Raw genomic sequence first — 72,089 nt, forward strand, 5'->3', positions numbered from 1 at the left:
GCTCAGATTTGGAAAAGGTGAGTAACTGATGCTGAACTTCAAACTGCAAAATCCAAAAAGCAGAGAAAGGATACCTGACTGTGAGCTGGGAGGTAGCTGGGTTAGTACTAGCAGGTTACAAATCTCCAGAAACTATTCAGATAAATGGTTTTAGTTGGCAGTGGCCAGTTATTCCAGCAAGCCCATGATGTGCTGGGAAAGTGGAAGTTTGGGCAACAGCCTCATTGGTTGTGGTAGTGATTTGGATTGCTGCCGGGCCTGGTGGTGGGACATGAGGGGATGTGGGATAAGATCGTGTGATTACCGTCTACCCAGGAAAAAAAAAAAACCAACAAAAAAAGCAAACAATAAACTTGGAGAAAAAATGAGATCCTACCAGTCATCAAGCCTTTAAAGCTGCTAACTAGATAAGATCCTTGCAGCATGGCTCTAAGAAGACTAGGTGAATCAATTTTCCTTTTTCTGCAGTTGGCAACAGAGGTCATTTTAAAACCATGTCCATGTGCAGGGCAGGATTAACCAATAGGCCCAGTAGGCACATGCCTAGGGCCCGAAATAGTCAGGGGGGCCCGATGAAGGAGGGCATCAACATTGTTTTTTCCAAACGGCGATGAGCCCTTCCAGCATCGATCGGCAACGTGGGCCCCCCCCCCCCCCAATCAGCAATGCAGGCCCCCCCATCAACGGAAAGTAAGACAAGCAAGCAACACGGGAAAGAAAGGCAACAGGAACTGCAATTGTGCAAGCGGTGCTGCTTGCCCAAAGCTTCCCTCTGACGCAGCTTCCTGTTTCCGCCTGGGCGCATGGTGGGGTGGGGCGGGGTAGGGGGCCCAGTGTAGTTGGGTGCCTAGGGGCCCTCAACAAATTAATCCTGCCCTGTCCATGTGTAAATAGCAGCATGGACAGGTGTAGATTGGCTACACACATAAATAACCAAGCCATCACGATTTGAAAGGGATGTGTAGTAGGTATTTATTTATTTTTATTTTAAAAATTTCTTCGCCACTTAGGGGGTCTTTTACTAAGGCGCACTACCCAATTTAGCGTGTATTAAATGCTAACGCACCCTTTATATTCTATGGACGCGTTAGCATTTAGCGCACCTTAGTAAAAGACCCCCTTAGTGCGGATTAGAATGTAAACAGACACAATCAAGTATACACAGACATAGTAACATAGTAGATGACGGCAGATAAAGACCCGGATGGTCCATCCAGTCTGCCCAACCTGATTCAATTTACATTTTTTCTTCTTAGCTATTTCTGAGCAAGAATCCAAAGCTCTACCCGGTACTGTGCTTGGGTTCCTACTGCCAAAATCTCCGTCAAAACCTACTCCACCCCATCTAAACCCTCCCAGCCATTGAAGCCCTCCCCAGCCCATCCTCCACCAAACAGTCATATACAGGCACAGACCATGCAAGTCTGCCCAGTACTGGCTTTAGTTCAATTTTTAATATATTATTTTCTGATTCTAGATCCTCTGTGTTCATCCCACGCTTCTTTGAACTCTGTCACAGTTTTACTCTCCACCACCTTTCTCGGGAGCTCATTCCAGGCATCCACCACCCTCTCCGTAAAGTAGAATTTCCTAACATTGCTCTTGAATCTACCACCCCTCAACCTCAAATTATGTCCTCTATTTTTACCATTTTCCTTTCTCTGGAAAGGATTTTGTTTTACGTTAATACCCTTCAAGTATTTGAACGTCTGAATCATATCTCTCCTGTCCCTCCTTTCCTCTAGGGTATACATATTCTGGGCTTCCAGTTTCTCCTCATACATCTTCTGGCGCAAGCCTCCTATCATTTTCATCGCCCTCCTCTAGGCCACCTCAAGTCTTCTTACGTCCTTCACCAGATACGGTCTCCAAAACTGAACACAATACTCCAAGTGGGGCCTTACCAATGACCTGTACAGGGGCATCAACACCTTCTTCCTTCTACTGGCTACGCCTCTCTTTATACAGCCCAGCATCCTTTTGGCAGCAGCCACTGCCTTGTCACACTGTTTTTTTGCCTTTAGATCTTTGGACACTATCACCCCAAGGTCCCTCTCCTCGTCCATGCATATCAGCTTCTCTCCTCCCAGCATATACAGTTCCTTCTGATTATTAATCCCCAAATGCATTACTCTGCATTTCTTTGCATTGAATTTTAGTTGCCAAGCATTAGACCATTCCTCTAACTTTTGCAGATCCTTTTTCATATTTTCCACTCCCTCTTCGGTGTCTACTCGGTTACAAATCTTGGTATCATCTGCAAAAAGGCACACTTTTCCTTCTAACCCTTCAGCAATGTCACTCACAAACATATTGAACAGGATTGGCCCCAGCACCGAACCCCGAGGGACTCCACTACTCACCTTTCCTTCCTCCGAGCGACTTCCATTAACCACCACCCTCTGGCGTCTGTCCGACCGCCAGTTTCTAACCCAGTTCACCACTTTGGGTCCTAACTTCAGTCCTTCAAGTTTGTTCAACAGCTTCCTATGAGGAACTGTATCAAAGGCTTTGCTGAAATCCAAGTAAATTACATCTAGCATATGTCCTCGATCCAGCTCTCTGGTCACCCAATCAAAAAATTCAATCAGGTTCGTTTGGCACGATTTACCTTTTGTAAAGCCACGTTGCCTCGGATCTTGTAACCCATTAGATTCAAGGAAGTACACTATCCTTTCTTTCAGCAACACTTCCATTATTTTTCCAACAACCGAAGTGAGGCTCACCGGCCTGTAGTTTCCTGCTTCATCCCTGTGACCACTTTTGTGAATAGGGACCACATCCGCTCTCCTCCAATCCCCAGGAATCACTCCCGTCTCTAGAGATTTGTTGAACAAGTCTTTAATAGGGCTTGCCAGAACCTCTCTGAGCTCCCTTAATATCCTGGGATGGATCCCGTCTGGTCCCGACATTGGCCCTCTTTAACAACGGTGCGCTAAGCATTTTAGAATGGATTTAGCGCACGCTAAATCAGCGCATGCGCTAACCGCTAATGCATCCATAGAATATCATGCATGCGTTAGCGTTTAGCGCATGTTTAGCATGCACTTTTAGCGTGCGCTAAAAATCTTAGCGCACCTTTGTAAAAGAGGGGGATAGTCTAGTAACAACATTTTCCATTCAAATCTCTTCAACTCATAGCACGTCCGCTAAAAAATTTGGATAAAGCAGACTATAAAATAGATAAAACACCAATACAATTTTGGCAGGTCAAAACACTATCCATACATTTCCCATTTTCTAACAGGAATTGATATATATTCTGATTCATTTCCCTATTGCTTTTGCTCCTGATCCACAGTGAGGGCAACTTTTATATAAGCATTCATTTCAGCCAGAGCTTAATATTATTGATTGAAGGAGATACCATCAACTTGCGCTATTTTAGCACAAGACTCATTTTATGCAGTGAGATCTAGTTACTAATAACTACAGTTAACAGTAAAATACATTGTCTTAACTGTAGTCCATGTTGATAACTTCATTCCTTAATTAAAGAAAAAAAAAAAAACTGCCTCTAGAAATCAAAATCGCTGCTATATGTAATAATAGTGAGCCAAGTATAGGGCAATCAAGCCATTGTGACATCACTGATGAGGTGGCCTCTTAGGCATTGGTGGAATAAGGCATTATGACATCACAATATCAGTTCTGGGTTTTGGTGGGCTCACACTTTCCACCAAAAATGTAGTGATTAGAAGAGCTTATGGACCTGGGTCCTCCTTTCTATGGTTCACTAGCCCATCCACCAGATTAGTTAACACACTTGTGTGATGCTCTACTAGGCTTTCCCATACCAAAAGACAGGTATGTACTCTTTCATTTAGATTTTTGGGTGCTGGGAGGGGGTCAGTGAGCAGTGGAAGAATGTGTGTGTGGGTGGGTATCATAACTTCATGTATGAAGTGGTCATCTTGTCAGTTTGGGGACCTCTGTGGCACTTAAATGCTTCTAAAACAGGTCTAGCTCTGAACGTCTCAATTCCATCTAGGATGTCTCGGGAAATGTTTGATTATTGCCACAAGACGTCCAAGTTAAGCACACCCATAATACCCATAACATGCCTCCCAAAATGCCACCTGGAACTTTGGATGCACAGCGGGCAAAACACATAGCTAGACAGCCAGAATAATAGCTTTGAAAATCAACGCTTGGATATCCTGGTGATTACGATGTCCAAGTGCTGACTCATGAGTTTTTGGGTGTTTTACATTTTTGATTATGAGCCCCTTAGGTGCATAACAGGCACATTATTGTTAGCGTGTATGTTATAGAATTGCCTTTTATACATATAAGTGCCAGTACAAATAAATGGAGGTTGCAAAACTGGCATCTATACTGGGAAGCTCTGGAGTGATGTTGCTGGGGGTTTTTCTATTGCAATTTTAAGCAATGACATAAAGATAAATCACTTGTACAGTAAATAGCATAGTGACACCAATAATCGAAATACAGAAAATTACAATGCAAATCTATTACAGCAACATCCATTCTCTTTCAGTGAAGAAGGGGGAAACAGAAATTAATATCAGTGTATTTGCTGGCATACTTATTTTAGAAAATAATTTTGTAAAATACAAGAAAAACGGGAACGTCTCAATCTGAACTCCTACTTTCCACATTTAGCCCCTATGCAAACTGAAGTTTTATGTTACTAAGCAGCTCAGAAAAGTGTTGGTGGCACAAAGTCACTTTGCAGGTAGATTTATAAATAGAATCCTGGCACTCTCTTCTCTTTTTTTTTTTTTATATTAAAAGTCACAACTGTCACATACACAAACTCATACATAGACTCACAGGCATATATACACACTCACATACATACAACACACACATACACACATACTTTTAGATATTCCCTTTGGCGTATTGAGAAGGTTTCCTGCATACAGTAATTGGGCCTTGATTCTTCTAGTGATAAAAACAATTAGCTTTGTGACTCATTCACCAGCACTCAGAAAAAATACAAACACCCACACATGTCTCTCTCTGATACGTGTATGCTGAATGCAACCGGCACCTTCACTAAAAGCACAAGACATTAAAAAATGGTCAGAGGTGAAGCATTTTCTCAATGACAGTCAAGCCTGGCACTTTCTGCTGATGTTTCATAACCCTGTAGCATCCAGTAATGCAGCGTACTACAGAGGGGGGAAATGAGAGGAACTACCAAATTCTATCAGACTGCCAACAAAGACCACACGAACATCTCACTGGTTGTGGGAATAGATGTGGACAGTCAGGTAGCCACGGGCAGCCAAAGTAGCTCTCACTGTGGAGAAGCCACTGTGAGCAGCTGTAAGAAAGATAAGAAATGAAGCGGGGTAAAAAAATTCTTCACAATCAGCTATACAGAAATTATTTACCTACCGTGGAAGAATCAAATTGTTCAAATGTGACATTTTAGCCCAGCAGTCCTGGTGATGTACTTAACAGTCCTAAAATTTAAGGCTGCACTCCCTTATATGAGAAGCCATTTTCTAATAGGGAACCTACAAAAATGTCTAAAATGGCAAAATAGGCACGTACTGGGGAATTCTATAAATGGTGCCCTATTTTGGCACCACTAAGCACCTTATTCACGGCCACCCAGCAACACCTGTGTGCAAACTGGTTTCAGTTTAAGAAACAATTAAAAACTCAGGGGTCCTTTAACTAAGGCGTGCTATTGCACCTTAGCGCACGCGAAAAATTAGAGCGAGCTAAATGCTAACACGTCCATTATATCCTATTTATGTGTTAGCACATGTTGGCATTTAGTGTGTGCTATTTTTTAGCGCACGCTAAGACGCACTAGTGCGCCTTATTAAAAGGACCCCTCGGTTGTTTGTTACTGCATTTCTGTGAATTTGAAGAGAAGAAACTATTTAACTATGGGCTCCTTTTATCAAGGTGCGCTACGGAGGTTAGCGCGTTGGACATTTCATCATGCGCTAACCCCCGCGGCAAGCCAAAAAACTAACGCCTCATCAATGGAGGCATTAGCGACTAGCGCAGCAGGCGGTTGAACGCGCGGTATTCCGTGCATTAGCCGCCTACCACACCTTGATAAAGGAGCCCTATGTCTGTTGCTGTATTCTTGAGATTTATTAGCTGATATTTGAAGAGAAGAAATTGTTTAATTATGCAGATTTTAGTTTGTCTATTATTTTATGTATGTTTTTGTTGATATAAACCAGGGGTGCCCAACACGTCGATCGCGATTGACCGGTCGATCGGGAAGGCAACGCCAGTAGATCTCGTGTTGCCGTTCCAATCGGCCGGCCGATCAGCCTTCCTCTCCCCAAGGTTCCCCACCGGAATCTCCCCAAGGTTCCCCACGCACACTCATTCTTGCTGCACCCTTCCTGCCCGACTGCCAGAACCCGTCTTCCGACTGGGGGATGATGTCACTTCCTTCGGGAGAAGGCGGGAGGGAGGTCTAGGGAAGTCACGACCCTTGAGAGCTGAGCGCCGGCTGCCCCTGGCGGAATTGACAAGCCAGACTGGAGAAAGGCAGTCGGGAGCAGGAGGTGCTCTGCCCAAAAATGCTGGAGCTGCTGCTGCTGCTCTGACATCTTGAGCCTGAAAATGGGAAGTTGAGTGTCGTGCTAAAAAGAGACTGGAATGGCTCTCATGGAAGACTGGCTTTTTTTCTTTTCCTCGGCCCTGGGGATCCAGAGATTTGGGCCTGCAGAAGCCTCACGCTGACCAGCATTCCTCTCACCGACATCAATTCTTACATCGGAGAGGAAATTCTGTGCCAGCCAATCGCTGCCTGGCTGGCCCAGAACTTCCTCTCCGACATCAGAATTGAAGGGGAGCAGAATGCTGGTCAGTGCAAGGCTTCTGCATGCAGAGCTTGGGGGGCGGTGGCTTGGAGGCCTGTTCCCCGGTGGCAACGGCAAACCTAGTGGCTTGGGGGAGGGCAGGGAGAAAGAAACAAAGGGGGCAAGCAGGGAGACAGAAAGAAGGTGGGCATGGAGAGAGAGAGAGAAAGAAAGAACAGGAGGCAGGGAGAAAGAAAGAAAAAGTTGGGGGAGAGAATGAGGTATGGAAGAGAGAAAGCATATAGGAGGCTGAAAGAAGGAGTGGGCTGAAATCAGAAGATGTCAGAAGAAGTGCAGCCAGAGTAAAGTGAAAAGAAGTCAGAAGAAGAAAGTGCAACCAGAGACTCATGAAATCACCAAACAAAAGTAGGAAAAATGATTTTATTTTCAATTTAGTGATCAAAATGTGTCTGTTTTGAGAATTTATATCTGCTGTCTATGGCTCCCTTTTACTAAACCACAATAGCGTTTTTTAGCGCAGGGAGCCGATGAGCGTCGAGAGCAGCGTGGGGCATTCAGCGCAACTCCCTGCGCTAAAAACTGCTATGTGGTTTAGTAAAAAGGGAGGGGCTATATTTGTCTATTTTTGTATGGTTGTTATTGAGATGACATTGCATAGAGTCATCTGCCTTGACCTCTTTGAAAAAAACCCGGAATATGAATGATAATTAACATTTTCTCTGCCTTTCAGTGTGCTTGTGACATTTTGACTTGGTCATTTTAAAAGTAGCTCGCAAGCCCAAAAAGTGTGGGCACCCCTGATGTAAACCATTTAGTTTTTTGTAAATGGTATATATAGAAAATGTTTTAAATAAATAAATAATTTCAGGATCCATGCAAAACTTAGGGCTCCTTTTACTAAGCTGCGTTCGGGCTTTAATGCGTGGAATAGCGTGTGCTACAATGCCGCACGCACTAGATGCTAACGCCCGCATTGAGCTGGTGATAGTTCTAGCTGCATAGCGCAGGGTTAGCGCACGCTAATCTGCTGCGTGCGCTAAAAACGTTTGCGCGCCTTAGTAAAAGGAGCCCTTAATTTTTTAATTGGCTTAATCGGCATGGTAATTGACCACACCAGTTTTCAGCAAAAAATTAATTAATTAATTAATTAAGCAATTTAAGAGTTTGGCGCCAAACTCTTAGGACACGTAGAAACACCTAAGTGGAGGCAGCATCCAACGCCTATGTTAAAAAGTTGAATTTGAGATTCAGCTTTACTCTTTTCGTCTTCACGTTTCTCCTGCTAGGTCTGACAAGTTTCAGTGCCATTGCTCCCGAGGAAGGAGGCTTGGCCCTCTGAAACAGAGCTCTGTAGAGCTATTGATTTTTCAGCACAAATAATGGAACATTCGGAGATAAGTACTATTCTTTGTACTGTTCAAGAGTACTTATGCTTTATTGTTTGACGTTAAGGGGAGAATATTTGGGAAGTTGGACCTTATGAATGAATATTTATGAATAGCAATTAATGATTGCAGAAAGAGTACACTTGGAGAGATCCTACCGATATTATTTTGAGTGTGATTTTTCACTATTTATTTATTTGAACACATTTATACACATTAGGTCCAAGGATGTTTCACGCTTAACAAAACCCTTATGGGTTATCACAGCTTACAACTGGGGGAACAGGTCTTGTCCTGTCATATGAGTTGTGAAAACTGAGGACCTGTGTTCACCTATCACAAATTTTATTCGTTTGAGATATAAAGTCTGATGTGAAATCTCCCAGTATACCCTCTATTGAAGGAAGAATTTCTATATTAATAATATATTTGGACATTCTTTCCTATCTGGGGTTTTGGTTTCGAAAGTATGTTAAAAAGTAGGCATGGTTATGGGTGGAGAATAGCATGGTTGTTAGGCATCTAACATAGGCACTGCCAAATTAGACAAGTGAAAAGCTGGCCTAATGGAGTGGCACCTATGTCTTGGATGCCTAGCGATGCCTAAGTCCACTTAGGCGCTGCTAGGTATGATTCTATAAATGGTGCCATTTTTTGATTGACATCCATGCTGAGCGGTGCCTACAATGTAGGCGCTATTTCGCACTATTTATATAATCTGGCCCTCATTGGCTTTATGAAATAGGTACTTACAGTTATTATCAGTTCAACAGAAATGCTCTTAAACAGATTTACACCTGCTCTGAGACAGGTGAAAATATGCCAAACACTATATGCATATTCATATGTTTACTCGTTCCAAAACCATTAGGACTAGGGTACATACAATGAACTACTAAGTAGTAGATTTAAAATTAATTTATTCACTCAATGTGTAATTAAATTCTGGAATTCACTGCCAGAAAATGCTGTGTAAGCAGTTAGCTTAGCAGGGTTTTAAAAAAGATTGAGATAAATTCCTAAAAGAAAGGTCCATAAGCTATTATTAAGATGGACTTAGAAAAATCCACTGCTTATTCCTAGGATCTTGTCAGGTACTTAAGTTGTGACCTGGGTTGTCCACTGTTGGAAACAGAGTACTGAGTTTGATGGACCTTCAATCTGTCCCAGTGCATAAATTCTTATGTTCTTATGTGAGCTAACTATAGGACAATCATGCCATTGTGACATTTTATGATGAGATTGGCTCTTAAGCATTGGTAGAATGAGGCATTATGACATCACAATCTGTGCTCTGGAATGTTGCTACTCTTTGGGTTTCTGCCAGGTACTTGTGAATTGGGTTGGCCACCGTTGGAAACAGGATACTTGGCTTGATGGACTTTTGATCTGTTCCAGTATGGCAATTCTTATGCTCTTATCATAAAGTGTTTGTCTACCTTGCAATATTGTCTCTCCTCCACTCAGAAAACACCCCAGGAACATTGATATATGGGCTAAATATAAATACATGTGCTGTTGCAACACGTGTTGTATGCATGTATTCACCCATGCAATTTTGTAAAAGCCATTATCCCAGGACAAGCAGGCAGCATGTTCTCACATGAGGGTGACGTCATCCATGAAGCCCCGGTACGGACAGCTTTAAAAGTGCATTGCCACTTTAAGAACTTAAGAAAGTTTGCAAACTGCCCGCACCATGCATGTGTGAGTGTCTTCCTGCCCGAGGCAGGCTCGCGGCTCCCTAGTTTTTAGTTTTCCACGGAGCTGTGAAGTCGTATCTCTGAATGTTGTTCGGTTTTTTGCCATTGCCTTCCCGCTGACACGTTTGTTTCTTTTGTTCTTAACTTATTTTTTTGTTTTAAGTTTACTTCTTTTTAAAAGAATAGAAAGAGGAACATTTTTCCTCTCTTTTTTCCCCTCGGGAGCTTCGGCCGCCAAGGCCTTCATTCTTCTTCAGCCAGTCAACTTGGCTGACACAGTCTTTTTGACCATTTCAGGCCGCTAATGGGCTAAAAAATAATGCTGCAGTTGCCCAAGGCTAATATCTCTCTTCCCAACACCAGTCCCTCAGCCCAGAACACTGGGAGGAACTTGTGCCCGGTGTTCTACCCTGTAGAAATGTTTGATAACTAGCTGGAAACTTCAACAGGAAAGATTGTTCAGGACTGGCATGGGCATCGATCAGTCAACCTTCGTCGTCGAAGACATCGACACCAGCATCGGGAGACATCGCTTCGTCTGGTAAGACAACTCAGAGGCACTAACTTCCAGCCGGAGTCACAGTGCGCTCCATAGTACACCATTTTAAGTTGCGGTAAGCATGAATTAGTACTTATCACAGCTTGGTAAAAGGGCCCTTTAATTTTTTTTTTATATACTGCCTACAAACTTGAAAGCAAAGCGGTGACTCCTCTGCTCACAACCTTGGAGTCATCTTTGACTGACCTCTCTTTTTCTACGCACATCCAACAGACTGCTAAAGCCTGTCACTTCTATCTTTACAGCATCGCCAAAATTCACCCCTTCCTCTCTGAGCACACTACCCAGACCCTTGACCACACTCTCAGAACCTCTGCAATTTACTTCTAACAGGTCTCCCGTTGAACCGCTTCTCCCTACAACAATCGGTGCAAAACTCAGCCCACGATTTTTCTACTGCCAACCTCGTTACACTCACCTTACCCCTCTCCTAAAATCACTCCACTGGCTCCCTATCCACCTCCACATACTGTTCAGACTCCTATTACTAACCTACAAGTGTGTTCATGCCGCAGCCCCTCAGTATCTCTCCTCTCTTATCTCTCTTTTTACGCCACCCAGAGAACTCTGTTCCTCAGATAAGCTGCTTATATCTGTAACTTTCTCCTCCACTGCCAATATCTGACTTCGTTCCTGTCACCTAGCTGCCCTGAATGGCTGGAATAAACTACCTGAGTTTGCCCATCATGCCACTTCCCTTCCCTTGTTTAAAAGCAGACTGAAAGTCCACCTTTTTGATGTAGCCTTCAAATCCATACCCCTGCTCCCCTCTGCCCACTACTCAACACCCTAGCCAACAGATGTGACCATCCTCCCTAACTGTATCCCCACCCTGGCATCCTGTTTGCCAGCCTTGTCTGCTTAGATTGTAAGCTCTTTCGAGCAGGGACTGTCTCCTTCGTGACTCTGTACAATGCCGTGTATGTCTGATAGCGCTCCATAAATAATTAATAGTAGCAGTAGTATATTTAGACACATAGGGCTCCTTTTACAAAGGTGCGCTAGCGTTTTTAGCGCATGCATCGGATAAGCACGCGCTATAGCACACGCTAGCTGAAAAGCTGCCCCCTGCTTAAAAGGAGGTGGTAGCGGCCAGCGCGCGTGGCAATTTAGCACGCACTATTCCGTGCGTTAAGGCCCTGACGCACCTTTGTAAAAGGAGCCCATAAAGTAGCGGCCAGCGTGCGTGGCAATTTACCACGCACTATTCCGTGCGTTAAGGCCCTGACGCACCTTTGTAAAAGGAGCCCATAAAGTAGCGGCCAGCGTGCGTGGCAATTTACCACGCACTATTCCGTGCGTTAAGGCCCTGACGCACCTTTGTAAAAGGAGCCCATAAAGTAGCGGCCAGCGTGCGTGGCAATTTACCACGCACTATTCCGTGCGTTAAGGCCCTGACGCACCTTTGTAAAAGGAGCCCATAAAGTAGCGGCCAGCGTGCGTGGCAATTTACCACGCACTATTCCGTGCGTTAAGGCCCTGACGCACCTTTGTAAAAGGAGCCCATAAAGTAGCGGCCAGCGTGCGTGGCAATTTACCACGCACTATTCCGTGCGTTAAGGCCCTGACGCACCTTTGTAAAAGGAGCCCATAAAGTAGCGGCCAGCGCGCGTGGCAATTTACCACGCACTATTCCGTGCGTTAAGGCCCTGACGCACCTTTGTAAAAGGAGCCCATAAAGTAGCGGCCAGCGTGCGTGGCAATTTACCACGCACTATTCCGTGCGTTAAGGCCCTGACGCACCTTTGTAAAAGGAGCCCATAAAGTAGCGGCCAGCGTGCGTGGCAATTTACCACGCACTATTCCGTGCGTTAAGGCCCTGACGCACCTTTGTAAAAGGAGCCCATAAAGTAGCGGCCAGCGTGCGTGGCAATTTACCACGCACTATTCCGTGCGTTAAGGCCCTGACGCACCTTTGTAAAAGGAGCCCATAAAGTAGCGGCCAGCGTGCGTGGCAATTTACCACGCACTATTCCGTGCGTTAAGGCCCTGACGCACCTTTGTAAAAGGAGCCCATAAAGTAGCGGCCAGCGTGCGTGGCAATTTACCACGCACTATTCCGTGCGTTAAGGCCCTGACGCACCTTTGTAAAAGGAGCCCATAAAGTAGCGGCCAGCGTGCGTGGCAATTTACCACGCACTATTCCGTGCGTTAAGGCCCTGACGCACCTTTGTAAAAGGAGCCCATAAAGTCACTCCTATATTTAAGACAGGCATGATTATAAGAACTGAACATCTTTCAAAGTCAAGTGTGCCTTGACAGATCACACCTAAATTAGGAGTCCTTGTTTCACAGAGATCGTGTCTGCTTTGGCAGCAGAGACTCGTGTCAACAGGTCACTACGCTATACACCACAATCAAGAAGCCCAAAATGTCGTAGCAGGTTTGCAATCAATGTAGGCTTTTACTGTGTCTTGATGCAGCACTCCTTATAACTCACCTGCTGCCTGGCACTTTGTAACACATGCAGCCTGGGGAAAGAAGGCAGCAGGATGAGGAAGCACAGAGCCATTGATTTTTCATCGGTACCTAATGGATGGGGCTTGAGTTTTACTGTCATATGTAAACTAGATTTTGACAGGAAAGCACTGAAATAATCCTTAATGTACTGGGGCCTTTGAAAAATCTATTTTCAATGGGATATAATCATTAACCACAGAATCCGTCTTTACCTGTCGGTAGAGAAAGGAGGCGGGCAAGCTAGCCATTGCGTTACTAGCTGTAGGAAAGGGTTCAGAATGTAACCATATGATATGGGAGTTCAGTGGGAGAATCCAACTATGTATGAGAGTAGCGTCTCTCTGTCCCAACTGAACATTCATCCTGAGCCATCATCACCTCTGCTAAGAAGCGTGTCAACTCTTGAGTTGCAATTTCTGTGTTACCCTCACTAACAGATAAATGCCACAAATAGTACGGATGAGCTCCAGTTTGCTGAGACATGAACATGGGATCCTTCCTGAATAGCTGATCAGTGGATTAGGCCTGGTTTATGTTTTTTTATTAATAACTCTAGAGTTATTAACATATTTATTCCTTTTAAATGATATATGGTGGGTCACCACCACCGCGACTGACTACAAAATATTCCAAAATGAAATTAAATCCCTGCTATTCAGAAAATTTATCAAGACTAACTAATGCACCTCCTTAGCCAGTCACAATCTTGTAAATTTCCCAGCAAAGTCTCAACCATGTAATTAGCAGCCTAACCTGTAATTTTCCTGGAAATGTCCAGTTATCCTCTTTTTGTAATCCGCCTCGAGCTGCAAGGTATGGACGGAATAGAAGTCACTAATGTAATGTACTAAAACCTCTTACACAAACACTGTCAGCTGTGATTTAGGATTCTTCACAGATGATGACATTATGAACGTTCTATATATCAAATAATATACTCTTTGTGCAACAGAGGAAAAAGACCTTACAGAACCCCAGATGTCAAGTCAACGGAAAGACACTTCTTTTAGGGGTTTAAGGGTATTATCATGGGTAAAAAAAAAACCTCTGCGTGTTTAAATGTTTTCATACATATTATGAAACTATTTTTAATAAATATTTTAATTATATGTCTATTTTCCTTCTTTTAATATTTTTCCATGTTTTCTCTAGTGCTTGTTTGCATTTATAATCATGTTCAGAGGTGGATGAGCAACCACACTAGTGTATCGGTGGACTTGGTTTTGAACACTGAATTGAAGACTTCGATTGACACATTCAGTTTATACTGCTGATATTTTATTGTATCAACATTGTTTATTGTTTCTTGAAAGCTTCAATACTGCTGCTAATGACTGGGGGGAGCCAATTCAGAGCAATTTATTGTTTCTTGAAAGCTTCTATACTGCTGCTAATGACGGGGGGAGCCAATTCAGAGCAATTTATATGAGCTTTGCAATGGTGCTATAATACATGAGCTTTTGCAAAGGTGTTACAATACAGAGTTGGCGTTTTCTGAATTGGTTTTCAATACAGCCCTCTTAAACCATAATCAGTCCTCTTTCTTATTTCCATATATGATATATAATCAGTCTACCTGCTTGTGCATACCTATATAAAATATATCATATATTTATTCATATTATACCTTCTTATACATACATATAAATATATACATGAGAATGATGCCAAAATGCACAGAAACTTCAAAGATCACAGTCCTGCTATAGTTCTAATAGATATTGGTTGCCTTGGAGAAGGGACCGCGGTAGTCTCAAAAACTCCTGTAGAACTTGTTTAGATAATTTCTGTACTAGTCCGATAAAAGGCATCATGTCTTGCACAGAATCCATTTTGCTCTAGACCAGGGGTAGGCAATTCCAGTCCTTGAGAGCCGGAGCCAGGTCAGGTTTTCAGGATATCCACAATAAATATGCATGAGATAGATTTGCATCTCAAGGAGGCAGTGCATGCAAATCCATCTCATACATATTCATTGTGGATATCCTGAAAACCTGACCTGGCTCTGGCTCTCGAGGACCGGAATTGCCTACCCCTGCTCTAGACGAAGAGGCACTTGTAGCTCTGCACTACAACAGACAGGGCCAGATTCTATAAATGGTTCCTAAGTTAGGCACTTCTAGGATGTCTAGTGACGCCTAACAAAAATTTCAAGCACAACTCTGTGGCATAGCGAGGGTGAGAGGTGTCTGGGGCGGTGGTACCCCTCCCCACCCTCTTTTCCACCCCCAACCTTCACATGCTCCTACCCCGCCCCCTCTTGCCGTGTGCATGCCACTTCCCTTTCCCTGTACCTCTGTAACGTTCCTGGCGTGAGCAGCAACCCCCAAGCCGTTGTCGTGCCAACGTTGGCTCTTTCTCTGATGTCACTTCCTAGGCATGGTTCCATAACATAACACAACACATAACATAATTAACTATTTCTATACTGCATTACCAGTAAGTTCTATGTGGTTAACAAAATTGAAAAAAACAAACAAACATATAAAAAGATTATATCAGAAATTAATTAATTATTAAACAAATATGTCTTCAATTGCTTCCTAAAATGGCAGGATGGCATGGAACAATAGGAGTGGTTTCAAATCTCTGTCCCAAAGGGCTGCCGGATATGAAGAAAAGCGCTGATAATATTTTTTGTGGCGACAATCCTGTACTGATGGAAAATTAAAGACCGTGGGATGTTTGTGAACTGAACAATAGAAAATGAATCAAATAAGTAATTGGGTGCCAGACCAAATAGAACTTTATAGCAGAGACAACCAAGCTTAAATTTAATACGGGCCTCAACGGGCAGCCAGTGAAGTAACGTCAGAGGAAGAACCAACGCTGGTGTGACAGCAGGTTGGGGGTTGCTGCTCATGCCATAAACATTATAGAGGTGTGAGGAAAGGAAGCGGCGCACATGTGCGGCAGTAGGGGGCGAGGTGGAGGACGGGTGCCTGTGCCCTCACCAAAACGGCATCCAGGGTAGACCACCCCCCTGCACTCCCCTTACTACATCACTGGCATCTCAAATTGTGTTAATTAGCTTAAATGGTGTGGTAATTAAAAATGCCATTGAAGTTAATTTTTAAAAATTAAGTTTCACATGAAACTGAGAATGGTGCCTAGCAATGCCTATGTCCAGGCGCCCTCCAACACCTACCTGAAAAGTAGGCGTGGTTAGGAGTGGAGAATAGGCATGGTAGACTTAGGTGTCGCTAGACATCTGAGTTAGTGAGGAAGGGTCCTCTGTCCCCCATGAAATGGACCTCTTATTTACCATTGATGTCACGACATTATAAGCAGGTTTGACCTGTATTTCAATTTGGATTTTCAACCTGCTTAAGTTTCATTTACCAAAGAAGCAGGCTGAGGTCTTGCTGGAGACCAAGGTTTTGCTTGAGAAAGGGTACAGACCTGGCCTTGCTTGTATTTGAACTTGGATCATGTGATCAGGAGTATGTAAAAGTGTCAGATGCAGTGCTTGGTATGAACAAGTACAGAATAACACAAGATATAGATGTCAGGTCTTGGGAATGTACTGTACACCAACTCAGGATGGTCCTGACAAAGGCTAACACAGGAAAATAATTTGCCAAATAAGGAAAGGCAGAACTAGAGGAAAAAACTATGGAATTGTGTAAGGATTGGCCATTTATGGATAAGTGCAGCTATGGTAACTAGGAAATGATAGGATATGGCAGATAGGAGCAAATTTGCATTATGACAAGATTAGCCTTGATTGGCACAAGAGTGGAAGGTGTAACTATGAACAAAGTTATAAAAATTGATGCATGCCTTCAGGAGGCAGAGATGATTACTAACAGCTAGATATTTTTGCCTTGGCATCTACCTGTATGATTTTTCTAATGATCTCTCCAATGAGACAATATATGTTGCTAATACATTTCTGCTGTTACATTTTTATACTCTGCTTAAATAAAATATTAGGTGCTGATAAATGGGCCAGGTAAAACTTGGCCTAATATACCAGTGCCTATATCTGGAATGCCTAGATAAGCGTCACATAGAGGTTGATTGACAACCATGTGAAACCTACAGCGTAGGTTTGCTTAGGTACCTTTTTTAGAAACTGGCCATGGAATCCAGAATTTTTGAGTTTCTGCTTTCTTGGAATGAAACAAAATCTGCTCTCCATATAATGTCAGACTTTTTTTTAGAATTTTCTTTTCATCGTGGGAGAATTTGTTGGAGATCTCTAATGCTGTGATCATGTAACCTGACTTAGCATCAGAGGCCATCTTGACTTTGGTTGTCAAAAGCCCACTTCAGTTAAAAGAATACTATGAGAAATATAAAAAGAAAGCAGAACCGAGAATCATAAACTAGCTGCCTCTCCACAGACAATAAAAGACCTGTTTCTGTACATATCTGTCCTGTTAAAGTTTTCTTGTGATTTTTAGATTTATTCTCTATATTTCATAAGTCATCCGTAAATTAAAGATGGCCACCAAAGAGATAATTTGATAAAGAGCTGCCTAGTATAAATAGGGGGCCAGATTCTGTTCATGATGCCTGCATTTGTACTCTAGGGCCCTGATTCTGCAAAGCGCGTCTAAAGTTAGGCGCAGATTGGATGTCCAAGATAGGCATCCTTTGTAGAATCGTGCTCAGTGGTGCTCAGCACTGTTTGAACATCTAACTTTTTAAGCATCCTTTAGAGAATCAGATTTTAGGTGTTAGACGTCCAAACTATGTCCTTAATGTTATAATATTTTATTATGATGTTATTAGAATGGTGATTGTATGGTGTTTTTTTATTATAAACGTGATACTGGGAGTTGGATCTGTTTAATTATTTTATTTATTTCTCTTCCATCAGACAGAATGGCTGGGATTCGAACCAGCAACATTAGGGTAGAAGGCTAAAGGTTTAACCAGTGTGCTGCACAGTAAGCTAGCAAGTTACATAGCAATTGCAAAACTAGGTCCTATAGGCATTATAAAGGAGGTCGACTTTCAGCATAGTTTGGGTTTCAGATAGACCTGAGTTCTATGGACGGAACTTAGACACAGTTTGAACGTCCTGAATGCGATCTGCTAAATAGCTCTCTGGGTTTTTATTTTTGCTTTATTAAGCTCAAAATACATTTAATAAGGCACCACATAAATAGGGCACATCAAAACAGATATTTTGCATGCACAACCTTCTATTTTTGTGGACAAACAGCAATGCTATTTGCTAATTAGAGGAAAAGATCCATTAACTGAAGCACAGCACATGAAAAACATAGCACATGAAAAACATAGCTTTAGGTTTTTTGCTAAAAGCTACCCTTTTTTTCTGACTAAAGTGCTCCAATCAGTTCATTCTTGAAAGCAAATAAATCACATGACAAAATATATAGATTGCATACATAACTTCATTTTCAAAAGCTTAAAATAGAAAAAAAAAAAAAGATACAGGCCTTAGCATGGCTTCTACTTTATTACAAATGGAGGTGTGCAGCTGCACAATGCTAACCTCATTATGAGATCATCAAGGTGCACCTGCAAGGTAGAATGCCACAATTAAAATATGTGCTGGGATTTGAACCCATGACCTCTGGAACCTCATTAACCACTTAGTTTGGACGCCTAAGTTCCGCTCAGTGTTAGGCAGGAGATAGGTGCCCTTTAATTCAATGCAAAGAAATGCAGAGTAATGCATTTGGGGATTAATAATTGGAAATAATCGTATATGCTGGGAGGAGAGAAGCCGATATGCAAGGACGGGGAGAGGGACCTTGGGGTGATAGTGTCCGAAGATCTAAAGGCAAAAAAACAGTGTGACAAGGCAGTGGCTGCTGCCAGAAGGATGCTGGGCTGTATAAATAGAGGCGTAGCCAGTAGAAGGAAGAAGGTGTTGATGCCCCTGTACAGGTCATTGGTAAGGCCCCACTTGGAGTATTGTGTTCAGTTTTGGAGACCGTATCTGGCGAAGGACGTAAGAAGACTTGAAGCGGTCCAGAGGAGGGCGACGAAAATAATAGGAGGCTTGCACCAGAAGACGTATGAGGAGAGACTGGAAGCCCTGAATATTTATACCCTAGAGCAGGGGTGTCCAATGTCGGTCCTTGAGGGCCGCAATCCAGTCGGGTTTTCAGGATTTCCCCAATGAATATGTATGAGATCTATTAGCATACAATGAAAGCAGTGCATGCAAATAGATCTCATGCATATTCATTGGGGAAATCCTGAAAACCCAACTGGATTGCGGCCCTCGAGGACCGACATTGGACACCCCTGCCCTGGAGGAAAGGAGAGACAGGGGAGATATGATTCAGACATTCAAATACTTGAAGGGTATTAATGAAGAACAAAATCTTTTCCAGAGAAAGGAAAATGATAAAACCAGAGGACATAATTTGAGGTTGAGGGGTGGTAGATTCAAAGGCAATGTTAGGAAATTCTACTTTACAGAGAGGGTGGTGGATGCCTGGAATGCGCTCCTGAGAGAGGTGGTGGAGAGTAAAACTGTGACCGAGTTCAAAGAAGCGTGGGATGAACACAGAGGATCTAGAATCAGAAAATAATATTAAAAATTGAACTAAGGCCAGTACTGGGAAGACTTATACGATCTGTGTCTGTATATGGCTGTTTGGTGGAGGATGGGCTGGGGAGGGCTTCAATGGCTGGAAAGGTGTAGATGGGCTGGAGTAGGTTTTAACAGAGATTTCGGCAGTTGGAACCCAAGCACAGTACCAGGTAGAGCTTTGGATTTTTGCCTAGAAATAGCTAAGAGGAAAAATTAAAAAAATTTAAATTGAATCAGGTTGGGCAGACTGGATGGACCATTCGGGTCTTTATCTGTCATCTACTATGTTATTATGTTTTATAGAATCAGGGCCTAGGAGCCTACAATGTAGGTGCCTAGATGTGTCAATCATGCATTGGGCATTGCTAACAGAATCACACCTACACTTGTAGGTGCCTACATTGCAGGCATCTCTAACTAACAACATCTAGTAGTGCCTATTAAAAAATTACCCCTCTCTGCCCCTAATCACACCTATATGGTATTAGGCACCTACCTCTCAATCAACTTTAATATTTTTGCCGTTATGAGCTTGCACCATTAACTCTGATTTTAAAATTGATTTTTATTAATATAGGCACTTACATTGTAGGTGCCTACACTTTAAAAGCCACTTACAGTGTGTTGGGGCTTATCCCAAAGGATCCCAGACAGTTAAACTCATTGAACTTGTAGACTTTAATATTACCAGAATGGACTCTGTGGTTTCTTAAACAAAACTTCTTTAACCTAAACTTAAAACAAGGAAATAAATATACACACAGTTCAGATGATCTCAAGGAATTGCTTTTTTCACAGACTCCATACTCGACCAGCACCTCCTAGCCAACTAAGCTGTAATGAGACTAACTAAGCTGTAATTAGACTACAATTTCAAAGTTAGTGAATTCAGGGCTAAACTATATTTAGGCTAGCAAATTCAAAGGTTTAAACCTGATGGAGAACAATGCTTTTCTAAGTCATGTGCTAGCTAACAATGGAGTCTTCTTTTCTACATATATAAGAGAGAGGGGGGCACAACCCACCGAGGATACAGCAGTGCATACTGGGAACTTGTTTACATACTCCAAGTAATCTGCTTCCATGAAAGTGAAGGCAGAACATATCAAACTTCCCCCATAGTGTAAATGCTGGTATTCTATTTATGACCATAAATAGCAATAATTTGGCTATATGCTGTTCTGTAAGTATGCACATATCTTTGACAGCATTTACTTTATAGGTGGCTATTCACATGGGCAGATTAGAGGTAAGTTATAAAATTAATCAGGGATCACTGTTCAGGCACTAGGCCTGATGGGCCGCCGCGGGAGCAGACCGCTGAGCAAGATGGACCTCTGGTCTGACTCAGCGGGGGCAACTTCTTATGTTCTTATGAGTCTGGGTGGCAGGTGGGCTGGGTGCACATTAATACTCATAACTTACAGAATGCTAGAAGTCATGCGCATATCTCCCAAATCTAGACATGAGCATTTTCATCAGCTCAATGGCTGGTGTAGGTACTGGTAGACACATAGAGTACATGTCTACTCTATATGCGCCTACTTTCCTTTATTGAACAGGCCCCCAAGTTTCCAATAGGCTCTAAATACAGATGTTTCTTTATAGACTTGCCCCTTTTGTTATTTAGCTAGCTTTCTACTTGAAGCTTTTTGTATTTAGACCCAGCAGGTATGCCAACAGTTTTGTTCTTTTTCCAAGAGCTGTGGATAGTAGCTCTATCTTATTACTCTTTTCAAACTGTTCATGGGGTTAAGTTGTAAGGATTGTATTCACTAGAAAACAGCATTAGGCAGCTTCATCCAGAGACACTTCCCCCAGCTTTCATTCAGGCCATGCCGTGCAAAAGCTTATGGACTCGAATATGTAGTCAAGTCACAGTTATTTTCTAGAAAGAGAGTAATAATCTACACTATATCTTGCTATCCTCTCCAACTGGCATGGTGAGAACACAGTTGTGTTGACTAATAGCACACCAGTCAGAAAACCAACGAACTGCCAACCACAGAGTGCTATGACAGTTATAATAACAGATTTAAAAGCTAGGAATTGGCAATAGCTTAGAAGTTAAGGGTATTACTAGGTCTTGCGGAAAAGTTACAGAAACAATTTCTGAATTGGGTGACTGCACGATATAGAGTGCCATGGAATCGGAATCTGTCAGTTTAGTGTGAAAGCTACAATGATGAGAAAATTATTACAGTACTAACAAATTTGCCATGTTCAATGTAAATCAAGGAAGCTGGCAAGAGAAAACATATGTTCTATACAATGTATGATTTCAGCAGCCTCTTGTGGTAGGAGGTCAGAACTCCTACTGGGACTCTCATAGGTGTTGACGCTATGGGCCAGATTCAATAAATAGTGCTCAAAAATAGATCCTGGAAAAAAATTGACACACAATGCTTCTATATAACATACATTCCCAGCTGAACACTCGGATAGCATGTAGCACCGATTCCCACATCCAGCTTTGCTGAAACCAGGCATAAATCCTGGTGTGTAACTTGGGCCCATATCCCATATTTTGATTACTACGTTTATGTTAGGTCAGCTGTTTTGAAGTTTTTACATCTGTATGCTGATTGGTGAAGGCTGACCAGATATGACACAAATTTGTTGTTTGGCACGCTCTCGGGTGCTTAACCACCATGGATCTGTATTCATTTGCTTCGGGGCTGCCGCTGAGTGGCTGCACACTTCAAGGATTTGTTCACTGATCCCCTGATGAGCCAATGGGTTGGCGAGACAAGGTCGCTTGTTGGGAAGTTTGCAGAGATGTGACAGTGTTGGAGCTCAAGTTGTCCCTTTCCAGCTAAGTCCACGAACGTGCTTCTGGGTGGCAGTGCCCTTTCCTAAACCTAAGCTGTTTGTGAGGGAGTTCTTTTTGCCTATGACAGTATTGAAAGCAGTTTCTCTTGTATCTTTTGGTATATTCACTGCTACATTATTCTGAGACTTTTTTCTCCCTCGTATTTTGGGTGCATTCTGGGCTTGAATTGGGGTGCCGCTCAGTGGCCGCGATCATACAACATTTTTTGCATTTATTTTAACATTAAAAAATTACAAAATTCAAAAGCCCATGAATTATAGGCATTTGTGAGCCGCACGTGTTTTGTACTACAATGATGGCATTATGGATGGTGGTTCTTATCTTCACGCTTTCCATGTTGTCCAGATGAGAAGATATATGATGAGACCTGAAAATGATGATGACAGCGTTGCTTTTCCTGACACATGTGCACATTTAAGCCTCTTTTCTTGGCGTATTCTGCGCATGTGCTGACCACTATCACCAGCAACTTATCACACGCAAATCGACGAGAATGACGACTTTTTAAAATCATTACAATAGACTGTGGCAGTAGCCCATTGGATTCTACCGAGAACATTAGAGAATCTTCCCCTGAGTGGGTATTTCCCAAGGACTGGGTTGAGAACCTCTGGATTAACATCATATAATATCAGAAATATGCATTTTTGACAGCACTGAAAAACAATCTTGTAATAGAAATACAATAAATGTCATTATTGTAGAACACAAATGATACCATAATAGGCAGTATGGAAAATCATTCATATAACATAGATAGGATGACGTCAGCATAAAAATGAAAACACCTTAATAGGCAGACATTAAATATTCAAATAAAATAGATTTAAAAACACATACTATTCATCGTCTACAATTCTTTCCCTTTTATCAGCAGAAGTTGTCCTATTCTTACCCAAAAAAATCAGAATCTGATTTTTTTTAATTGTTCCTATTTTTCATCACCCACACATTGCAAGAATCAAATCTTTTCAGAATCCTGAAATGAATCAAAGAAAGAGCTCAGGTAAATAAAGGGGATGAAATACAAATTAAAAGAGAAGAGTGAATGAATCTGCTTTCAATCAATAACCTTGAATTATTGACCTCTCATTCTCCCTTCTTATTACATTCGAATCGCTCTGTAATTCCCCTGCATGGGACTTCAGTGTGCTTGCAAGGGGAGACCTTGTCAGAAAGCATCATTTGGTTTAATACTACACAGATAAAGTCATCAGCTCATGATTTGGCTTGGCTTTTATAAATGAGTTGTTGCCATTTAAAGCTTCAACCAATGTCTCTTCAGTTTCTTGAGTTGTGCAGCTGTTGCATTCTCTTCTCCCCACTGGATGGTGCAGGAGTGACACATTATGGCTGCCCTCCAAAACTGAACCTACCACATGTGTTTTGGAACAGAAGGCAACAAATCATATCATATCAAATCATAGCATGCCACTTTAGGAAGGTTGGTAGACCCCGGCCAAGGGGGTGTTACTGCTAAAAACGAGCCAAGCTGGGATGGAATATACAGTACGAAGAAGGGAACAAGGGCTTATGATTCTTTCTCTAGCTCGATAGAAGCCAGTTCCTGCTGAGTGGGAAGCCCAAAGGAACAGGATGGAACTGCTGGGCAAAAATAAAAATCATTTTAGCAGAAGGCAATGAAGCTGCATAGAATGCTATCCTTCCTTCAGGATACAAACACATCAGTCTGCAACAGGACCCACCTATCATCTTCTTTTAGTTGTATAGATACGATCTCACAAGGCATGCTTTTGTCAGCTTCACCCTCCTCATTCAGTGCATTCTCCTATTTCCTGTCATCTTTCTATGTACTCCTAATAGCATATCTTCTTTATTTGATCCATCCTGTGGGTGACATGTTCTTCTTCCTCACCCATTCTCTCTTGCTCTTCAAACTCTGCCTCAGGGCTCACTACTTCTCTTGTATCTATGTCAGTTACCTTCAGTTTGGTCTGTTAAATTAGATTGATCTAGCATGTTGCCTTTTATGTATTTAGTTCTTCAGTTTCATGCCCTTATTCAAGGAATATATATTAACAAAACACACCAATATAAAAACAAGAAATCAAATATGTGAATAGTCCCAAAGAAAGAATAAACATAAAACAAGAAACAAAATAAAAACACATCAACTCATAAGAAATTATAACCTATAGAAGGCAATGCATAAAAAGAAACATAACAACAGATCAAACAAATGAATGCATGCAAAGAATAAAATCATACACACTAAGCAGAAACAAAACATTACATAGAAACATCATAATAAAACAGCATAATTCTTAAAGGTTTTTATTTATGACAAAAATCCTGTTCAGCTCCCGCTTCCAATGGAACATGATTCTGAAACTTTTATCCTGGAATTATGAAATGGCATACATGTCCAAGTCGGGGGGGGGGGGGGATACTTTATGGGCTCCTTTTATCAAGGAGCGCTAGGGGGGTTAGCATGTTGGACATTTCATCACGCGCTAACCCACGTGGCAGCCTAAAATCCTAATGCCTCGTCAATGGAGGCGTTAGGTACTAGCACGGCAGGTGGTTTAATGCGCGTTAAACTGCTACTGCGCCTTTGTAAAAGGACCCCCTATGTTTTCAGGACAATTGTTGGGTATGTGGGAGGGAGGGATATTTGATGTGAATTAGACTTTGATAAAATATTAAGTGATGTTAAAGTGTAAAATGATTTTATCTTATACTGCACTTATTGAACGTTTTAAAAATGAATAAAGAATTAAAAAAAAAAAAATGAAATGGCATTTGTAATTTTCCCATGACTATAATGGGATCTATGGGCCTTATTCTATACACAGCATCCTGCTAAATCCCAACAAATGAAGGTTCAAAGTGGTTAACAAAGAGAAAAAAGGAAAAAAAGATAATCCCCCTCCTTTACAAAGCCATGTTAATGTTTATAGCACCGGCCACCACGGTAACAGTTCTGACACTCATAGAATTCATATGAGCGTCCGAGCTGTTACCGCGGCGGCCGGCACTAAAAATGCTAGCGCGGCTTTGTAAAGGAGGGGGAAGTTATACAAAATATTTCTTAATTAATTAAGTCTTCAAATTTTTATGAACGATAACATAAGACGATGATACCTACAACTCGAGGCAGAGATAGCCAAAAATGAACAGCTTGATGGCTAAATGAGTCACTCAAAGTTTTCTTAAAGCATATCCCTAAGAAAGATGGAAATAAGACTAGGAAGGGATCTCTTTGATTAGAAAGAAATGAAAGCAAGCTCGGTAATTATTCTGGAGATGATACTTCATATATCTTGAATACTGTACATCTTACTTAACTAGGATACAGGTCTAAATAGGAAGCCAGAGAAGTCTTTATAGAACTGGAGAAGCTTGAACAAGAGATTTAAAGAAGGAAACGAAAGTAAACTCGGTAAATACTCTGGAATAGATCCTTCAAATATATTGAATACTGTACATGCTAACTTAAATGGGATATGGGCCTCAATAGGAAGCCAGTGAAGTCTATGTAGCACTGGGGAAGCCCTATCAAACTTCTTGAGATGGAATATACTATAAGTTTTGAAGTATTTGAAGCTTTGTGCATAATTTAGCTGTAGTTTGGGGTTCAAAAGACAATGTGGAATCATTCATACTTTTGAAATGTGCTTAACCTTTTAAATTGCTGTTTTTGAATGCATTTTATTTGTGGGTACTTTCGTTAACTTTGACGTGTATTGTTGCCCTTTTCTCAAGTTGTGTCTTCAACTAAGCATATTCAGCTACAAAGATAACACAATGATTAAAAACGTAATTATTGAACTTTAAACACAATCTCAGTACTCATTTGTTAAATGATAAAATATATATGCTGAGGAAAGTTAGATCCTGCTTCCATCAAAAACATTTTACCCTCCTTGTCCAATTCATCATCCTCTCCAGATTGGACTATTGCAACTCTATCTACTTAAGCCTAACTAAGAAAAATCTCCATAGACTCCAACGGATTCAGAATGCCGCGGCCAAGCTCATCTTCGCTAAAAGTAAATTTGACCATGTCTCCCCACTCCTGGCCAAGCTCCACTGGCTTCCAATAATCGCCAGGGTCCACTATAAATGCGCCTGTTTAACTTTCAAAATCCTATATGGTATCCTCCCTCCCTTTATCCCTCTTTCTTGGAATTCCTCAAACCCTAATACCACCAGATCCTCCCACAAATTAAAACTAGCCTTCCCCTCGCTAAAAGGCATTTCCCACACAGGAAAGCTAGGGACCTCCCTCCACTTCAAAATCACTGAGCTCTGGAACAACATTACCTCCCCTCTTCGGAACTTGAGCTCTCTCCAAGTTTTCCGCAAACATCTGAAAACCTGGCTTTTCTCAAAAAATGTAAGTCTCCCTCCAACTTAGGAATCAAGAAAACTCTTATATCTTGGCAGCCCAAGTTCTCTAAATTTTCTTCACACTTCTACCTCTAACCCTCTGTTGTAGTTCCTTCCTATTTCTCCTACTGTAAACCGCGTCGAGCTCTACGAACGTGGAGATGATGCGGTATACAAACCTAAGGATTAGATTAGATTAGATTAGATATATCCTTAAAAAACTGATGGTGTACCTTGACCAATTTTTTTGCCTTATCAGTGCGTTGTGAGATGAAAAAAGGCTGAAAATCACTGAGCTAATGATTGATTCAACTACCCAGTATATAGTTACCCCTCTCTGCTATGTGACCCCAGCAGAGCTATAAGGTGTTGCTGCACAGTACCCAGAGGTAGGTTTTAAGCCAGTTCTAGGTTTCTGATAACCGCATCCTGATGCATTATGGGAGCTGCAGTGCTTTGAGATGCAAGTGTAAAATCAAGATTAGCCAAAAGTCTCAAGTGGGTTAACTGGCAGCTCCAAATAAGGACTTGTCTATTATATAGGCCTGATTCTGCAAATGTGCATTCTAATGGTAGGCGGTGGTAAGCGTCCTACTGCCATCTCTCAGCCAATCGGGATGCACATTATTATTATTTTTTTTATAAAGGGAAGGATGCCTACATTTTATGCGTGAGTCACACATCGATAGAGACATGTAGAGACGCTTAAACATGCCCAAGACAGGGTGTGTAATTGGTTTGACCCAGAAGTGGCCTTGGACATGCTTAAGCATCCCTATGCGTCTCTGTAGGCATGAGACAGACACCTTAAATGTAGGCCTGCAAAATGCTAGCCTACATTTAAGTTGTCTGTTCAACGATGTAGATGCGATATTCTTTAGGGTGCTGATATGTGATTGACATGTGATCGGCATCCTAAAGAGAACCTGGTAACTATGTGTCTGTAAAGTGCCGCATCCATTAGGTATGACCATAAAAATAATAATAATCAGGCTGATATTCAAAACAGTCTTTTCTAGTTAACAGAAACTGCTAATCAGATACATCCAAGTGAACCCCCAGTGGCCCTATGAGCTATATTTAGTAAATGGAACCCAAAGTTAGGTGCTATTAAGATTTGTGCTAAGTACCACTTCCAAGGCCAGCTCAGCCTATGGACCAGGTGAGGCCCTGACCCAGGGGCGCCAGTGATTAAGAGCACCAAAATCCCAGTCTGCTCTACCTTCAAACTCTGAAGGAAAGATACCGGACTGGGATTTTGGCACCCTTTATCATCAGTGTTCTGAATCAGTGGGAGATACCAGAACATATGGGGGAGGGGGGAGCATGAAAGATACCATTTTGCAGGGGGGGGGTAGCACCAATGCAAAAGTTGGCTCAGGGTGCCCTAGTCCCTTGAGCCAGTCCTGACCAATTCTTAGTCCTGAACAATACTTAGCATGGATTCCGTTGCCCAGTGTTCGGCGTGAGCACTTAAGCCTGCTGAAACCTGGTGTAAATCCTCGTTTCCATCTGCTGCAGTAAAAATAGCATTAATGCACAGGGAAAACCCATGCAAGGGTGTGCTAAGGCCACTTTTTTTTTTTTTTTTTTACCACTAAGTTATAGCTGTTGGATATACACTCGGTAATCTATATGTGGTATCTGAAAAGAGCAGACTCAAGGCAGAATATTCCCTCCCTCTCCTCACCCCCCCCTCCAGCCAAGTAAGTCATTTGGAGAGGCCATGTCCGCCTAATAAATCCTGACACTCCAAACACAGAAAACCAGAGGATGGATTCTTTTGCTGGGGAATATTTATTTCCCCTACTGGAGTACTCCCCTTCACGGTTCATGCTACTCCAACTTCAAAGAAGAACTTTTATGCTTAGGAAGAAAACTCACACACAAAGAAGAGAACATTGAAACAAAAAGCAATTTCTTCTGCCACTGGTTTTCTTCTATTGCATTTGCTTTAAGTGCTAACACAGTACTAACACTGAAGATATTTATGGTCAAATAAGACTATCACACACACAGGGGCAAATTCTATAAACGGCATCCCAATTGTAGGCGATGGTATGTATCATACCGCTGTCTAACCAGCCAATCGAGACGCACGTTTAAAAAAAATAACACCACAAGGCAGGCTGCCTACATTTCGCGAGCCTAGGGAGGTGCGTAGGACTGCATGAGTTCACCCAAGGCTTGGCATGGGCGTGGTTTCACCCGGAAGTGGCCTTAGGTGAGCATTTCTCTAGGGCCGTGATAGGTGCCTGAAATGTAGGCCAGCAAAATGCCAATCTAGATGCCTCTGAGATCCCTAAAAATCAGGTCATAAGCAAAAGCTGCCACTCTTGATGTCCCTGGGCAGATCAGGAGAAGCTAAATACAAGGGCTGCTTTTAGAAGCACAAATAATTAGAAAAACGGCAACATGAGAAAAACCTAAATGTCATGACAGTGAAATAAATTTATGTGAACCAAGCTCTGAGGAGATTGCTGTGCCAGATACCTGCTGCCACTTCTGGTGACTGTCACCGTTCTTATCTGTCGTATGTAAATATATTTTGCCCTAGACTCTGCCTCAAGGTTTTGGAAGAACCCTAAAGCCTTTTTGCGGAGAATCAGCTTTCACTTGGTACGTTAGGCTACCCTCTTGATACAGTCATGTGTGACTGATCTCCATCTTTCCAGCAGCTGCGACAAAAACAAAAACATCCCCTTTTTCTTATTTTTCAATGTTTTTTTTTTCCAGTCTCATGGATTCTCAGTGAACCTGGCCATGATGAGGACTTTCAGGTTTTGTTTGTTCCGTCATCTCATTTCTTAAATCGGGGATGCCACAAAGCAGCAAGCAAATGGCTTCTGAGCTGCACTGACCATTTTCTGGTTCGATGCTCAAGCCACGGATGCTCGACTCAAATTCACCACTACCTCTTTTTTTAAATCTTGGCCCCCTGGTTTGTAGTGTGTTGCCGCTTTCCTTGATATTCTCTCCCCTACCTCCCACTCCCCCCAACTAAGCACAACAATTTCTTGCTGTTATTTAGTTCATTGGGATAGGCTTACCAGGTGAGTTCATGTTATAAAACTTCCAGAGAAACTTCTGGCATCTTATAGATTTATTGAAACATAAGATTTCAAGGACAAGCAGCATCTGATGAAATGGCTCTTGTCCTCAGAAGCTTATGCATATCTTGAAGAACCATTGGCATCCTGACCCAAGTACCATCCCCTTCTTTGAACAGTGCCCCATTATATTTCTAGCCAGATGGCAGAATCCAACATATCTTGATATTTTGTGTGCTCTCTCTCTCCCTACTTTTCTCTCAACTCTCTTCTCTCTCCATTGCTCTGCCTCCTTCCTCTCCTTTCCCTCTCTCCCTCCCTTCTCGCTCTATCCCCATCCCTCCCTTACTCCATCTCTCTTCCTCTCTCCTTCCCCTCCTGTCCCACTCTTTCAGCATTGTCTAGTAAGAAGCTGCCAGTTTCACCGACACATATGAAGTCAGGTTGGTCTGAAGAGCTCACATACAACAACCTGTTTGAGAATACTGTGTTGGCTCTATAACAAGCACCACATCCTGAAAAACCTCAAGTGAGCTACAGAAAGACCACACAACCATGTGTCAGACAGATGGGAGGAAAGCTTAATGTTGCACTTCTTGTGATCTTGAGCCTGTCACATAATCTTCTATTGTCTCAGGCAGCGGAGTAGTAAAGGGGGGAGGCGGTCCACCCCTGGCGCTGTCTTGGTGGGGGCGCTGACACCTGTCCTCCTCTCCCCCCCCCACAACTGTGCTCCCCTTCCTTTTCCCACAAACCTCTTTAATGTTCTTGGTGCAAGCAGCAATCCCAACCTGCTGCTCACGCCAGTGCTGCATCTTCCTCTGATGTCACTTCCTGCAAATGTGCCTAGAAGTGACATCAGAGGGAGAGCCAACACCGATTGAGACAGTAAGTTGGTGATGCTGCTCGCGCTGAGAACGTTAAAGAGGCACGGGGGAAGGGGTGCTTACGGCAGGAGAGGGTAGAGAAGGAGTGGGCGAGGGGTAGAGAAGAGGGTGGAGCGCCTCTCACCCTCGCTATGCCATTGGTCTCAGGTACACACTTAGAGGCCTTTAGAAATTTCTTAAGCAGGTTTTTTTCCCCATGCACTAAGGCCATTTTTATTGCAGCAGTAAAATGGCCTATTTTCTATTATTTGAATTAATTGCCATGTGCTAGTATTGTCATTAGTACACAGCCACTACAAAAGTTAGCACAAGAGCACTTACCGATACCTAGTTTGTAGGCGGTAAGGGCTCATGTGCTAATTCTGCACTAATCAGTTAGCACACAGTAATGTAGATGTGCAAATGGATACAAAGTAAAGAAAGGGGAGAGGATCGGACTCAACAACGGGGAGGGGGGGAGAAATATTGCTGCAGAATAAATGAAATGAGGGGAAAAAGGGAGCGGGATAAAGATAAAGAGCACCAAAAATACTCCTTGGATCAGGGGTAGGGAACTCCGGTCCCCGAGAGCCGTATTCCAGTCGGGTTTTCAGGATTTCCCCAATGAATATGCATGTAAATCACATCTGTCTTCTCCCTTAGCTCAATTATTTCCCTCTAATCAGACTCTCTCCTAATGGTATAGCTTGTACTTTTGATATGTATTAATGTCATGAAACTGCCCAATAATAGCTCGATGTTGCCCTTGCTAGATTTTCTCTACAATATGCCACTGTGACATTCCTATTTCTTCCTGGCGATGCCAGTTTTTAATGCCACACTATCATACTTATAGTGCATAAGTTGTTAATCATATTACCAAATGCTCATGTATCGATATTATACCTGTGTACTTATTATACCTGTGTAACTCGTCATACCTATGTTAAAGTTGTTGTATAACTTTTCTTATTGTTTAATAATATAAAATAATAAGAATATTGAACAAAAAAAAGAGCACCAAAAATAAAGCAAATACTAAGAACCCTAGAGAAACCCAGTATGTGAGAAAGGGGGCACTGAGGCACAAAAGGAGGGTTACCATATGGCTCCAGAAAAAGGAGGATAGATTGAGACACCCGGGTTTTACTTCCCGTACTTTTACTGGAAGTAAAACCCGGATGTCTCAATCCATCCTCCTTTTTCTGGAGCCATAGGGCAACCCTAGAGAAGAGGTAAGGAGAAGAGTGGCAGGAGAATGAGAACTCTATGCACTGGAAAAATAAAACCCATTGTTGCAGACTATTCATCTTATTGCAAATCAAGGCATTATTGTTGAAATGCATTATTAAGTAACAGCCGAATCCATTTGTAATATGGTCTCCACCAAGCTGCTAGTGTGGCAGCGCTCATCTGCCGGCAGGAGGACATTATTAAGGCAATATTTTACCTTGCATATACTAGCTCAGGGGTTGCCATCAACATGCAGATTCAAACAATTCCCCTTAACAAATCTCCCTCCACTCTCCAAGTAATCACTTCTTTCCATTCTTACCAGAGGTTAATCCCAGGGGAAAATAAGGAAGTGCTTGAAAAACCCAAGCAAAACTGTAGACACATTTATTTTTTTCTTCCTTTGGAGAAAACATATTGAGAGGGAGGATCTGAGAAGTTTTACAAGTATGCTTGGAGGACCATCTGCCCCTCTTCTTGCTGTCACTGGGTCTTGGAGCCAGTGATGAGGCCTCATACTTTGAGGGTCCTTTTCTGAAGAGGGGAACTTCCAGGACCTTACTTTCTGGGATCCCACATAACAGTATTGACGGTTCATAGACAATTGCGCGCAAGACAATCGTGCGCAGACAAAATCGCGCAGACAACTCGTGGCGCGCAATTGTCTGTGAGCGCCATTGTCTTAGCGCTGATTTGTCTGCGTGATTTTGTCCGCGCGCGATTGTCTTGCGCGCTTTTGACCTGTCACCATATTGACATATGAAATCTCAAAAACATTCCATATCACTCACCATGCTGATTGTTCAACAAGAAATGAACCTTTACTGGTAAAATTTATGAAGGTACTGTGGAAGGATACATCAGAAATATGCTAATTCAGAATATAGTCTAATACAACCCAAACCATGTGCCTCACAGGCAAAAGCATACAATTCTTGTATTTGATAAACTTGGGTAGACTCACAGATTATCCTTTAGTAGGAAGAAACCAAGTCATCTTCTAGCCACAAAAACATAATAGCCATACTGGCTCAGACCAATGGTCCATCTAGTCCTGTTTCCTGTTTCTGACAGTTACCAATCAAGGTCACAAGTACATGGCAAAATTCCAAGCAGTAGCAAGATTACAGAATATCAAATAGCAATATTCCATGCTACCAATCCCAGGGCAAGCAGTAGCTTCCCCTATATCTGTCTCAATAGCAAACTATGGACTTTTCCTCCAGGAACATGCCCAAACCGTTTATAAATCCAGCTATGATAACCACTATTACCCCCATCTTCTGGCAACGGAGTTCCAGAGTTTTTCTAGTCTTTGAGTGAAAAAATATTTCCTCTTATTTGCTTTACATAGAAACATAGAAATAGACGGCAGATAAAGGCCACGGCCCACCTAGTCTGCCCACCCTAATGACCCTCCCCTACCTTTGCCTAGTGAATAGAACCCATGTGTCGATCCCATTTGGCCTTAAAATCAGGCACGCTGCTGGCTTCAATCACCTGCAGTGGAAGACTATTCCAACGATCAACCACCCTTTCAGTGAAAAATAATTTCCTGGTGTCACCTCGTAATTTCCCGCCTCTGATTTTCCACGGATGCCCTCTTGTTGCCGTGGGTCCCTTGAAAAAGAAGATATCTTCTTCCGCTTCGATGCGGTCCATGAGATACTTGAATGTCTCGATCATGTCCCCCCTCTCTCTGCGCTCCTCGAGCGAGTATAGCTGCAGTTTGTCTAACCGTTCTTCGTACGGGAGATCTTTGAGTCCCGAGACCATCCGGGTGGCCATTCTCTGAACCGACTCCAATCTCAGCACATCTTTGCAATAATGTGGCCTCCAGAATTGCACACAGTATTCCAGGTGGGGCCTCACCATGGATCTATACAGTGGCATAATGACTTCCGGCTTACGGCTGACGAAACCCCTGCGTATGCAACCTAGGGTCTGTCTTGCCTTGGATGAGGCCTGCTCTACCTGACTGGCAGCCTTCATGTCCTCACTGACGATCACCCCCAAGTCCCGTTCTGCTACCGTTCTTGTTAGGATCTCACCATTAAGGGTATAAGTCTTGTATGGATTATGGTTGCCTAGGTGCATGACTTTGCATTTTTTGGCATTGAAGCTAAGTTGCCAGATCCTAGACCAGCGCTCCAGTAGGAGTAGGTCATGCATCATGTTGTCGGGCATTGAATCTTCGTCCGTTGTGCATTTGCCCACTACATTACTTAGTTTGGCGTCATCGGCGAATAATGCTATTTTACCTCAAAGCCCTTCTGCCAAGTCTCTTATAAAGATGTTGAATAGGGTCGGTCCCAAGATCGAGCCCTGTGGCACTCCACTGATCACCTCCATCATTTCTGAGGGGGTGCCGTTCACCACTACCCTTTGAAGCCTACCACCAAGCCAGTTCCTAACCCATTTCGTCAATGTGTCACCTAATCCTATAGAACTCATCTTGCTCAGCAACCTGCGGTGCGGTACGCTATCGAATGCTTTGCTAAAGTCCAGGTACACGATGTCCAGGGACTCCCCAACATCCAACTTCCCCGTCACCCAGTCAAAGAAGCTGATCAGGTTGGATTGGCATGATCTCCCCTTAGTAAATCCATGTTGACGGGGGTCCCGTAGATTTTCCTCATCCAGGATCTTATCCAATTGGCGTTTGATCAGAGTTTCCATTAGTTTGCTCACTATTGATGTTAGACTCACTGGTCTGTAGTTTGCTGTCTCCATCTTTGAGCCTTTCTTGTGGAGTGGAATGACGTTAGCCGTCCTCCAGTCCAACGGGACCCTGCCTGTACTAAGGGAGAGGTTGAAGAGCGCTGACAGTGGCTCTGCAAAGACATCACTCAACTCCCTAAGCACCCTGGGGTGTAGGTTGTCAGGCCCCATTGCCTTGTTAATCTTGAGTTTTGACAGCTCATCGTAGACACTGCTGGGCGTAAACTCGAAGTTACTAAATGGGTCAACTGAGTCAGCCCTTGTCTGTAATTGAGGGCCAAGCCCCGGCGCTTCACGGGTGAAGACTGAGCTGAGGCTTCATTTAATTTCGCTGAGTGTCCCCCGGTATTTGTACTTTTTGAAAGAGTCAAACTAGTTAGGACACTTTATGATAATGTGGCAGGTGAAGGTCCCGGTCACTGGCGTTCCACCAGTGGGAGCCTGTGTGTTGGAGCAGTGAAAGAGCTTAGTTAATTTGCATAAGAGCTGCAAGTGCTGCTGGGAGCTGTCCACTCACCCTGATTGGATTATGGTGCTGAAAATAATAGCTACAAGCTCAGAGAGCTCAGAAAGCAAAGAGCTTCTTTGAGAGCTAGGTGACCCTTGGGAGAAGGAATACTGACCTTACTTCACTTTTCTGGACAGGGACCACATCCGCTCTTCTCCAGTACAACTCGTGACTCTGGTTTCCATTGCTAAATATGGGCAGTCTTCAGGTAACTCCCAGCTCTGTCCAGGCTCCACCCCAGACCACATCTGTGCTATTTGGATAGCACCAGGGTGGTCTGCAGAGGTTCAGTGGCTACCCGGATAAGTGCTATTAAATATCAAGAGCTGTTTTTTCTCTCTCCATAGCAGACTCTCATTCTCTATAGAACAGTAGCTCCCATCCTAGTTCTAGGACACATTCATCCAGTCAGGTTTTCAGATTATCTTTAATGAATATGTATTATAGTGGTTCTTAAACTTGTCCTGGGGGAACCCCCAGTCAATCAGTTTTTCAAGTTATCCCTAATGAATATGCATGAGGTAGATTTGCATGCCTATCACCTCTATTATAGTCAGCTTCATTTGATACCTGTTCATTTTATTATACTGGGGCAATGTTTTTCAGCTTTGATCCTGGAGTATCCCCTTGCCAGAATAGGTTTTGATTTTCAAATATTGATGGGAAGAAAAAAAAAAAACCAAAAACAAGCACCGCTCCATTTCAGAAAGAAAAGATACACCTTGTCTTTGCTGCAAAATTTTTTGGGCTTATCAGAATGACAAATGTATACCTAATTGCATAATCATTTGATTATGTAGCTGCTGTAATAAAGAAAGTGCTTCCTGCAAATTTTCGTTTCAAGAAAGAGATCAGGAAAATAATGATGCTGTTCAAACCTGATTTACTAAATTAGCAAAGTCTAGCCAGGCCATTTCTCAGACTGGGAATATTTTCTGCTGACACAATGTGTTAAAGTAATTGCATAATTAGGAAGGAATCTGTCACTCCTGGAAGTCAAGGTTTTTTTTTTCCCAAGTACAGCATATGGCAAATTAAGAGCAGGTGAGTTGTGAAGCATCCATATTCACTTTGGCTTCGTACTGTATACCTTTACCTTTCTGATTGACTCGCTGGGTAGTCTAGATCTTTAAGATTTTTTTCAGGTGAATTCTACAAAATTGACACTAACATTTACACAGCACTTATGCATACAAATGTTTAGAATATTAACGTATATGCACGTATGTGTGCACATACATTACATTACATTAGGGACTTCTATTCCGCCTATACCTTGCAGTTCAAGGCGGATTACAAAAGAGCTAACTGGACATTTCCAGTGAAGTTACAACAGTTTTGTTTTGTTTTGTTTTTGGTTACAAGGGAGGAGAGGTAGCTTGATTAATTCCGGAAGAACTTGCAAATTGGATATTAAATTGACTGTACGTTACTGTGTGATATAACAAATAGATTACAGTTAGAGTACAAATAAGATTTCGTTACATTTCAGGGATCTGAATACTTGGTTGGTGTTTTGGGGAGGAAGAGATTATTTAAGTGGAGGTTTTGGGGGAGAATTTATCTAGGAGGAGGGGGAAGGGTTGGGTTAAGATATCTGGATAAATTTTTTGAAAAGTAGAGTTTTGATTTCTTTTCGAAAAGTTTTGAAGTCGCCCGTTGCCGTCAACAGGTTGGAGATGGAGTGGTTAAGTTTTGCTGCTTGCGTCGCCAGAAGGTTATCAAACATCTTTTTGCGCTGAGTGCCCTTGAGTGGAAGGAAGGCAAAAGGGTTCAGAGTTCTTCTTTGTCTTGAGGTGAAGATCTGGTTTAGGTGGTTGTTTAGATGCATACATGCCAAAAGAATGCCTAAGCAATATTCTGTAACTACAAGCAAATCCATCAAATAGCAAAAATAAGGTCCAAAAAAAAGGAAGTCTAAGAAATCCAAAAGAGTTTTATTCCAAATGGTCAACAAATGTGATAGTCATATATATAATCACAGTCAATCACTGATATTCTTGATAAATGATCAAAATAAAGGACAATCTTGTTCAGTACAACTCAACCCGACATGGGATGTTTTTCGGCATTGATGCCTGGTCTGGCTTTCAGTATGTTTCATACTCAAAATGCTACAATCATGTCCTCCAGGTCAATGAAGCCGACGGCACAGTGCGCAGCGGCTGCTAAGAGAGCGAATAGAATGCTAGGTATAATCAAGAAGGGTATTACAACTAGAACGAAAGAAGTTATCCTGCCGCTGTATCGGGCGATGGTGCGCCCACACCTGGAATACTGCATCCAGTTTTGGTCACCATACCTTAAGAAGGATATGGCGTTACTCGAGAGAGTTCAGAGAAGAGCGACACGTCTGATAAAAGGGATGGAAAACCTTTCATACGCTGAGAGATTGGAGAAACTGGGTCTCTTTTCGCTGGAGAAGAGGAGACTTAGAGGGGATATGATAGAGACTTACAAGATCATGAAGGGCATAGAGAGAGTAGAGAGGGACAGATTCTTCAAACTTTCGAAAAATAAAAGAACAAGAGGGCATTTGGAAAAGTTGAAAGGGGACAGATTCAAAACGAATGCTAGGAAGTTCTTCTTTACCCAACGTGTGGTGGACACCTGGAATGCGCTTCCAGAGGACATAATAGGGCAGAGTACGGTACTGGGGTTTAAGAAAGGATTGGACAATTTCCTGCTGGAAAAGGGGATAGAGGGGTATAGATAGAGGATTACTGCACAGGTCCCTGGACCTGTTGGGCCGCCGCGTGAGCGGACTGCTGGGCACGATGGACCTCAGGTCTGACCCAGCAAAGGCATTGCTTATGTTCTTATGCATAGTTTGCAGGTGTGCACACATATGGGTAATATCAGGGTGGAGCATGGGCAGGGCGCACACTTAAAACATGTAAAATACTAAAATAAATAAATCCCCCAAAACAAATACCGGTAGGAGTGAAGGAACAAACTTGTGATCTAAAAAAAAACAACTCCTCTAAATTATCATCTCCCAAGCGGTGATGCACATTGCATGGGAGTTTCTTTAACGGAGAAAAAAAAAGGCTCAGGTTAAAGAGAGTCAAGGAATCAACTCAACTTTTCAAACATCACGGGCTTAAAAACAACAACTCCAGATCGCTAGCGTGTGATGAATTAAGTGTAATGCAGCCCTCCTCAACTGGTTGTATTACCCTTAATGCATCGCATACTAGGATTCCGGAGTTTTTCTTAAGCCTGTGATGTTTGAAAAGCTGAGCTGATTTCTTTTGGGAAATTAAAATTTAAGTTTCAAGTTTATTTAATTTTTGTTATCCCGCCTTTTCACAGTTTCAAAGCAGCTCACATTCATAATGCATTTGAGTAGGATAAAGACAATTAAGACAGAATAAAAGAATGACATTAAATATTAAAAAAACATCAAAGTTTAAAAAAAACAACAGCAACAACAACAAAAAACAACTTTAAAACAGACGAGTATACTGGCACAAAAGGAGGGAGAAGAACTACAATATTTTGAAAGGAAAGAGCAAAAATGGAAAAAACAAAAGGGAGGGTGGACACTGCAGTTTTTTCTTGAGCATAAAGGCTGGTCAGAAGAAAATTCTACTATTTGGTTAAAAGAGAACATCCTTAAAAGGACGATTGCACTGCAAAAGCATCTTCAAAAAGCGTGGTTTTTAAGCTGGTTTTAAATTTGCCTAATGAATTAATTTCTCGAATATAAGCTGGCGGCGCTAAGTTCCATAGTGGGGGCGGTGATGGAGAAAATGCAATTTCTCATAGTATTAATAACCCTTAATGATGGGATTATGAGTAAATTCTGGTAAGTTGAACGGTGTGTACATTGGGTGGAGTTCGGGTATAAGGAGTCGATTAATGAATTCTGGCTGAAACGTTTGTCTAGTTTTAAATGTTAACAATATTATTTTATAAGTGATACAATGTGACATTGGGAGCCAATGGGATTTAATCAGTAAAGGTACTACATGATCACTTTTATTTATTTATTTTTTTTGCATTATAGATTATTTTTGATGGCTGTGTTCTGAATTAACAGTAAGCATCCGACTTCTTTTTTTTGTAATTCCGTTGTAAAGGGCGTTGCTGTAGTCCAGACAGGAGTTGTTTTTGTGTAGATCACAAATACTAAAAGTTACACAAATATCTTTCAAAACTAGACGTGAGCATTACACCAGCTCTATGATTGGAACAAGTCCTAAGCGCTTATTCATATCTGCACCTGGTTAACCCTTTCAGGACCAAGGGACATATTTGTCCCAAAACTTTAAAATCCTATAAATTTTGATTGGGATAGTCTACAGTTCTAAATTTGATATGTATGGATTCCATATGATACTGCCTTTATGTAAACAAACTGGTTCCGACATTCATTCATTAGCGTCGTTGCTAGATTGACGAGAAGATTCACTTGCCACACTGTCCATAAGCCAGAAGTGTGATTTTTTTAAATAAAAATAATGATATTTCACAAAAAAAATCAATTTTTTGGCATCTGCAAGCCCTTTTTACCATAAAAATGTCGTCAAAACCACAAAAATTGGCCTACGATCCTTATGGTCCTGAAAGGGTTAAGCACCCACTATGGACAGAAAAAGTATCTGTGTACAATACGTAAATTGCTTTGGTTGTATCATAAGGCAGCATATCAAATGCATAATCATTATTCTTTCCTCTACTGAATATGCATCAATCAGGCACTTTCTTGATGCCTAAATATAAATGCACAGTTATAAAATTACTACCTCTGAGGTCCTTAGGATAAAAACTTGTATTTTTTTTTTTTTTTACAAAACTTGTACTTCAACTATGGCAAATTGTAACCTGTTAACTGTATATTATGCATATTTAACCTGTAAACCGTTATGAGCTCTTTGGGGAGAACGGGAGAGAAAACTGAATTAAATAAATACAATGTTTTGGCTTACACTTCTGTTGGACGTTTAAAAGTTTAAATAGAATTTAATTCTTCTTAAAAAGCCAATACCATCAGTCAGCATAACAAAGAATTACATAGTTATGGTCCCCTTTTATCAAGCTGAGTTAGGGGGGGGGAGGTTTATCGCTGGCCACTGCGGTAAAAGCTCCAACGCTCATAGGAATTCCTAAGAGCGTTGGAGCTTTTACCGCCACCGCCTGCGATAAAAAAAATCCTAATGCGGCATGATGAAAGGAGGGTATTTTTCTTAATACAAGCCACACACAAAAAAAAATTGAAATAAAATACCTTCATTATCAACATAAAATATAATAGATCTGCAGGTATTTGCTTATCACAAATGGTCTGCATTTGTTTTTCTTCAAGTTCCACAAATCCCTAAAATTCAAAAGAAATATGAATATATCCAGCATTCACCTCATTTTATTCAATTTTCTATATCGTTCTCCCAGGAGAGTTCAGAATGGTTTACAGGAGTTTATTCAGGTACTCAAGCTTTTTTCCCTTTCCCTGTCTGTCCTGGTGGGCTCACAATCTATCTAATGCACCTGGGGCAATGGGGGGGGATTAAGTGACTTGCCCAGGGTCACAAGGAGCAGCGTGGGTTTGAACCCACAACCTCAGGGTGCTGAGGCTGTAGCTTTAACCACTGCAACCAAAACCCAAAAGGAGAAGAAAGACTGAGGAATAGATGTTCTTGATGCTGATTCATTGTGGCACACAAGGTTGCATATGCTTATACATGGGCCGTATGTTTATACATGGGCCGTATTTCAACTTGACTGTCTTCCTCAGGGGTCCTAAGATAGGTGGTAAGACAGGGAGAAATGTGGATGCTAGTAGAATTGGTATTCAAACTTGATTTGTAGCGTCTCCAACAAAAAAGAAGTAGAGCGCCCCTAGCAATGCAAGGGTGATTTTTCTTTTGTTTGCTTTAACCATTGCGCCATACACTCCCCTCTTGTGGTTTTGGATCTCCCCTCTATCACTACCTCAGGCTTCTTTCCTTCCTCTGTTCTCAGCTCCTCATTCTCTTTCTCTGATGTTTCTTTCCAGTTTCCTTCTTTCTCTCTCTGCATTAGAGAATGACCCGGGGGACATATTTTTCCCCATCCCCGCGGAGTTCTTTTCCTGTCTCTGCCCCATCCCTACAAGCTCCGTCCTTATCCGCACAAGCCTCAAACACTTTTAAATCATAAGCAGCAACATTCTAGAGCTCAGATTGTGATGTCATAATGTCTCATTCCCCTAATGCCTAAGCTCCGTCCTCATCTGCACAAGCCTCAAACACTTTAAAATCATAAGTAGCAACATTCTAGAGCTCAGATTGTGATGTCATAATGCCTCATTCCACCAATGCCTAAGCTCTGTCCTCATCTGCACAAGCCTCAAACAGTTTTAAATCATAAGTGTCCGAAGCTTGTGTGGTTAAGGCAGAGCTTACAGGAACGGGGCAGGGACAGCGCTAAAACTCATGGGGACGGGACGGCGACAGTGAGTTCCTGTGGGGACGGGACAAATTTGTCACCATGTCATTCTCTACTCTGCATCAGCCCATCAGCCCTTCAGCCCTTCTACTTGTGCTTTTTTTCCGGATCTCCTTCTTTCTGCGCATTTGTCTTTTTTCTAGTTTTTCTTTTCAAATCCTTTCACTGTGCCAGCATTTTTGGTTGCTGTTTTCTCCTGAGACTCCTGTTTCTTTTTTCTACATGTTCCTTCCTCCTTCTGCTTCTGCCTAGGTCTCCTCTTTCTCTTTCCATTTCTTTTCCTAGGGAAGCCATCAATTGTGTTAAGACGTATCACTAAACTTCATATACTACTATTTCTTCACCTAGTATCATATCACACGTTGAGTTTATCATGTGTACTTTATAAAAAGAAAGATCTTATTCCAAGCACTCGGTTTAACTCTCGTGCTTAAAAAAAAATAAAACACCGCTCCTTCCTTATTAAATAACAGTGAGGAAAAATGTGTTGACATGTAAATTCAGAATTATCTTGAATATGGATAAAGACCTTCATATTCAAGATAACTTTGAATTTAGAAGTCAACATATTTTTTCTCACTGTTATTTAATCAGGAAGAGTTGTTTTTGTTCCCCGCCCCCACCCCTTGACAGGATTTATTAAGCACAAGAATTAAAGTGCGCTTGGAAGAAGTTCTGAGATTTTTTTCATCCTATGTATAAACTCATACAGTACAATATACTCATAAGCAATAAAATACTGTGTGTGTGTGGGGTTCGCAGTATTCAGAATGTAATTTAGTTATACATAGTAGCAATAACAGTAAATGATGGCAGATAAAGACCGTCATGTTCCATTCAGTCTGTCCACCACCTCTATGTGGGCCCCAGTCACCAATGTTTGTTATATCTCTACCATGCCAACCATATAGGGTTAAATGACCATTTTTCTCAATGGAGGAGGGTAAATAGTGGTGTGCCACAGGAGTTTGTTCTGGGACCGGTGCTATTTAAATTATTTATAAATGATCTAGAAATTGGAACTACGAGCGAGGTGATTAAATTTGCAGATGACACTAAACTGTTCAAAGTTGTTAAAATGCATGCGGATTGTGGAAAACAGCAGGAAGACCTTAGGAAATCAGAAGACTGGGCGTCCATGTGGCAGATGAAATTTAATATGGACCGTGTCGGGTCCACACCACAAAACTTTCAATGCCTTTTAGTTGTGATGACTTTTATCAAATAAACTTTTATATCAAGATCATCGACTCCACAGTTTTGTCTTTTGTTTACCTAACAAGTTATTTCGTAAATGTTCTCAGGTGTGCTCATGGATGAGACCTCAGTAATCAAGAGAGAAAATCCTCATCCCTTCTGGTGACAGGTGATTTGCTAAATTAAAAATGAAATTGGTGTAGAGATCGATGGTTTGGAATTATGTATGAAGAAGTATTTGGAGAGGATATGATAGTGACATAACAGTAAAAGCAGAATCTTATGGATCTGAGTTATTTTCCCAGAGGAAGCACTCTTCAGATTGCAAGACATTGACCAACGTTGGTAGTTGCTAAATATTCCTTGGTTAGAGTAAGGTAGTAGACAGTACACTGAAATCTTCTTCCCAGTATGCAGCAGCAGTCAAAAAACCAACAGAATACTAGGAATTATTAGGGAAGGGATGGTAAATAAGGCCAAGAATATTATGATGCCTCTTTATCTCTCCATGGTGCGACCTCACCTTTAGTACTGCATTCAGTCCCGATTGCCGTATTTCAAAAAAGATGTAGCAGTATTAGAAAAGGTTCATAAAAGATGGAACACCTCTCATATAAAGAAAGGCTATATAAAGAGGTTAGGGCTCTTCAGTCTGGGAAAAAGACAGCTGACGGGAAATGTGATCAAGGCCTACAAAATCCTGAGTGGTATAGAACAGGTTCAAGTGAATTGATTTTCTTTCAAAAAGTAGAAAAACGAGGGAACACTCAATGAAATTACATGAAAATACTTTTAAAACAAATAGTTAGGCTCTGAAACTCATTGCCAAAGGACGTGGTAATGGCAGTTTAGAGTATCTGGGTTTAAAAAAGGTTTGGTCAAGTTCCTGGAGGAAAAGCCCATAGTCTGCTACTGAGATAGACATGGCAGAAGCCATTGCTTGCCCTGGGATCGGCAGCAAGGAATATTGCTACTCTTTGATCAATATATATAATATTTATTTTTTTCAAAGTTTGTATTATTCTTCCCGAGGAACATTTGATTATAAACAAGTGAGTTGGAATTTAATAAACAAACTGAAACTCTCAGAGAATAAATCAGTTTGCTCCACTTAGGCGAGTAATACAAAATCCTTCATCAAACCCGCAGTTGGGACTGCACCCTGAAAGGACTTTCAGACGCACATGGTGGAGTTGGTAAAGAAGTCAGCACTTGAGGATGGTGACCTGTGAAATTACTGACTTTTCAACATGTCATTTGACTCACTCTGGTGCTCATCTCTTACTGAACAGAAGAGAAACTTCTAATTCTTTCTGGAAGGAAGCTAGCCCATTATTTAATGATAGACTCCTCCTTGCTGTGTACTGGAAGCAAACCAATTCCCTTCAGCTTTCAGGTTGGCATGACAGGAAGCTATATAGAGACTAACTGAACATTCCGGGTTAAAGTCAACTTTCTAGAGGATTAAGTCTTTGTAAGCCCTCTCTCTAAGATATGCAAAATAATTATGAGATTGAGGCCCCACTTGGAGTATTGTGTTCAGTTTTGGAGACCGTATCTGGCGAAAGACGTAAGAAGACTTGAGGCGGTCCAGAGGAGGGCGACGAAAATGATAGGAGGCTTGCGCCAGAAGACGTATGAGGAGAGACTGGAAGCCCTGAATATGTATACCCTAGAGGAAAGGAGAGAGAGGGGAGATATGATTCAGACGTTCAAATACTTAAAGGGTATTAACGTAGAACAAAATCTTTTCCAGAGAAAGGAAAATGGTAAAACCAGAGGACATAATTTGAGGTTGAGGGGTGGTAGATTCAGGGGCAATGTTAGGAAATTCTACTTTACGGAGAGGGTGGTGGATGCCTGGAATGCGCTCCCGAGAGAGGTGGTGGAGAGTAAAACTGTGACTGAGTTCAAAGAAGCGTGGTATGAACACAGAAGATTTAGAATCAGAAAATAATATTAAAGATTGAACTAGGCCAGTTACTGGGCAGACTTGTATAGCCTGCGTCTATGTATGGCCGTTTGGAGGAGGATGGGCAGGGGAGGGCTTCAATGGCTGGGAGGGTGTAGATGGGCTGGAGTAAGTCTTAACAGAGATTTTGACAGTTGGAACCCAAGCACAGTACCGGGTAAAGCTTTGGATTCTCGCCCAGAAATAGCTAAGAAGAAAAAAAAAAAAAATTTAAATTGAATCAGGTTGGGCAGACTGGATGGACCATTCGGGTCTTTATCTGCCGTCATCTACTATGTTACTATGTTACTATTGCCTTTTTCCATCTAATATCAGAAGATCCCCTTGTTCACTCAAATGCTCAGTGTAAATTCTTGCTAGAACCCCGTAAGATCTCACAATTTGGCATCTGATTCACTAGCTCCCATGCTCACAGATTGTGTTTGATTGACCCAGCCTTGTACTAAACAAAGGACTTGTTATCTGTGGATTGCAACATTAAAGTGACCCCTGATGCAGGCGTTTTGATTCGCCGAAACCCAGTGCTGTGTTGGGTCCACAGTTTATATATGACCTCTTATTGGAATAAACAAGACTCTTTTACATCAGTGATCCTACATGGAGTGTTCTTTGTCCGTTCCCACTGTTTCTTGTGTGTTTTTCTCCCCATGGTTTTGTACATTCCAATATAACATCTGCAAAATATCCCTGTCATTTCATTCAAAAGACTTGAACACGTTTGAAAAACTTAATAGTACAACTATTGTTTCCTCCCTCCCTCCCCCCTGCCCCTCCCCCATTTGTGCACCAGTCTTTGCTGTAGATCCAGTCTCATTCCTCCTTCCTTCCAACCTTCCCTGCACTGCACTCCCTCCGGGCACTCTGCCTGCGGACACATCTCGGACACCCCTCCTCCACCCCTATTCTAGATGCCCTTTTCAGAGAACGACTCCCAATCCCACTAGCAAACCTAAACTATAAGATCAGCCCTGCACAGTGACCCCAGTATCTGCATAGCTATCAGAATAGAAGCACTGAATACAGTATATGTATTAATTTAAATGCTGGTGTTTAAATTAATTTGGTTGCTATGCAGGCTTAAACTGTAAGCCTTCTTGGCACAGGGAAATACTTACTGCATTTGAATGGAATTCACCTTGAAGCACCAATGGAAAATCGTGAGCTAAACGCAATATTGATGTGGTACTGTGTGCCTTCTAATTTTCAAAGAACAAACAATCTCTGATATATTGTATCTATGTCTTTATCTATTCTATCTGCTTTATCTAATAATTATTTTTCTTGGGTACTTTAGCTAGATTGTGAGCCTTCGGGAGAGTTAGGGAATTTCTAAGTACCTTTTTTCATTTATTTCAATTTTTATTGCATATTTATGGTATCTATACTGTAAACCGCTTTGAACCTCACGGTATAGCGGTATACAAGAAATAAAATTATTATTATTATTATTATTAAACAACACAAGTAATCTCTCCATGAGAATTTGTGCAAAGTATATAGGTTAAATGTGACCACATGCTATGCACCTACATGGGTTTCTTAAAAACTGCCCCTTTAACATGCTTATCCAGCAGGGATAATGGGGACATTTGTCCGATGACAGCATCAGTGCTTGTCTTTGCATTCTCCCAAATTATCACTAGGGGTCAACCAGATAGGCAGCAAGCTTAGAAGGTCTGACTTCATGATACTAGGGTTCAAATCCCACGGATGCTCTTGTGACTCTGGACAATTCAGCTTGAGTTTCTGCTGACGGGGCAAATGAAATTTAAATAAATAAGCAAATGGTTTTTCACTCATCCCACTGTTTAAAAGTTATTTACAATTAAGTACATGACTACAGCTTGTAAAGTAACTTGTGTTCGCTGTGACAATAATTTTATTATTTTTTTAATGACCCCTTTCTGTAAAGAAAAATAATTTTATAGTGAGTTTAATTAGAGCTGGGATCATACAACAAAAAATTAATTTACTGCTTCATCACTTCTGAACCACGTCCAGAAATGTTTCTTTTGTGTGATACCCCCAGTTCTTCACTGCTCAGCTAGTGTATAAGCCCCTTAAAATAATGATACTTCCATGGAGAATAGAATAGTTAAAATACTCCAGAATGTAATTTGCCTCTGTCTTGTTATATTCTGTTGTACAAAAAAATGCACAGATCAGTGCCTGTGATTGAATAATCTCCTCTCTTCTGCTCTGCATAGAAGCCCTGTGGAATGTGCTGATCGTTGCCTATGATAGAATAATCCACTATTGTTCTTTACAGTATAAATGTCCCAAGATAGCGAAGTCCCAAAATTTCAAACAAGTGATAAAATGTTGGAAATAAACCCCAAAAACACAGACCGGCAGAAAGGGAGAATACACAGGAATAAACCCAAAAGAAAAGAAAGATACTGCCTGCAACTGGGGAAAGGGATCGCCTGGCTTTGGGAATTTACCGAGAATAGCTAAACAGAAACGAGACTTGACAGTCACACAGACTAAAGCATTGTTATGAATGGGCTCCTGATACAGTGGTGAATTTAAAACCCCAAATCTACTGCAAGCACAGCAACTGAGGTGTAACGGGACAATTTCACACATGGTGACTTTATTAAGCATAAAGTTTATTGGAATAACCCACTAACAAAAGCACAACATATCACCTCCTGCTAATCCTCCATGTCCAGAGCCTTCCTCCCCTAGGCGCATCGCTCGCCTGCACCATTAATCCCGCTGCCCTCTGCCTTAAAGGCAAAGGCAGTCTTTAGGATTCCTGTGGCAAGCAGCTGTTCAAACAGAGCTACCAGAAGCACATTCAGTCCCCTCTGCCAGCCTTGACATCAGAGCAGCCCTTGCCCAGTGGCACTAACCACTAGCATTACATTAACCAGCCTTCATCAGGGATGGGTAACCATAGTCCTCATCAAGGGCCACAACTCAGTTGGATTTTCAAGATTTCCACCATAAATATGCATGAGATACATTAGTAGGTACTGACTTCTTCCATTGTATGCAAATAGATCTCATGCATATTCACTAGAGAAATCTTAAATACCTGACTGGGTTGGGACCCCTTAAGGACTGTGGTTTTCCACCCGTGTCCTACATAATGATAACAATAATAGTCTGGGTTTCTACGTATAATATCTTTCATGTAATGAGATGCAGATTCAGGGAATTTTACTGGCTTGTCAGTTTGGACATATTTTGCCAAATTAATACATAAAGTGGTTTGAAAAATCTCCATAAAGCACTCTAGGGGTTACACTTCAAAACCATACTTTTTTTAGTTCTAAATTGTAAAGGACAGTTGACTGCTATGTGGATGAAAATCAAGACTGTTTTTATTGGTGTGAGTATTCCGTGTTGGATTAATTCATCAGAGCACGTAGCGGAGTAAAACAGAGTGCAGTTGGTTTGCCCACACTGCTGTGCCATGACTGACTGACAGCTGTGGTATTTATAAGCGCTGATTGGCAGCTGGACGGGACTGCCCTAGGACTACTCCTAAGGACATGTCAGCATCCCGCCATTCATTTACATCTGAGAGAGGGAATCGTGCAGGAAAGGTCTCTAATGTCCCTCATTTTATCCAGAGACAAGATTAAAAGAAGCAGGTGACGAGGCAGAAATATACTCCTTAATTAAGTAGAACTGTCAGGTTTAAGAGAAGCAATATCACTCAAAAATCAAGAACCCAAGCAGCGTCTGAAAACCTTTTTCAGGACTAACACAATGCTACCGTTTGGGTGGTGCCATAATCTGGGGACCTTATCCTTTACCTGTGCAGTAAACATGCTGTGTAAGACCATATAGATATATATATATGTGACATTTTTAAATTCCATGTGTAAAGTTTTCTGTTTTGTTTTTTCACGAGTAGAGAAGGCCTTTTTATAAAATTGTCTCACAGTATCAGCGTGCATAAGTATGAACCAACAAGACGGCTCACATATGCTTGCAGTGTGTAGTCATTCTTTGGGGGGGGGGGGGCGGTAGTTCGGAATCAGAAGAGATGGAGCTATAAGGTACATACAGGGGGCAGTATTCAGCCAGCAATGGTCAGTGCCAGTCCTTATCTGAGTACCAGCACTAAACATCCAGGTATGCTTTAGACTGCCAGAAATTACCAGGTATCACCAATATTGAGTGGCAGTACCTAGATAGATACCCAGTTAACTTAACATAGACCTTCTGCTGTCCAAAGGGAACACTGTATATCAGCAGTGCTCAGGTAACTCCCAACTCTGCCCTGACTCTGATCCTAGTAATGTGCCACTGATCATCCTGTAGGGACCTGGTCAATACTAGTTAACCAAGTAAGAGCCTCTCCTACTCAGCTAATAGCATTTAGCGCAGATCCCACACCTAACTTTTGGGTGCCAGACTTACGCCTGCTAAAATCTGGTTTAAATGCCGGCACCCAAGTTAGGTGCGGTTAGGCGGTATTCGGTAATTGCACATGGGACTTTTCAGAATGCCCCAACACAGCCATGGCCACGCCCCCTTTTGAGCTATGCATCAGGGGAGCTGGGCGCCATGCTTTATAAAAGGGCCCACAGCCAGATGCACATGAAAATTTTAACGAGCATCAATTAACATCAATAATTGGTTGTTAGCCCCCAATTATTGATGGTTTAGAGCTCATTATCCATTTTATTTGCAAGCATATCTCGAAAGCATGGCCAAAGTTGAGCACCATAGATCTGGGGGTAAGGCATTTGCTAGTGGTTCTATAAGTGTAAACATGCAAATCATGCTAACATTTGGGCACCGTATTATAGAAGCAGGAGGTATGTGTCTACATGCTTCGTGACTTTGGACCGGCTTAGCTTTTAGGATCACGGCAAGAAAGTCAATGCTGGTGTCGCATCCAGTGACCAGCATTGAATTTCCAAGGGATTTTTTTTTGACCGCCTGAGACATAGCTGGCTAAGCCAAAGATAGAACTGCTTTTAAGACAGATCAATCTGGTCACGTGCCTTCAGTGGCATAGCAAGAGAGGTTGGCATCCAGGGCAGTGGCACCCAGCATTGCTGCGCCATGTGCCCCCCCCCCCTCACTCTTTCCAACCACTTGACTTCCCCCTAACTCCCATGTTCCTCTCAATGTTCACCAGTGTGAGCGGCATCTTCCACCCGCTGCTTGCGCCAGCGTCGGCTCCCTTCTGACACCACATCTTGGTTCCATGACCAGGAAGTGACATCAGAAGGGAGGTGACGCTGATGCGTGCAGCAAGTGGAAGATGCTGTTTGAGCTGGCAAACATTTAAAGAGTTACGTGAGGGGGGCAGAGAGGAGCAGAGGCGCCGGCACACCCTGTGAAGATGGCACCTGGGGGCGGTCTACCCCCTCTCCGCTTACTACATCACTGCATGCCTAAGCTGGTGAGCTGTTGAATATGCAATTGCAGAAAATACGGAATACAGCCCTGAGACTTGTATATTTCCTAAAAAAATATGATCATATCACAGAGGCATACCATGACTCGCACTAGCTTCCAATAGAAGCGAGAGTACACTTCAAATTCTACTGCTTACTTTACAAGGCTCTCAATGGAGAGAGCCCAACCTACTGGAATAGCCGACTAAATCAATCCTCCTCAACCAGACACAGAAGATCCCACTCACTTTTCTCTCACCCATCATCCAAAGATGTCAAACGAAAAAAACTTTATGACAACCTAATAGCCTCCAAAGCAGCTAAACTGGACAGACAAATCACTACTCTGTTATCTTCGACTTCAGACTACAAAGCCTTCAGGAGAGATATTAAAACCATACTCTTCAAAAAACACATAAAACCTATCCAGCACAAACAATCCCAACCCAATATCCAACACTCTATTTACCCTTAGATCTCTCTAATACTCTTTTATCTATCAAACGTTATCTAAAACCCATAATTTCACCCTATTCTTATCTTCTAAAGACCTCCACTTCCCTTTGGTAACTCTTTACCCAATGTTTATTACCTTAAAAAATTCTATGTCATCGCTTATTCTATTCCTTTTAATTTGAATGTAATTCTTGTTTTTAGTTTGAATGTAATCCGCCTTGAAATGCAAGGTAATGGCGGAATAGAAATCACTAATGTAATGTAATGGCTATGTTGCATGATATATTCAGTCACTGATCAATCCACCAAACAGGATATTCAACAAGAGATAGTCAGCTACCTTCTGCTAATATCAGCAGATATCCAGCTACGTGCTATTTTGCAGATTGGAAACTGTCCCCAGCCAGCTAAATAACACTGAATATCGGCCCCATAGAACATAGAGAAATGAAGGTAGATAAAGACCATAAGGCCTATTTATTCTGCCTAACCACGCCATCTACAATCCCTTCCTTTCCCTTAGACCACACCCAGATAAATTCTGACAATCACAAATGTCCTAGATATTCAGTGCCAGAAACCAGATTAGGCCCAGCACTGAAAAAGGCTATAGTGGCTATGACTCTTCAGCTTGGAGAACAGACGGCTCAGGGCTGATATGATAAGAGGTCTATAAAATGCTGAGTGGGGTGGAAAGGGTAGATGTGAATTACATGTTCACTCGTTCCAAAAATACTAGGACTAGGGGGCATGTGATGAAGCTACTAAGTAGTAAATTTAAAACAGGCCAGAGAAAATATTTCTTCACACAACATGTAATTAAACTCTGGAATTCATTGCTAGAGAATGTGATTAGCTTAGCAAAGTTTAAAAAAGGTTTGGATACTTTCCTAAAAGAGAAGTCCATAGGCTATTACTGAGATAACAGCTTGTTCCTAGGATAAGCAGCATAAAATCTGTTTTACTACTTGGGATCTAGCTAAGTACTTGAGACCTGGGTTGGCCACTGTTGGAAACAGGATACTGGGCTTGATAGACCTTCGGTCTGTCCCAGTATGGCACCTCTTATGTTCTTACAGGAGCCAAGTATAGGACAATTAAGCCATTGTGACATCACTGATGAGTTTGTCTCTTAGGCATTGGTGGAATGAGGCATTATGACATCACAATCTCAGCTCTGGAATGTTGCTACTCCTTGAGCTTCTGCCTGGTACTTGGGACCTGGGTTGGCCACTGTTGGAAACAGGATACTGGGCTTGAAGGACCTTCAGTCTGTCTCAGTATGGCAATTCTTATGTTATGTCCTTATGAATATCCAGGTCTACTTCAGCCTGCAATGGTCAGAGCTTTAAAAACGCTGATCGCCATGGGCTGAATATTGACCAGTTAGATTATAAGCCCTACAGGGACATGGAAATAACTATCATACTTGAATGCAACTCACCTTTTAAGCTACTATCAAAAAAAGTATGAGCAAAATCTAAAAATTCCACGTAGTTCAATATTGTTTTCTTTTGGTTTTGTTTTAGCATTTGGCAACTCTGTCTTTAAAATTTAATTTTTTTTTTTTTCTCCCCTCCATCAAAACACTCCTCTCACCCAATAGAAGTCCCCAGGGGGGTTACACAACACACCAGCAATTATTTGGCACAGGCGTACAGCTCCATATGACATTTTCTTATAAAACTAATTACAATTTCCAAAAGGACTAGTTCTGCCTCGAAAAATATTGCTGTTCAGAAGTATCTCAATAATTCAGGGTATTGATTTGAGTAGGGCTAGGTGATTTTGCTGGGGAAATAATTCCTTTCTCCTTTTAAATCAGGCTCAAATGGAGCCTGCACCGAGGTCCTGGAAGCAGGACCCTTCATTTGCAATGACCCTGTTTGACTAGAACTCACCAGCACCACTTCCAGTCCGTTGCGGCAACCATTCTGAGGACAAGAACAACGCACGCCAAGGGCTCAACCCTGCAGAGCACAGTGCTATTTACTCCCGGTTCTCAAGAGCCGCTTTTTAGGATATCCCCAATGAATATGCACGAGAGAAATTTGTATACAATGGAGGTAGTAGAAATGCAAAATCGTTCTTATGCATGTTCTTCTCCACAGAAAAAATCTAACCCTTTATTGTGACACCATTACAGAAGCTCATGTATTGAAAACCATCACGAAACACCATCTGTATTGTAACACCATTACAGAAGGTCAAATAAACTGCTCTGAATTGACTCCCCAGTCATTAGTAGCAGTATAGGAGCTTTCAATAAACATATTCTGAAAACTTGACTCACTGGTCATCCTTGAGGACTGCGAGTAAACCCAAAGGGGGCAATTCTCTATCAGGGTACCTGGAATTAGGGAAAGGGATTGGGACATGTATACTGCCTTTTTGTAGTATTACATTACAGACAGATACTTTAGACAGGCAGATTTGCATGCCTGTCACCTCCATTGTATGCAAATCTGTCTCCTACATATTCATTAGGGATATCTTGAAAACCCGACTGGCTGGGGGGTCCCCTAGGATAGGTTTAAGAACCACTGGTCTCAGTGGCATGGTGAGGGTGAGAGGTGCCCCAGGGCGGTGTGGTGCCCCTCCCCAATGCCTTCCTCACCCCCCGCCTCTGCTGCATGCATGCTACTTCCCTTCCCCCGTAAATCTGTAACGTTCCTGGCATGAGCAGCAACCCCCCCCCCCCCCAACCTGCTGTTGCGCCTGAGTGGACGCCCTCTATGACATGGCTTCCTAGGCACGGGTCCAGGAAGTGGCATCAGAAGAAGAGCTGATGCAGGCACGTCAGCAGGTTGGAGGGTTGCTGCTGCGCCAGAAGTGTTACAGAGGTAAGAGGGAAGGGAAAAGGCATGTGCGTTTGGGAGAGGGGGGGAGTGGAGGATGGGTGCTGAGCCCCTACAAAGATGGTACCCAGGGCGGACTCCCCCCCTTTAATACACTACTGACTGGCCTAGTATTCTAAAGATTTATAGGGCTGTTATTGAAAGTGATTTAGCAGGCCGCCACAAAGTTAAATCACCTGTTTGGGGCTAGCCGCTAATATTCAGCAGCACTTAATCGGCAAAGCGCTTGCTGAATATCACAGTTAGCACTTAAATCAAAGCCAGCTCTGATGGGGGCGTTCCAGGGATAGAGTCAGCACTTGACCACTTAAGTGCCGATATTCAACTCTTAAGCCGCCTAGGTTTACTGCATAAATGGGATTGCAGAAAAGTCTATCCCATTTTAAGCGGAAACCCACGGCCGCATAACTGGTGAATATCGACTTAAGTGGCTATGTGTTAGCTGGTTTAAAAAGTGCTGAATATTCAAAGCCAGAGACTGCACAGGTCCCAGTTTTGAATATCCAGCAAAACGCTGACCGCCCAACAGTTGAATATTGCCCCCTGTATGCATAACACACACGCCCATGTTAGCACAGTAGGAGTCTATTCTATTAAAGAACCAGGGCACTTAGGTTTCATTATAGAATACTAGCACAACCAGATATTGATGGGCCTAACACTGGCTAAGGACATAAGACGACTTGAAGAAGTCCAGAGAAAGGTGACAAAAACGGTAGGCGGTTTTCACCAAAAGATGGATGAGCAGAGACTGGAAGCCCTGAATATGTATACCCTAGAGCAGTGGTTCTTAACCTGGGTTCGACCGAACCCCAGGGGTTCGGTGAGTCAGTCTCGCGGGTTCGGCGGAGGTCAAAACACACCTCCGACTCATATAGCGCTTCTGTCACGTTCAATCATCTATCAGTTATTCAGTGATTTTGATCAAGACTGATCGTGTACTCGGTTTCTTGATCTATCAATCTGTAACTAACGCCTTATATACATCAATCAATTCCTGATCAAAATTTGTGATTTAACTAATAGATGATTGAACGTGACCGAAGCGCTTATGATTCGTGATGATACGCCCCGCTTGTCCATAATTGGCTGCAGGTGATCATGCAACATCGCTTGGCCTATCTGTGCTGCAGGGGATTTGATGCGCACAGTAGTCGAATTGTAACTGTTGTGATGGTACGTCGTGTAATACCTATCTTAATATTTTAATCCCTTACTAACTATGTCGAGCAAAATACCAAAGTGGTTGGACGAATATGTACAATATGGATTCACATGTATAATGGAACGTGATGGGAGTCAGCGTCCTAATTGCATGATTTGCAATGCCAAGTTGAGTAATTCTAGTCTAGCTCCGGCAAAACTAAGGGAATAAAGAAGGGTTCGGTGAGCACGCATATGAAACTGGTGGGGTTCAGTACCTCCAACAAGGTTAAGAACCACTGCCCTAGAGGAAAGGAGGGACAGGGGAGCTATGATTCAGACGTTCAAACACTTGAAAGGTATTAGCATAGAACAAAATCTTTTTCAGAGAAAGGAAAATGGTAAAATCCAGAGGGCATAATTTGAGGTTAAGAGGTGGTAGACTCAAGAGAAATGTTGGGAAGTTCTTCTTTAAGGAGAGGGTGGTTGATGCCTGGAACGCACTCCCGAGGGAGGTAGTGGAGAGGAAAATGGTGACAGTTAAATAATAAAAAAAAAAAAGCATGGGATGAACACAGAGGATCTCGAATCAGAAAATAATGGGTATATATATATACAGTATTGAAGAACTAAAGCCAGTACTGGACAGACCTGCACCGTCTGTGTCCCATATGTGGCCATTCAGTTGAAGATGGGTTGGGGAGGGCTTCGACAGCTGGGATGGTTTAGATGGGCTGCAGTGAGCTTAAACAGAGACTCCAGAAGATGGAATCGAAGCATACTACAAGCAGAGCTCTGGGTTTCTGGCCCATAAATATAAAAAAAAAGAGGACAATTTAAATTAAATCATTAATTTATATAGCATGTACGGTTGGGCAGATACAGAGCCCTAACAGCAGTTACGGGAAAGCAGCCTCCTGTCACTGCTGTTGGGCTTCTTTTTTTTAATGGCACAGTTGTTGTGTGCATGTTACACATGCGCAATCTGTCCCATTTTTAAAAAAAGAAAAAAAAACCACACTCCAATGTCAGGCACCCCCCTCAAACCCCCCCCCCCAAAAAATGGCAGGAGGGATGCCCAATCCCTCCTGCCACCGCATCACCCCACCCCCACCTAAACCTCCCCACTACCTTTTCAAAACATTGGAAGCAGGAAGCCCACTCTCTGGCTCCTGTTTCGGGCCTGCATGTCTAAATAACAGGCCTTCCCCTCCCCGTTACCAACAGTTACCTACAGGTCTAGACAAATCGCTTTTTACGATCGCTAAAACCCCATTTGGAATAGCCAAGCGATGTTAGTGCATCAATCACTTTGCTATTTTGCATGGGGTTGTAGCTAATTTTCATGGCCAGATCGGAAAATGGGCAATCGAGGGGAAAAACACGCAGTGGGCCTTTAGGTGCATCAGGTCAGTAACAGCAATCGTCGTTAGAGCTGTGAAAACAGGTTTAGTGACAATCACTGACTTTAGTGCATCTAGCCCTATGTTGAATTTACATCCGCCATAGAGATGGCATAAAGTGCAAGTGCCCGTGTCAGATAAGCTGTTCTCTGTGCTATGTGGATGGTACCTATGCTGCACTCCTTGCAATGTAACATGTATACACTAGTACAGGGATGCCCACACTTTTTTGGCTTGCGAGCTACTTTTAAAATGGCTAAGTTAAAATGATATACCAACAATAAAATAAAAAAAAAAACACAAAGCACATTGTACGCAGAGAAAATGCAGTGGCGTACCAAGGAGGGGGGGGAGATCCGCCCCAGGTGCACGGCCCAAGGGGGTGCACAGCTGGCCAGTCACTGGGGAAAGGCTGCCATTGCCATCATCAGAAAGAAGCCAGCGCCGAGTTCCCGCAAGCCGACCAACTCTAGCCGTCCGACGTCAATTCTGACGTCGGAGAGGACGTTCTGGGCCAGCCAATCGCTGCCTGGCTAGCCCAGAACGTCCTCTCCGACATTAGAATTGACGTCGGGCAGCCAGAGTTGGTCGGCCCTTGGGAAAAGAAGCAGGGTGAATTCGGTTCCGGCCTGTTTCCGATGGCCAGTGGCAGCCTTTCCCCGGCAGTGGTGGCAGCAGTATGTTTCCCAATGGCGGTGGCATGGGGGAGGGCAGGGAAAAAGAAAGAAAGGGGGGGGAAGACAGGGAGCCAGAAATAAAGAAAGGGGGGGCATGGATCAGAAAGAAAAAAAGGGGGCAGGGTGAAAGAAAGAAAAAAATGGGGCATGGGGAGAGAGAGAGAAAGACAGGCATACAGAAAGAAAGGGGGCATGGAAAGAGAAAGAAGGGTGCAGGTTGAAAGAAAGAAATGGGGCACAGAGAGAGAGAGAGAAAAAGACAGACATACAGAAAGAAAGGGGGCATGGAGAAAGAAAGAAGGGGACAGGATGAAACAAAGAAAAAGTTGGGGGAGGGAATGAGGTCTGGAGGAGAGGAAGCATAGAGGAGGCTGAAAGAAGGGAAGAAATATTGGATGCACAGTTAGAAGAATAAAGTGCAACTAGAGACTGATGGAATTACCAAACAAAGGTAAGAAAAATGATTTTATTTTCAATTTAGTGATCAAAATGTGTCCGTTTTGAGAATTTATATATGCTGTCTATATTTTGCACTATGGGCCGTTTTTACTAAACTGCAATAGCAGTTTTTTAGCGCAGGGAGCCTATGAGCGTCGAGAGCAGCGTGGGGCATTCAGCGCAGCTCCCTGCGCTAAAAAACGCTATCGCAGTTTAGTAAAAAGGGAGGGGGTATATTTGTCTATTTTTGTATAGTTGTTACTGAAGTGACATTGCATAGTCATCTGCCTTGACCTCTTTGAAAACCCGCGGAATATAAATGATAATTAACATTTTCTCTGCGCACAGTGTGCTTTGTGTTATTAAAATTTTATTGTTGGTAGATCATTTTGACTTGGCCACGTAGGTAAGGGGGAGGGAGGGAGGGGAGCTGCTGAAAGACATCTAGTAATCCTTGCAGGCTTGACTGTGCAGGATATTATTTTTGTAAAATCATGTTTTGTTATGTGACTGGAATTATTTAGACTTTAATTTCTATGAATGAATAGAATGAAAATGATATAAAATTACTTGCTTGTTTTTATGTGCATGCGCTGAAGGAAAGTGGAGAGAGAGTGGGCTGAGGACGCTGAAGGGAAATGGGGAAGAGAGAGTGGTGAGAAGACGCTGATTTATAAATTGACAATTGTACAGAATATTGTTTCTTTTTATACTTTAATATAATAAGTTCAATATAAAACAATTCAAGGCTTGTGTGGATGGAATCAGGTGGTTTGTGGGGATGAGGACCGAGCTTACTGGGATTAGTCCAATAAAATGGTATTTTCTTATTTCTCATTATTTGTTTTATTTTTATTTGTTAATTTGTAAAGTGGTGATTGTTATGCATCAGTTTTTTCAAATTTACATCTACTGTCTTTATATTTTGCACAGTATTAGAGGACATGTATTACTGTTTTTCTGGTGTTGTGGTGTTGCATTTATGCAGAGTCTGGTTTCTTGGCAGTTCAGTTTAACTTTTGTCTACATATTTCTATTTTTAGTTTGTGATTATTCCATATTGGGCGAGGGTGTATCTGTCTGTGTGTATGAAAGGGACATGGCTTTCTGATAGCATCGACTGTACAGGATCAATTGACTGTGCAGGATCTGGTTTGTTTAGTTTTACAATGTATGTGTTGGTGTTCTAGTGCTCACTGCAGTGTTTAAGATGCTGCCTTTTCCTAGGTACACTCTTGTTGTGCGATATTTTTCAAATAGATGGGGGGGTGTCAAAAAATGATGGGCCCCGGGTGTCACATATGCTAGGTACGCCATTGATAAAATGTTAAGGGTTTTTTTTTTTTCCAAAGAGGTCAAGGCAGATGACTTTAAAATATGCAATGTCACCTCAGTAACAACTACACAAAAATAGTCAAATATATCCCTTCCCCTTTTACTAAATTGCGTTAGCGGTTTTTTAGCGCAGGGAGCTTTGCTGAATGCCCCGCACTGCTCCCGGCGCTCATAGGCTCCCTGCACTAAAAAACGCTATTGCGGTTTAGTAAAAGGGGGGGTCATAGTGCAAAATATAGACAGCAGATATAAATTCTCAAAACGGACACATTTTGATCACTAAATTGAAAATAAAACCATTTTTCCTACCTTTGTTCTCTGGTAATTTCATGAGTCTCTGGTTGCACTTCCTTCTGACTGTGCATCCAATCTTTCTTTCTTTCTTCCTCCTGCATGCTTCCTCTCCTCCAGACTTCATCCCAACCAACATCTCTCTCTGTCCCTTCATGAGTCCAACTTTTTCTTCCTCTCTCCTGGCCTGCCCCCTGCCACCCGACACACTCCATTCCCTCCCCCAACTTTTTCTTCCTCTCTCTCCCTGCCCCCTCCCCTTTCTTTCTTTCTTTCTTTCTCTCTCTCTGCCCCCTTCTTTCTTTCTCTCTCCCTGCCCCCTTTCTTTCTTTCTGTCTATCTTTCTTTCTCTCTGCCCCCCCTCCCTTTCTTTCTCTCATGTTTGTTTCCAGAGAAGGCAGCACTGTTAGTTGGTCAATGGAGGAACAGCAACCTGTTTAGTTCCATGAAGCAGGAAGCTCTGTGTCTTTCTTTCTCTCTCCCTGTTTCACACCCCCCCCCCCCCAAGTTGCCACTGCCACCGCCGATTTCTCCCTGCTTCCGCGATGCGCAAAATGATGTCGGAATGACGTTTGGGCTCCGTGATCGACTTGCATTGCCCTTGCAATCTACTGGTCGATCATGATCGACCTTTTGGGCACTCCTGCGGTAGTATTATAAATACACACAGAATTGCCGTTTAAGAGTATAACATTTCCACTGTGCCACGAGGGCTACCCATTTGTTTTTTTAAACAAAATAAAAATACCTCTCCAAGCAAGAAGATCCTGAAAACACAAAGATAAAAGATAAACCTACAAATTCTACAAAAAGTGCTAAAAGTTGCACATGTAATTTTGGTTGCGTAGGCAAATTACTTGTGCAATTTAAATGAATAACAAGCTAATTAGAGCTTGTTGGTGCTTGTTGTTGCTAATTAAAATCAATTACAAGCTATGCATGTAAATTTAGGCATGGGATCTGCACCTAAATTTATACCTGCGTCAAAAATGGGAGTGCTGAAGTGGGTAAGTCATGGGCAGATCAGGGGCGCAGGTACCTGCACTTGGTGCAAATAGCCATACCTAAGAACATACGAACAGAAGAACAGAAATTGCCGCTGCTGGGTCAGACCAGTGGTCCATCGTGCCCAGCAGTCTGCTCACGCGGCGGCCCTTAGGTCAAAGACCAGTGCCCTATTTGAGTCTAGCCTTGTCACGGTTCCCAGGCATAAGAGCTATTCTACAAACTGTGCCTAACTTTAAGCGCGGCTTATAGAATAGCGCTTTTTTTCAGCACCAATTTTTGGGACACCATATATAGAATTTAGCCCCAACTGTATGAACCTGAAGCAGCTAACGGTGGAAGAAAATCCAGAAAGAACCACAAGACAAATCAGAGGTTGTCCCTGACCCTCATCCTCTTTCTTTCTCTGTCTCTCCTTGTCTCCCCCTCTTTTTCATCCCCCTCCTCCTCCTCCTCTTTCTCATGGTGCCATTCAGTAGTTTATTATGCTGACCCCTCAATGGTCCGGCGATTCATAGGTCAGCCCCGTTTCACCTCACCAATGAAACGCTCCACAGCAGTAGAGCTTTTCATTGTTGGTTTTCTGAAAGGAGGATTCTGTGATTTCTCCTAGCAGTTTATGTGTGTGCATTGTGCATGAACGGTGTCAGGACCCCCTCGGTACCGAGGGAGTGTCTCACTTGATGTAAGGACATGTGCCATTAGCTTTCAAGACTGCAACAGTGAGGATGGAATTCATTTTTGCTTGTGTGCAATACAGAAAACCTACCTTTCCCAAGGAGACGTGAGTTCAAATGATGCAGATGAACCTCTCCAATGCCTTATGACATTTTGTCAACTCACGCTTCTGTTGGAGGAAGCCTGTTTTAACTGTCATTATTATTTATTGTTTTACCAGAGAATTTAGCTTTCGGATTCAATATCAGCTACTAGCCAGAACCATCTAAATCCTATGTCAAGTCTACAGTTTAGCTTGAGGGTATTTCACTTAATGCAACTGAAAAATTATATACCTCAGAAGCATTCGTTCTAACCATGCCTTCATTGATAACCCTGCAGGAACTCAATTTCCCCATACCCGTGAGTTTTGTTGCTGTCCCTGTCCCTGCACCATTCCTATAAGCTCTGCTTTAACTGCACAAGCCTCGAACACTTATGATTTTAAAGTGTTTGAGGCTTGTGCAGATGAGGACAGAGCTTAGACATTGGTGGAATGAGGCATTATGACATCACAATCTGAGCTCTAGAATGTTGCTACTTATGATTTTAAAGTGTTTGAGGCTTGTGCAGATGAGGATGGAGCTTAGGCATTGGTGGAATGAGGCATTATGACATCACAATCTGAGCTGTAGAATGTTGCTGCTTATGATTTTGAAGTGTTTGAGGCTTGTGCAGATGAGGACGGAGCTTAGGCATTGGTGGAATGAGGCATTATGACATCACAATCTGAGCTCTAGAATGTTGCTGCTTATGATTTTAAAGTGTTTGAGGCTTGTGCAGATGAGGACAGAGCTTGCAGGAATGGGGCAGGGACAGGAAAAGAACTCACAGGGATGGGAAAATGAGTTCCCGTGGGGATGTGGAAAAATTTGTCATTCTGTAAACCAGATTATATAATGCATTAGCAAGACAAGTTCCTCCTTTGGCTAACTCTGTCATCGTCTGTGGTATGAGAAAGGGGATAGAATGCTTGCCGAGATCAAAGTGTACTGGGCAGTAACACTAATTCACCTTACTATTTAGATATGGACACTGGAAACCATACCAAAGATAATTTAAGAACGTAAGAAAAGCTATGCTGAATCAAGCCAAGATCCATCAAGTTCAGCATCTTGTCTCTGACAATGATCAGTCCATAAGAACATAAAAACATACAAACAGCCATAATCTGGCAAACTAATAGTCCATCTAGCCCAGTATCCTGCTTCCAGCAGTAGCCAATCCAGGTCATAAGCATCTGACAGAATCTGAAATAATAGCAAGATTCCAACCTACCAATCCCAGAGACAGCAGTGGCTATTCCCATTTCTATTTCAATAGCAGACTATGGACTTTTCCTCCAGGAACGTGTCCATATCTTTTTTAAACCCAAATATGCTCTGCTGTTACCACATCCTTTGATAATGAGTTCCAAAGCTTAGCTATTCATCGAGTGAAAACATATTTCCTACTATTCATTTTAAAGGTATTACCACATAACTTCATTGAGTTCCCCCTAGTCTTAGTACTTGTTGAAAGAATAAGCAATTGATTCACATTTACCCATTCTACACTACTCTGGGTCACAAGTAGTCTGTACATCCCAAAACGTAGTTATAGTTATAGGGGAAAACACCCTTCAGGGATTCAAGACAAGGTTGGATAAGTTCCTACTGAAACAGAACATACACAAGTAAGGCTAGACTCTAATAGGGCACAGGTCTTTGACTTAAGGGCCGCCGCGTGAGCGAACTGCTGGGCAAAATGGACCACTGGGCTGACCCACAGCAGCAATTCATTTGTCCTTATTTTACCTTAGTTCTTTCTTAGGGATAAACAATAGTTATCTAATAATTTGTTATGAACTTATCCTCCTGGAACTTGTCCAGTCCTCTTTTGAATACTGCTATGTTGGTTGCTTTGACCACATTTTTCAGCAATTTGAATATATTATCTGTCAATCTGAACAAGATTCTTCAGCACTCCCCAAGATATGAAAAAGCTAGATGAGATCTCCAAAAACAGGAGTCCTGGAAAGGAGCCAGATTTCTAGTGTGGAGGAAAGAGAAGTAAAATCTCAACTTCATTTTTTTTTTTGCCTCCATTGGCTGCCAACCAAGGGTTCAGTTTATATTTTGCTTTTAAGATTTTATATGGCTCAGCTCCCAACTATGGCTCCCTTTTATCAAGCCGCGTTAAGGTTTTTTTTTTTTTTATCATCGGTTGCCGAGGTCAAAGCACCAACGCTCTTAGAATTCCTATGAGCTTCAGTGCAGTGTCAGAGCATTTAGTGGTATGGGCTGCGATAGAAACCTCTACTGCAGCTTAGTGAAAGAGGGTTTTAGTGAATTTGCCTTTTTGACACATTTTTTTGGCTAACACATTTTGTTCATGGCTTTCATAATGAGAGGTCTTCTTCTCGTCCTGACCAACTGTGTTGCTGGAACTGAGCCTGCAATGCAGAGAAGGAGAACGTTTTTAATCCGCAAAGCTATTGATCCTTCACCTTTGAGGGACAGTTCTATTTCATTTTGTTTGTCTGTTTGTATGCTCATCGCTAACCAACACCAATTTGCAGGGACTCCAAAGCAACTTTGTCACTGAGCTGTGTTAATAAATTAATCTCCTGGGATAAAAATCACATATGCTTGAAATGCTCCTGAGGCAGTTTCTTCACACATTAGGGAAAAAAAAACCCAGAACCTCTAACAAATTCTGACAAATTTTTCCAATATTCAACAACAAAAGCAACAGGGTGGCTAACATGTTAAACAAGAAATAAAGAATAACCAAGTCTATTTCCAATACATTTTCAGAGATGAATGCAAGGCTGAGAACAGATGGAATGTCTGTCTCTAAGCAAAATATCACCTCAAGTATTAGGGCCCAGTCAACATTATGATGTCACTTGACTTCTTTCTCTAACATTAAGTGGCCCCTATGAAGGGTGATTCCTTGTACACTGTGCTCCACGGCATGTAGTATTTTTCACTAAAAGTCTAATGCTTTAGAAACATAGAAAGATGATGGCAGAAAAGGGCTACAGCCCATCAAGTCTGCCCACTCTACTTACCCACCCCATTAAGTCTGAGTGCTAATGACCTAGTTCCTAAACTCGACCCTCGTAGGGATCCCACATGGATGTCCTATTTATTCTTAAAGTTGAGCACGCTGGTGGCCTTGATCACCTGCACCACTAAATTTCCCTCCTCTGAGTTTGAGCGGGTGCCCCCTTGTGACCGAGGGTCCCTTGGGAAAGAATATGTCGTTTTCCACCTTGACACGACCTGTGACATACTTAAATGTCTCAATCATGTCACCCCTTTCCTTGAGCTCCTCTAGAGTATAGAGCTGCAGTTTGCCCAGTCTTTCTTCGTATGAGAGACCCTTGAGTTCGGAGACCATCCTTTTAAGCCATAGTTTCTGTTTTAAAGTAACATAGTAAATGACGGCAGATAAAGACCATCCAGTCTGCCCAACCATACATGCTCCATAAATTAATTTAATTTAAATGGTCCTTTTTCTTAGATATTTCTGGGTCAGAATCCCAGAGCCCTGCCCGGTAAGTTTTGTGCAAGTTTTGTGCTTAGGTTCCATCAACTGGAGTCTCCATCAAAGCTCACTCGAGCCCATCTTAACCATCAAAGCCCTCCCCAGCCCGTCCTCAACTGAATGTCCATATACGAAACACAGGCCGTGCAAGCCTGCCCAGTACTGGCCTTGTTCCTTCAATGTATACCCATTATTTTCTGAATAGAGATCGTCTGTGTTCATCCCACGCTTGTTTGAACCCTGTCACCGTTTTCTTCTCCACCACCCTCTCCGTAAAGAAGAATTTCCTAACATTGCTCGTGAGTCTACCACCCCTGCTAGACAAGTCCCTAAAGTCCCTAAAGACACAATAACTTCCTGTGGTCCTTGACACCATGGTTAGTGTTAGAGACATGCTGGAATTCCGAGCAGAAACTTGGAAGTGAGCCCTAAAGCTTACTGTCAGGTTCTACCTCCTTCAGCTTTGGGCGGGCTTCAGGACCCCTTTGATAGGGGGGTCCAGGGCAGCCACTGAGGTTGCTACCCCCTAACGCCAGCCCTGACTGACACAAAATCAACAGTTTCACGCAGTTAGGTGAATTCTTGATATACTGTACATCTGCCTGGCTACTCATGGTGCACTAACTTTCAGCTGAAAGAGCTGGAAAATTTGTTGGTTTTTTTTTTAACAAGACAAGTTTCAAGTTTCAAGTTTATTAGCTTTTTAATATACCAACCATCAACAAATATCTGGCCGGTTAACAATAAAATTTTAAAAGGGTAAGAGAGAAGAAAAATAAAATAATAGGCATTTAAAAATAAATAGAGTGAACATTAATGACATTAACTAGACAAACTTGAGAGTGAGGGTGAAAGGGAAAGGGAAAGGAGGGGAAAAGTTACATATTTGAGAAGAAAAGGAGAAAATGGGAATGGAATAAAACGTATAGGGTAGGGTCGCTTTGTTAAAGTGGTTGGTTGCTTAAAAAAGAAAAAGAAATAATAAAAATTTAAGAAAAGGAAAACAGAAGGTAAGTCTAAACACTGCCGAATGCGTCACGAAATAAAAAAGTCTTTAGGCTTATCTTGAATTTGTCTAGATGTTGTTCATCGCGGAGTTGCTGTGGCAGAGAATTCCATAACGTTGGGGCAGCTACTGCAAAATTTATTTTCCGGGTGTAATAGAAGTCTTTTATGGAGGGAATAAACAGAAGCTTTTGATCAGTTGACCTTAGAGTACGTGGGGAACATTGGAGAATGTTATCAAGAAATGAAGGCTGGTGAGAGAGTTTTATTTTGAAGGTCAGTAAGATGATTTTATAGGTGATACGATGAGTGACGGGGAGCCAATGTGCCTCTTTTAGAAGTGGAGTAACATGATCAAATTTGCCTGTTTTATAAATGAGCTTTATTGCTGTATTTTGTATTAATTGTAGGCGTCGGATTTCTTTTTGGGGGAGACCGTTGAGAAGGGAGTTGCAATAATCTAAGTGGGAGATGACTAAAGAATGAACCAGGATATTGATTGAGTCGGTCTCTAGAATTGAAATTAGTGAACGAATGATGCGAAGTTTGAAGAAACAGATTTTTACAACCGAACTAATACGGTCGTGGAAAATAAGATCCCTATCAATGATTACTCCTAATAGTTTTATTTTTGTTTCCATTTATATTGGAGTGGATTTGATAGAAATTTTTCCCGATAAGGATTCGCAGGTTTTGATTGGAAGTAGGAGGCCACGGGATTTATCAATATTGAGGGAGAGTTTATTTGAGTAGAGCCAGTCATTTATGGTGTCCAATTTATTGTTTATGTCTTTTATATCTGAAATGTTTGAAGTGTTGACTGGGTGAAGAAGTTGTATGTCATCTGCATAGGCGAAGATTGTGAAACCAATAGATTGTGCTAATGTAAGAAGAGGAGACAGAAAGATATTGAATAACAATGGGGATAGAATCGAACCTTACGGGACACCATAAGTTTGTGATATAGATGAAGAAGTTTCATTCTTTACATGGACTTTAAAGCTACATTCGTTAAAGTAAGATGTAAACCATGAAAGAGCTGGACCTGTAATACCACAGTCTTTGAGTCTGTTAATGAGGAGAGAGTGGTCGATAGTATCAAAGGCTGCAGACAGGTCAAGGGAAATAAGAATAACAGATTTTTGATGATCATGGTAGTAATGTATAGTTGAGATGAGGCCTAGCAGTGACAGTTCTGTTGAATGTGAAGAACGAAAGCCAGTTTGGCATGGGATGTAAAGCATGGGTTTTTTCAATGAATTCTGTAAGTTGGGTATGGATGATTTTTTTCAGTTAGTTTAGAGATTAAGGGTAGATTAGCGATAGGGCGGTAATTTGTAGGTAGAGAGGAATCTAAGTTGTGTTGTTTAAGTTTTGGAAAAACAAGAGCTGTTTTCCAAGCAGTGGGTACTAAACTGTCGGAGAGAGACTTAGATATCATTTCCCAAATGTATGGGCCGAAAAAGAAGAAGAATTTTTTAAGGAGCAAAGGGGGAATGCTCTCCAAAAGATTGTTGGAAGTATTTAAGGATTGTAAAATGAGAAGGAGATTTGCTAGTGAGGGCATTTTGAAATTTGAACAAGAGCTGAATGATAGTTGAATAGAATCATTGAGAATGTGAGGAGGAGAAGCAGGAAGTGAAGGTCCAAGATGTGATCTAATGTCCTTGATTTTTGTATCAAAGAAAAGTGTTAGTTCGTCTGCAGATGGCTGGGTAGTTGGGGGTAGGTTTTTTTTTTTTTTTTTTTTTTTTAGAGTATTTTGAGAGTGACTGAGCAAGATTGAAGAGGGTGGAAGTATTACGGGTGGAAGTAATAAGTTTAGAGTAGTATACTTTTTTAGTTTGTTGGATGGCATTTTTATAATGAGAGGCTTTTTCCTTGAACAGGATAAGGAAATTATTGAGGCGTGTTTTACACCATTTATGCTCTACGGAACGAAGTTGTCTACGAAGAAGAGCAAGTTTTTCATTATACCAGGGTTGTAGACCTACCTTTGCTTCCGGAACACCAAAGGGACAGTACGAGAGCAATTTTATAGCAGGGTGTCTGGTTTATTTGGGCAAGTGGGCAACCTGTCTAGGCATTATTGTACAGTGGGTCCGTACTATTTAACATTAAGACAAACTCTTTACTTTGTACTCCATAGAACACTGTGGACCCTGGTTAAGTTACAGAAATCGGATGCTAACAAGTCCAATGCATGTTGGAGCCGCAAGAAAGAAGTGGGTATACTTGATCATCTTTTGTTTTACTGCCCACTGGTTCAAACATTCTGGCAGGAGGTGTGGAATAAAATACAAAATATAGTGGAGGTTCGTATACCTCTTTCTTATGGAATGGTGATATGTGGAGCAGGGGCTACTTCGACAACCTATTGGACAGAAAAAAAAATAAATTGTTCATGATAATATCTGGAGTGGCACTACAGTCAATAGTTGGCAGCGTGCATGTGGGCCACAGTCCCATGACCACTACAAACACACTGCCAGGAAGAGGTGGTGCTCTGCCCAGGTAGTCAGTAACTCAGGTATGCCACTATTGCCCCACTCCTTTCCAGGTAACTTACATAAAGGGCAATTTTATAACCTAGGCCAGTGATTCCCAACCCTGTCCTGGAGGACCACCAGGCCAATCGGGTTTTCAGGATAGCCCTAATGAATATGCATGAAGCAGATTTGCATACCTGTCACTTCCATTATATGCAAATCTCTCTCATGCATATTCATTAGTGCTATCCTGAAAACCCGATTGGCCTGGTGGTCCTCCAGGACAGGGTTGGGAACCACTGATCAAGGCACTCACTCACATTACACGCTCACATTTGCATGTAAGTATATACCTGTTACACTAGTATTATATAAAGCAGGGGTAGGGAACTCCGGTCCTTGAGAGCCATATTCCAGTCATGTTTTCAGGATTTCCCCAATGAATATGTATTGAAAGAAGTGCATGCAAATTGATCTCATGCATATTCATTGGGGAAATCCTGAAAACCCGACTGGAATACGGCTCTCGAGGACCGGAGTTCCCTACCCCTGATATAAAGGAAAGCAGGTGCCTACTTTCTTTTCTAGAATGGGTGCCACATAGGCACCCTCCAAGCCCCTAGATATAGGCATAAAGTTATAGAATTATTCCCAAGTGCTTAATATACTTTAACAAAAGGGCCTCTTAACTGCCATTCAGTGGGGAAAGCCAAACAGAAGTACAATATCAGTTAAACACACAGAGACACACAATACCTTAAGCAAACAAGCACGAGGAAGCCCCTTCTCCCCTTTTGGCAATCATTCAATTGCAGCGGTATGCAAAAGCCATCGAGAAACATTAACAGATTTTCTTTCCATGAACCTAATTCTCTGTTAATGCAGAACTGAATGTTTAATATGTGAACCAAAGGTTATTTCAAACATTGTAAGGCCTTTCCTAAACAGCATTCTAATCTCAGTCAAAAGAGAGAAGGCGTGGGGGGAGGAGAAAATTGTGGTTTACAGACTCCACGAGAGAGGAAAGAGGCAGGGTGAAAGGGTGAGGAGGGCCTGTGTGAGCAATCGCTTTTCTGAACAGTTTTATGGAGCTTCTTTCTTTCCGATCACTTTCTGATTTTCTTCCTTTTCATGTCTGATGACAATTAATATTAAAGAAACGAAGGCCCGAGAAACCCTGAGAGAATGAGCAGCTGGAAGGTATGCAAAAGCAAGTCACTAAAAGAGATAAGGCTAATATTCAAAGAAGGTCTAAATCAGTGTCCCACAATTTTTCTCGAGCCACGGCACACTAAATGTAGTGGCTGCGGCTCAAGGCACTCAGAAGTGCGCGACATTGCTGGAGCCCCAAGATTGATTTATGATCCGAAGAAGTATGATCATGTTACCTTTTTCTATCGTCAATTGCATTGATTGCCGGTTGAGTTGCGGATTAAGGCATTAACGGGTCTCATCCCAGAATATCTTATGGAATCTTTTATCATCACTAATTCCAAACATCCTAGGAAATCTCATGCGCTATTCTCTTTTCCATCTGTAAAGGGTTGTAAATTTAAAAAATTCCAGGAGCGTCTGTTGTCTTTTCAAGCGGCTTTATGGGCTAAGGATCTGAATTATGTATTTACATCTTCCAATTCCTACCAACAGTTTTGACGGGCTTTAAAAATGCATCTTTCTATAGAATCTTTTGGAAGTTAGATCTTTGTTGTAATATTCACCTATATTTTTTATCTTTTGTGAACCGCATAGAATTTAGCGGTATTTGCGGTATAGAAGTGAGTATTATGTTATATATGTTATATGATGTCACACGCATGCGTGACATCATCACGGCAATGTCCGCGCATGCATGAAGGGCCTTCAGATGGACCCTGAGCTACCAGTTTGGGGGGAGGGGGTTGGGGGGATCAGCAGGGAAGAGGGCCTCTTAAGCTCACGGATGTACCAGGGAGGGCTTCTGAGCATGCGCAGATGTGATGTCAACACATCACATCCATTCATGCTCATGGCCCTCCCAGGCACAGCCTTGAGCCAAAAATCCAGACAACCTCCTCACAGGTTAGAATGATGTCCGGACATCTGGTAACCCTAGCCTAGCCAATCTAGGCACCTAACTCAGTTATTCAATAGGCTTAATCCATGAATATTATTTGGGTGGTTGACGCCTAACTTGGTAGGTATTTAAGGACTGATCGTGGGCAGATCTTGGGCGCAGAGAGACTGAATGAATTCTTTGCTTCGGTCTTTATGGTCCACACGTTGATCCAGCCCTGATCAAATCCCATCCCCTTTCCCTTTCCAGGTACAATGGAAGACTTACAATCTAACCTCCCCCGCTTCCCACCACCGCCACACACACACACTTTTACAAAACTGCACTAGCATTTTCCTATGCGTGTCGGAGCTGTTACCGCTGTGGTCAGAGCTAAAAAGGGGAGGGGGGGAGTTTGTAAGCTGATTATTTAATTTGCAGTGGAGGGTTAAGAGACTAGCTCAAGATCACAAGGAGCAGCAGTGGGATTTGAAGTGGGTGGCCCTGGTTGTGAGCCCAGTGCTCTAATCACTAGGCAATCCATCATAAATAAAAGGAAAGAGCACATTCAACCAAAAAATGTTAAAAACCGTGCTTCTCAAACAAGGATACCACTAGTTCACATCACATGGGGGGGGGGGGTTAATTAAAGGCAGTCTTGAAAAGGTGCATCTTCAAAAACACCTTAAAATTCATGAAAGTAGGAATGTTTCTAACAGATGGAGAAGGTAGATCATTCCATAATTTAGGAGCAGCTAAAAAGAAAGCAGCCTGATGAGTGGCTTCATAACGTGGAGTGACGATGTTCCTAAATGGACTTTATTTGAAAGTGTCAACGTTCCAAAGGTACACTGAAATCAAATGCAAGCAGTGTCTCACTTCCGGCTCACCACACAATTGTTTCCCAAGTACTCACCTTTATAGGACCCCCAGGGACCCCTGAAGAAGACTTTTTGTCGAAATGCGGACCGTGTTGGGTCCTGTATCCCTAGCGGACTAGGTCCTTTAAGGCTCTTATGTGGTGATTTATTTTTATGTGGATGGAATTATTTTATGTGGATGATTTCAGTGTACCTTTGGAACTTTGACACTTTCAAATAAAGTCCATTTAGGAACATCATCACTCCACAGAGTTTTTTTGGTTTTCTCTGGATTTTCTTCTTTGTGGATATTTCGGGGTCAGTTCCTTTTGTTTTTTTGCTTGTGGCTTCATAACGTGCCTTTGAAAGTGAGGGGAGGACTGGACAGTTCTCATCTAATGAATGGAGCTCTGGTTGGGGTATAGGGAAGGATCAAATTTCTAAGTTACGAGAGTGATCTCTAATGAAGGTCCTAATGGGCCAAACACAGAATTTTAAAATGTGAGCGAAAAGAGACTGGAAGCCAGTGTAAGGACTTCAGAAGAGGGGAACAATGATCATTTGCAGAGGACCCTAGCAGTGGTATTTTGTAATGTTTGTAACCATTTAAGCAAAACAAAAGACTCTGTGGAGGGTTGATGTTCATGAGATGGACTTTAATATAAATACAACTTGATAATCCACAAAAAAAACCCCCTATAAACATATAGGACCCAATTCACTAAAAATGTGGCACCCAACATGGTCCGTGTTTCGACAAAGATGTCTTCTTCAGGGATCCTTATGGTCCATAAAGTAAAGCTCGTGGATTATCTATAGTCCATGTGCTGCATGAATGCCGTGCAAATAAATAGGCCCTGAATGATGCTACGTTAATCCATATGGCAGAGATCAAAAGCATGCAACAGCGTTTGCAATGCTGAGCGATCAAGTACATTTTTTAAAGTTCTAAGACAACAAAGTCCAAGGAAACCTTCCTTCTGAACATTAGAGACATGGGTATGAAAAAATAGTGAAGTGTCAAGTTGCATTTCCAGGTATTTAAAGCAATCAACTATCTTAACTGGTGACCGAATAGGGTTGGAGTAATTGATAGATGAAGGGAGCAGCCAGCCAGCCAACCAGCAAGTGGTGGTTTTATTGGGGTTTAAAATAAGTTTGTTATGTGCAAACCAATTGCTTTCAAACATTGTTGCAATTTAGAAAAATCTGATGAAATGTGAGAAACTGGGCAAACCAAAAAGGATGTCATCCGCGTATGTGAAGAATGAGATATTAAAATCTTGAGTGAGTCATGAGAGGGCTGATATTGCTCTTTATAGGTGAATAGCAGCTGCTTGCACAGATTTTGAGAAAGCATATTTTGGGCAAGGTTCAGGTGGCTCCTCCCTGATATGCGTGTATTCCAAATTTTTGAATGGCAATGCACGTAAATTTCAGAATATTTTGTCAGTGGCATCTGGACCTGCTTCTGATCGCACGTGTCTGTGGCCTAACTTCTCTGGGAATTCTCTGCTCCTTTCTGTGAGAGCAACGGAGAGGAGGGGGGGGAATAGAAAAAGCAAAGGAAGAACAAGACAGACAAGAGTAACAAAAAGAAAGAGAACAGCAGTGGAAGAAGTAGGATGACCAAGATAAAAAGAAACAAGGAAGGGTGATAGAGAGTGTCTGGGCACCTAGATCAAATCATATTCTCCCCTGATAATTTCTTGCCATCCAGCAAGAGTGAGGGAAACTCGCCAGGGATACAACCTAGCCTATATGTCTGTCCATTCTCACCAAACAAGCCACTGAAAGAGGAAGAACATGGAGACACAGGTCATTCATGTTGTGAGGCTGCGGAGATGCACGGCATCAGAAGGAGAAGTAGATGATGCCTTGGAGTTATGAAGCTTTCTGGCTGACCCTAGTG

This window comes from Geotrypetes seraphini, chromosome 13, assembly GCF_902459505.1.
Source record: "Geotrypetes seraphini chromosome 13, aGeoSer1.1, whole genome shotgun sequence".
Taxonomy (NCBI): Eukaryota; Metazoa; Chordata; class Amphibia; order Gymnophiona; family Dermophiidae; genus Geotrypetes; species Geotrypetes seraphini.